The sequence below is a fragment of the Pipra filicauda genome, unplaced genomic scaffold, assembly GCF_003945595.2.
Source record: "Pipra filicauda isolate LSUMZ 115617 unplaced genomic scaffold, ASM394559v2 scaffold412_size1447426_pilon, whole genome shotgun sequence".
NCBI lineage: Eukaryota > Metazoa > Chordata > Aves > Passeriformes > Pipridae > Pipra > Pipra filicauda.
Genome location: NW_024104546.1, coordinates 704,481 through 776,569, shown reverse-complemented (window position 1 = coordinate 776,569; position 72,089 = coordinate 704,481). Strand labels below are relative to the sequence as shown.

At 40.8% G+C, this 72,089-nt stretch overlaps 2 protein-coding genes across 3 annotated transcripts in view; one reads left to right on the top strand and one right to left on the bottom strand.

Moving 5' to 3' along the window:
• Positions 1-15,999: 15,999 nt before the first annotated feature.
• KCNS3 (potassium voltage-gated channel modifier subfamily S member 3) lies at positions 16,000-36,530 on the bottom strand. 2 transcript variants are annotated; one of them, XM_039385482.1, is made up of 3 exons: positions 36,368-36,530; positions 18,804-18,988; positions 16,000-18,170 (listed from the first exon to the last, which is right to left on the bottom strand). In XM_039385482.1, exon 3 carries the CDS (start codon positions 18,119-18,121, stop codon positions 16,640-16,642), a length of 1,482 nt encoding a protein of 493 aa, XP_039241416.1. In that variant the 5' UTR covers positions 18,122-18,170; positions 18,804-18,988; positions 36,368-36,530; the 3' UTR covers positions 16,000-16,639. The 2 variants fall into 2 exon arrangements, with proteins under 2 accessions (XP_039241416.1, XP_027606569.1); XM_027750768.2 differs by lacking the exon at positions 36,368-36,530 and adding an exon at positions 35,955-36,032.
• Positions 36,531-52,735: 16,205 nt separating this feature from the next.
• The window catches only part of LOC114003604, a 20,538-nt gene continuing 1,184 nt past the window's right edge, over positions 52,736-72,089 (top strand). The window contains exons 1-19 of the mRNA XM_039385475.1: positions 52,736-52,966; positions 55,319-55,433; positions 56,755-56,882; positions 57,594-57,737; positions 58,326-58,409; positions 58,921-59,088; positions 59,157-59,253; positions 59,350-59,573; positions 60,346-60,499; positions 60,572-60,780; positions 60,868-60,985; positions 61,131-61,336; positions 61,795-61,912; positions 62,431-62,600; positions 63,374-63,447; positions 63,525-63,652; positions 64,450-64,639; positions 65,055-65,196; positions 65,778-65,874. Of these exons, the coding sequence (XP_039241409.1) occupies positions 52,736-52,966; positions 55,319-55,433; positions 56,755-56,882; positions 57,594-57,737; positions 58,326-58,409; positions 58,921-59,088; positions 59,157-59,253; positions 59,350-59,573; positions 60,346-60,499; positions 60,572-60,780; positions 60,868-60,985; positions 61,131-61,336; positions 61,795-61,912; positions 62,431-62,600; positions 63,374-63,447; positions 63,525-63,652; positions 64,450-64,639; positions 65,055-65,196; positions 65,778-65,874 (2,797 nt within the window). The remainder of the gene's footprint in view (positions 52,967-55,318; positions 55,434-56,754; positions 56,883-57,593; positions 57,738-58,325; positions 58,410-58,920; positions 59,089-59,156; positions 59,254-59,349; positions 59,574-60,345; positions 60,500-60,571; positions 60,781-60,867; positions 60,986-61,130; positions 61,337-61,794; positions 61,913-62,430; positions 62,601-63,373; positions 63,448-63,524; positions 63,653-64,449; positions 64,640-65,054; positions 65,197-65,777; positions 65,875-72,089) is intronic.

Here is a 72,089-nt window from a genome sequence, read left to right as displayed (position 1 = left end):
ACCAGACGCATTTCCAAGATCCAAGCAGGTTTCCGGGGCTACAGATGAATGGAAATAATTTGCTGACAAGATAAAATCAATCCACCATCTTTGTCAAAGCCAGCTGTCACAAAGTAACAAAGTAAACAAAAATTTTATTTTTCTAATGTTGATAGAGTGCTGCTATCCCACACTGTCTAAGGAAAGAAAAAAAAAGAATAAAAAGGATTTAGAGAGAAATTTCATTAAAAGAGGGATATAAAAATATAGCAGATCTGTTTTTGTACTCCAGTAAGCCATAATGCCCTTCCCCTGGAAAGGCCAATATGCCCTGTGGGACAGCTTTAATGCTCTCCTCTGTGTTGAGAGAACATGATGGCCTAGAACACAGGACCTTTCCAAACCCAAATTTACAAACACTTCCCATGGATGGAGATCAGAAACAGAAGGACTGGAGAGGTCTGTGGTACAGGGATTATTAAAACCCACTGAGCATAGCTGTGACTGCCTAGACTCCTTGGTTTCATCTGTAAATCTGTGATGGTCTTTGCACCAACAGTGAAATTCGAGCCGTTTTTCTGAAGTAGATGGCAGTTAACAAGACAAGGTCTAGAAGACTGTAGCTTGTACAATAATTGCAAATTAATTTTCTTGTCCATGGAGGCAATTAATTTCTGATATCGCTCCTTGGCTCCAGACTACACCTGCCAGTCCAAAGAGTTTACAAAGGAAGAAGTGCCTAAACTGCTCTCTCCATCACCTCACTCTGGCCAGGAACCACAAAGATGCCTCTGTTTGCCAGTGACCTCCAAAGAACAAAGACACAGCTCTTCACCAGGCAGGGAGAAGAGTCCTTCACCTCTCTCCTACATGTGTGCCCTGTCAGAAGCTCAGACTGGGCTGTAGATTCAGTCTTTCTCCTCGCACAAGTCCATTTGAGGTCCACAGATTCGTATGGCTGAGAGCAGCACATCTCTCTGTCCTTTGCAGCAACCAGAGCTTCAGCTTCTAGTCTGCTCCTAAGAGTATTTTTATGGAAGGGTCGAGAAGAAATAAAGATGTTTTGATACAAAGTATTCTGAATTATTCCAAAGCCTACAGTATTTAATAAGGATTCATATTCATTTTGGACACAATGAAAATTCTGGAGTTTAAGAATTATTTGAGAACCTCCTACACGAATATATCAAGAGATGAAAATGAAGCATCAAGAATCATTAGATACTTGAGCAATAGATTTTTTTCCTGACATTTGATTTTATACTGTAACTGGTTTTCCTATATTTATTACAGGATGTTATTTTGACTGAGTAGGGATAGATGCTGGAAAAAATAGCTGTTTCTTTACACTCACGGAAATTCAAAATGTTATTTCAAACATTTACAAATGCATGGACTGGAATACAGTTTCACAGTTTCTAGTGAACTAATCTAGAACAAAAATGATTGCTCACTTTCCCACAGGAAGAAATCCTTGTGTTTCACCCATGTTCCCTTTCCTGCATGATTAACTGATACTTCTGAATCAACAACCGATGACTTCCAGTAACAATTCACAAGAGGCTAAAGTCATAAATAGATACAGTCTCAAAAATATTTATCTAAAAGCAAAACAACTCTCAAATCAGCTGAGCAACGATAGGTTTGCTTGGTACATATTAAGATATAAGGATTGACTCTTACCACAGTTTAGAGTCTATGCACTTTTCACAGATAATCCATGCAAGAAAAGATGTAACAACTAAGAAAATAAAAATCAGATGTAGTTATAAATATCTATGCTGGTAATGAATACAAGCTGGCTGTATTTCACTGACAGCAAAAATTAAAAATGCAGACCAGTTTTATCATGACTTTCAAACAAGAGTGTAGAGTGCATAATTAAGCTCAGATCTCAACATTAATGGAAAACTCGATTGTATCAGTATCAACAAAGTGTGTATAATATAAATATCTATTAATAATGAGAAGCAACTATACCAAAGGCATGAATAAATATAGCAAAAGCCTGTAAATAAACTGCATATAACTGCCCAAATAGACTATGCTAGAAGTTAAATCTTATTAATGCTTTAATGAAATGAAAGTTACCTTCTATGAGCACAATATTCTCTAAAGAGTTATGAAGCAGCTGGAAGTGCCTACTGAGGGTGCCAACTGTCCTCCAAAAATGCTCTCTATCCCCAGAAGCTGTGATACAAGATCAGTTTTTTCAATTCTTTTTCTAAAGTCCTTCAACTGTTATGGTGGCAAAGCAGAGTTCAAAGGTTTGCACTGCCCCATTAATTCCTGCTGACAGTAACTCACAGATCAGGGTTGTTGCCTCTTTTCTCCTTTAATCAAATAGAGGAAGGATGTAGATCTGCATAGCCAGGTTCTATGAGTGTTGCCTTAGTTTCATTTTATGGAGAAAGGACAAAGGGCAGGGGGAGGTTTTGGGACTTATTAGAAATACTTTCCCCTCCAGTTAAGGAGCCATGGATGTATTCTAGCTCAGCTGGAGAGGAACTAAGGCAAGAAAACTGTCCAGGCTTGGAGTGGCACAACAGCATTTCCAGCAGATTCACAGATTAAACACTTTCTGCTGGGATACAGAGATTAATCCCACAAATACCTGTGGAGGGAGCTAACAGGTAGGCAAAGCCCAGAAGATTAAGACTGTCATGGCTCTTTCTTCCATTCTTCTTTCACACTCCAACTTAAGAGGCTGCTTGTATTTAAACCATATATCTTGAAGCTTTCTACCACTTATGATAATTTGGTGGCATAGGTGATGTCAGTGTTAAATACAATGAGATTTCATAATTCACACAGTGAATGATGAAGCTTCGCAAACCACAGAAGCCTGGCATCTCTTCAGGAATTAATTAATATATTATGTTTGAAATTGCAGGAGACAGTACCAAATTTAATGATCATGTAGCTGGCACTCTTCAAGAACACTCATGGACTGGCTGATCAGCATGTCAAACAGTGTAAGATGTATGAATGTAAGCAAAACATAACAGACAAGTAAGCTCCTGACTTTAAAATGATAGAGGTTATATTCCACAACCTCGAAGCCAGATTTGAAATAAGTTTAGCGCTTAGAAGCAATTTAAAAAGTAATAATGCTCCTCTAAGGAAAGAACTGAACTTTTAGTCTAAGCATAAAATGTGGCTATATTTCTGATACTGGCATACTGAATCAAATTATATCTGAAGAATTAAGAAAGTATGGAGAAAAACCTGTCGGTGCTGACTACGGAGAAACAGACTGGTTTTCACAGAGCTAAATGGAGTCAAGAGGTTAAGGAGGGGGATTCAAAATACTTGAAGGGATAAAAATGCAAACTGATGTATTCAAAACAGCACAGGGAAGTTAGAGTTTTGTGTTCAGAGACTGTCAGAAAACAATTTTTCCTGTTGCCATGGAAATTGAAACAAAACCAAAATGCATTCCCAATCACAATGGAAGGGTCAAATTTTGAAATTTCCTCTGGAAAGAAGCTTCTAGGGAAAAAAAAAAAAAAAGATTAATTCAGAGTCATAAAAATATGTTGCTTCTGGCACATGAAATGCTTTGTGTAGGTAAAGATCCAGATTTAATTTCGGTAGTCCAGCTCACCTCTATTTATACAATTAAAATATTAAAAGCTATATGATAACAAAGATACTCAACAAACCAGAAAAACCTTTTCAGTAATATATGCAAATATGTGCATGATAAATAGAACAGATCACAAAGAAGGAAATTGCACTTTGACTTTTAAAATCAGAGATAAAATAGAATTATTAGTGTTACCTTACAACTGTGCTGGTGGGAAGACAAATCACATATATATATAGTGCTCGCATACCAAAAATGATCTTTACCAAGAAAAATTAGGCAAATACATCAAAGACTGGGAGTTGCCATGGAATTCACTCATGGTAGACTATCACTATATCTCCATCATGCTCCCAAGGACCCTTTTACTGAGTAAGACTTTATTTTACTTTTTACTGACATGTATTCCCAGTTTTCTCCTGGAAAGTCCTTCCTCATTTTCCATGGGAAAATACTGATCAATACCACTAAGTATATGAACTCCTCCCCTTGAGTCTGAGACAGAGTCACAACAGAAATTCAAATGTACAAGGCTTGGTCCAATTATCCAGCTGTTTTATCCTCAGCACAACCTAAGTTCTGAGGGCAGGGACACCTCTGGACACAGGGAGGTTGCCCAGTGAAGTCCTTACTGAAGTCACTGAGTTAGAACCTCAGTGGAGCATATTTTCCCATTCTCAACAAACTGACAAATTATGCAAGTCATAGGTTGGACTCAACGATCTCAGAGGTCTTTTCTAACCTAATTGATTCTGTGATTCTGTAATTTGGACTGTTGCCACACGTATGGAGTCAGGAAAAAAAAAGGGTTGGGTTTCTATCAAGAAGACAAGGATCCAGAGCCTCTTCAATTTTTTCAGGCTCATAGCTCCCTTCCATCCACTCAGCAGAGAATTTATTATTATTATTATTCTAAACCTGGGTCATTGGAGCAATCTGCTCTGTCTTTACACAGATTCATATCAGCATGATTGAGATAGTGAGCAGCTGGAGCTGGGGCTGAGCAAGGGGCAGCCAGTGAACAGGAGGAATTCTTGAGCTACTTCTACCATCAGCCCTTCATCTTCACTCTCCTTGGCTTGAGCTTTGTGCCCTAAACAGTACCAGGAAAAAAAAACCCTATGCTCTTCTTGCAAAAGCCTTTCATATACATTCATTTCTCTAACTGTCCAAGACTTCTCTAGACTAAACAGCATAAATATTAAATAATAATATTATAACAATCTCTCTCTTGAACTGACCTATCCAATTAAGTGCAATACTTCTGCTTACCAGCCACTAAGCTGGTTGATGCTAATTTATTTACTGGAAAGAACTCTACTCAAAACATATTCGCCAATTATTGCAGAAGAACATAAATATCCATTTGTAACTACTACTTAAAAGAAACAATGATCTGCTCTCTGATCAGCCTTCCGAGTTAGATTCCCATCAAAGGAATCTCATGAACAGATGGGGTCCAACAGGCTTTTCATGTTTTCTTTTTTTGTGCTTCTCTTTACCAATCACCTAAATAGTCACACACATCAAGGCAAGGCAGTGGATCTGTGATAGCAAACATGGAGGTGACACAGATTTTATTTTTTTCCTCCATCTGAATTCTCCAAGGAAAATAAGCATTTTGCAAAGAACACAGCTAAAACCGGATGAAAACAATTTTTTTGTCAATAGAAAATTCATTGAAAAAGGCTGTGACAGAGAGACAAACTTTATATTTGAATCCAGCCCACAGTTGGTGGGAATCTTCCTCAAAACAAACAAACTGAAGAAAAACAAAACAAAAAAGGCAGGAGGGATCTTGGAACAGCGCATATTTCATTGTGAAATTTTCTGAGAGCTTCTTGTTTCCAAAGATGCTGAAATGTTGCATTTCAACATATTCTAAAAAAATACTTTTTCATTGTGAAACTTTGTTTTTAATGTCAAACCAGCCTAAATTTAATTAGATGCAAACGAATTAACCCCTCCAAATCAAATGAAAGATTCAGTCAAAGAAAAAAAGCTCAAGGGGTCTTAAATTACAGATTTTTTTAAAAACAATTTCGTTCAGCAACCAAGTAGAAAAATCTATTGTTTGCTGTAATAAACTATACTATTTTTATATAACTATGACAGGAGAGCAGATGGGACAATTATTTTTCTTCCTTCTCATACTAATATGTCTTCCTTTTTTTCTTAGACATTTCATTAAAGACAGCTCATTTTAAACAACTTGGCCAGAACTAAAATCAGTTCTTCCAACAAGACCTCAACTTTTTCCACTTCTCCACAGTTAAATTATCATTTTCCCAGTAACATAAGGACTTCTTCAAGATCACCATCCCACTTTTCACCACCCCACCCCTGCTAGGGAAGGAGTGTATGGATTGAGAGACAACTGCAATTCTACACAGCTCAAATGTCAGAAAGAGAGGCAAATGATGTGATGGAGACCAGAAGTGCTGGGTGACAGAATGGCTGGCACAGGATCACATGAAACATCAGCCACAGTCACCAGGGAAGATCCCAATGTTTTCTAGTCCTGAGCTGTTGCACTCCACCATGGAAGCGATCCGCCTGAGCCAGCCCAAATCTGTCCTGGTGCTCCATGCCCATTGCACCACAATGCCTACAGTTGTCTCTTCCTGGTGGAAACCAGGGCTGGCTGCTGATCCCTTTCGTACCCTTGTTCCCAAATGACCATAACAAAGTGCTTAGCTGTCCACTTTTCCCCACACTTGAGCTGCCTTCACACTGCCAAGGATAACTTTAATTAAGGTGTCAAAAACTGACAGAATTGATCACAGAGATGGTTTCCTCCCTGCCGAGCTGTCTCAAATTCTGAACTCCTTTTTCAATTACATTTTTCAACCACTTAATTAACAAGTGGTTCATCACCTGACTTGGCAAGAGAAAGGTATCTCAATCTCCATGAAAGGAGTCAGAGAGAGAAAAGAGTCGGCAATTTTTCTTACTTGTCTCTATTTTTTTATGCTCAACTGTCTGTATACCTTCTTTTTTGATTATTTCACCCAACAATAATCACTTTGATAACTGTGGAATTATTTGGCCACGAGAATTACTATTCAAATATTTTTGCCTGCCTTTTCTCACCACACAAAAAGCAAGGCATTTTTCCTCTCTTTTTCATCTTCATCAAAAAATAAATCATCAATCAGCCTATGTAAGGTCTATTCCAAGTGGGGTTTTTTTGTATGAACTAGATTTGTGATGTGGAAGTCATCTGAATTTTAAAGAAACTGAATACTGAAATTATATGCAGAAGAACAGGATTTCATCAATACAAAGCATTTCTTACTGACCTCATTCCCACCACCCGTTCTTTTAGTTTGCTGAATAGCTGGGAATATTGGATGGATTATATAGCCTGATACATGCTGTATGCCTTGAAGGGGAATTTGTGTTGCCAAGGCCCTCTTGGATGCAATGAAGTAGAGAACCAAAAGGAAAAGAAAGACCACAAAGTGAGCCACTGTCCCCTTCCCATTCCACAGTGGTTTATCCATTCTGAAATGACAGCAAGAAGGGAGACTGCATTTTGCTAATGCTGTGTTAGGACAGTCGTTTTACTTCCAAACACAAGTACAGGCTGGGCAGAGACTGGATTGACAGCAGCCCCAAGGACAAGGACTTGGATATGCTGGTGGATGAGAAGTTAAACATGACTCAGCAAGGTGCACTTGAAGGCCAAAAAGCCAATTGCATCCTGGGCTGCATCAAAAGCATTGGGGCCAGCAGGCCGAGGGAGGTGGTTTTCCCCCTCTATTCCATGCTCATGAGACCCTCAGCTGGAGTACTGCATCAAGGTCTGGGATCCCTAGCACAGGAAAGATGTGGACCTCTTGGAGTAAATCCAGAGGAGGTCCACAAGGATGATCCAAGGGCCGGAGCACCTATTCCATGAAGACAGGCTGAGAGAGATGGGGTTGTTCAGCCTGGAGAAGAGAAGACTGCAGGGTGACCTTACTGTGGCTTCTCAGTACCCAACGAGGAAGTACAAGAGAGCCAGACAGGGACTTTTTACCAGGGCATGTAGTGATAAAACAATGGGGAATGGCTTTAAACTGACTGAGGGCACATTTATATAGGATATAAGGAAGAAATTCTTTACTGTGAGAGTGGTGAGGCACTGGAACAGGTTGCCCAGCAAAGCTGTGGATGCCTCACTTCTGGAAGTGTTCAAGGCCAAGCTAGGGTGAAAGTTGACCCCACTCATGGTAGGGAAGTTACAACTGGATGATCTTTGAAGTCCCTTCCAACCAAAACCATTATATGACTCTCTACCGGAGCTGAAGAGATAAAAAGCTTCAAGAACATTTTCCTAAAGCATCTTTGCAGCATGTCCTCTCTACATGCTCTTGACATCAGCCCCTTTCCTATTCCATTACCTGCTTCCAGCTGCTCTTGTTACATCTCTCCTCTGTTTTTAGGTCTGAAAAAGCATTTTAACACTTGAGGAAATTGGCACTGGATTGAGAGGGCACAGAGTACTGCAGTCAATGCAGTACACCTAAGCAGGAGAAAAACACTGGTGCAGAGATGTCATCTTCCCACCCATCGCCTGGAGCACAGAGTACACAACAGCTGTGTGGCAAATCCAGCACGCACATTCCCCACCCTGATCCCCAGATTCCCCCAGCAGTTATCTTCACATGGACTCTCAGTAGCCCTAAAGACCCTCCAAACACTGCATTTGGTTATTGCTACTCCCATTCTTGCCCTGTCATTACTTCTATGACAAGGCAGAAAAGCAGGGCAAAAAGTCTTTGAGCGACCTTTTCACCCTCATCTCAGCATTTTCTTCCAAGGAACACTTGTGTTTTCTAAACCCCTTCAAGATACCATAAATCTTTTGGGGATTAATGAACACATTAAGTGCAGCACACAGATGTTTTGATCAGGTGACAATACAGGGAAAGCAGGTCAACAAAACCCAAGACTATTGTGGCAAGTGCCCTTGGCAAAGTCCCACAGTCCCACTAGCCTGCTCACCCTGCACTGCCCAGTGGTACCACTTGGCATTCCAGTGCACACCCCTGAAATGCAGTAGCTCTCCCAGCATGGCAGATTAGCAAAGGTTACCTTTGGTGACAGGCAGCTAAAAGCCTGCACAATAACACTTTAACAGCTGTCCAAGCAGTCAGTATATGCCTAGATATATGAAATACCAGAAGCACTAGCCTCCCTTTTAAAGAGGCAGTCTAAAAGCCAAGGGTACATTACTGCATCAGAAGCTGCAAATAGAACAGAACTAGATTAATAGTTGAATTCTTATTAACCTTTCATTCACTGAACACTGCCAGAACTTTAGTTTTGTAGCTTGAAATACATTAGTTGTACTACACTTATGCATGAATTCATATGTTGCTTAGGAATGCTTCTACTGAGTTTTAAGTTCATTCTGAAGCATCACTTCGGGCTGAAGTGCTGAACCCTATCTTTTCCTTTCACATTCAATTGCCTAAAAGAAATTTGCAAATTAATATTGTCTATTATTTATTTTGATTTGTCAATAAAAATAAAAATGCTAACACAAGAGTGTGTGATGTCAAGGGCAAAAGCACAAAATATAAAACTAAATTATGAAAACTTCAAGCACCCCAAAATTCTACCTACTGGTCACTTATTTTTCCACATCTATAGCTGGAGCTAATTTAATCTTGAAAATACTCAGCAAGGAAAAACAGTGCTGTGGTTTTGGTACGTTATGTTTTTGCCTTTTAAAAGAAAGTTGGAACAACATGAAAAATTATTGTCCCGAGGGAAGTGGGATGTTTACAAAAAAAGTCATGTTCATTTTTAACGGCCTTAACTTCAATGTGCCCTTCGTTTCATTCAACACTCTCCATCACCATAGAGCAAGAAGATTGTTACTCCATCTCCTATGAAATACGTGGAGAAATAAGAAAAGAAAAAAGTGTTTTGCTTTCCACTCAGGAGGCTTATAAAGCCATACTGTCAGACACCAGCATCATTCTGGTTCATAAGGAATTCCTGTGCACTCAATGAGCATTCAGCTGGCATTCTGGCACCCAGAGTTATTTATTCACCACTATTTATTTTCCCAAAGATCCACAATCCAAATATGCAAGACTGCAACTGCATTTTCCAAAAACCAAAGAAAGGGATACTTAATTGTGTACTTGGAGTTACACCATCTGCAATAAAATGCCAAACCTGTCTACCTGTCTCATGACCTAAGCTGGTCTTCACGTAATTGATTTTAAAAATCCCAAAAAGTCCTAAAGTTCACAATTCAGGAGCAGGAAAAATCCTCTTCCATGAACTGCATGTCATTTGATGCTGTCAAAAAATAATATTGAACTAGAGAAACTATTTTGAACTCTTTCACAGTTATAGTTTCCAGGTTTCTAGGAAATGAGATAGAAGCTGCAAGGATGATTTATAGTATGTGCAACACTTCAGAAAGATCCAAAGTCCAGTCAGCGTGAGAGGCAGCAACAGCACCACATCTCGAAACTGGCTTAGAGAAAAGCACATATTGGACCTGTAACTCAAAGCCTGTGGGAAGACAACGCATTATTCCACCTAATTGGAATGGGCTCAAGGTTATATACAGATCTTTACCTGTGATTCAGTAAAAGTCCTTGGATAAACACAACACAAAGCAGCCTCCAAATGGTTGCTGCTAAATATCTGAACCTTCCATCTTCTTCCTCATTTCTGCTTTATCTTAGAGGTCTCTTAGAGGTGTAGGAGTGTGGCAACACCAAATTCAGTGATACAATTTTACCTCCCCAAAGACCATTTCATACCGACCTCATTACTTTCCCACACAATGACATCCCTCTTTAGGGACTGCTGGTTGCACACCTAATTGCCCCAGGAAGGGTCTGCTGAGCAGCCCTCAAGGCTGTAGGGGTCCCTCAGCCTGTATGCTCAGTGTTAAATGTGCAAAGGAAGCTCACATATCATCGCCTGTACATAGTCCCTTGCTCCTTCTCACCACTGAGGCAGTTGCAACATTAAAACAGCTATGACAACTAAACAATACTTCTGCAGTTTGTCAAAGCCCAGATTTTTTTTTTTTCCATCTCTGCAGCTGCAATTCCAGGTCTTGGCTCCACTATTCTATTTATATTAATGCACAGGGGCAGATTTTACAACACATGACACAGTAAGAATATTTTACATGGCTTACAAGAAGCCAAGAAATAATGCAAATTTGAGTTATAAAAGTACTGTCAGCATATTGAGCCTCCTTCTTTGCCAATGTCAGTCTGCTCCCTCTCATATTTTATTATGTCTTTTTTATAATTACTATAGGAGATTGAGATTCCACTGGCAAGTCATTATGGATTCTAATAGACAATTAGCAAGGCTTTTTGGGAAAGTCCAAACTTTCTCGTACAGGAATCTGGTTTTAGAAATAGTTAAAAACTAATCCTATAATCTGTATTAGTTTTTAACCAGTGGTTATCCCACACCAGCCTTCAGGCTTCGGAACGAATTCCTGTGTCTGGCTTCATGTCACCCATGTACAGACACCTACCTCAGAAACACAGTCCTCCCTACAGGAACAGTGTTGAGAAGGAAAGGATAGCATCACCTGAGGACAAACACACCCCTAACTTCTTGATGCCTAGCACTCATCGTATCTAACTTCAGCCACCTAAAGGCCAGGCATCTAACCTAGCTAAATCATACAGAACTGTTGTATAGCCATCTTCAGACAGGATCTTTGTATAGCTAGGATGGACATGCTGTCTTCTGAGGAGGTCAGTAGTTTCCCTGTTGACAGAGACCAACCAAATGATCAGTCACGTAATTGCAGAGATTAGGGGAAATTAATTCTGTCAGGGTGTCTTTCTGTCTTTCATGATTCATAAGACATTCTAGGACAATGACACTAAATCAGACTACAGCAATTTCTAACACAGTCAGGCGCTAGTTAGAGTAGGACTGACGGAGGAAATAGCAATAAATGGCATAAAAAAATAGGTCACTTAGACAAAATATATGACATTAAATAGTAGAAAGCAACTAAAGATTAAGCCATTGTAATGCAATGGGTTCTTGGACTCTACCTTGAACCAGTTTTGAAGAAACAGTGACGGCAGATTACCTTCATAAGGCACCACATGAAACCACATGATACTGATTCTCCCACAGTGAAGGCTCTCTCCCACCACCAGCCCTCATCTTGGGAACCCAATTCCTTGGCCTAAAGGCTCATGGGCCTGTTGGAGATGCTGCGAAGTCTCTCCCTCCCGCTGGTAAATGGGATTTGGAGAAAACTGATGTGTGGATAAGAGAACCCTTGAGCCACAGCCCTTGACCTGTGCAAAGGCTGCTCCATCCAATATATTCATTAAAAATATGAGCTGTAGGTGTTTCCTCAGGGGAACTGTCATGTCTTATATTTAATCTGGTTATATACCTAAATGAGCTCTGTCCAGAGGGCATATATACAATTACATATAAATTATATCCACCCTTAAGGAGCTCTGCCTTCACTCCTTTACTACCTGTAACAGCTATCAGCCCATACCACGGTGAATTACCACTCCTTGCATCACCTCAGTTATGCCAGTGAGGTGGAAGGGCAAAGCCCCGAGTGGAAGTCAATAACAGCATCTTGTAACTTGTCTAGAGACGCACAGTGAGTTTTTCTTCTGTGATATTGTGCTTAGACCATAAGTTCATCAAGAAAAACTAACTACAACTATGCAATAAGTTAAGAGGTCTCAGCAAGCTGTGACATTTTGCTATGCTTAGAAGAGACACCACAATTCTTGTGCAGCAAGAAGTGCTGAGATGGTTTTAATGGCATCTGTTGTCTCTTGATTGACAGAGCATAAACATTTCAAAAGTACAAGCAGCATTACTGCAGCCATACAGCACTAGACAGCATTATTTACCAACTGTGACCGAGCTACTGCAATCAGTCACAAATTGCACATCTAGCTGAGGGTTATTCTGATTTTGTTTGAGAAATGTCCTCTTCTGGATGAAGAGGTATTAGCAGCTTCACAAACACTGTCAGCTAATCAAAAAATATTAGAGAAGCTTTCCACAGCTTAGTGGTTTTCTGCCACTTACTCTAGATGTTAGGAATGTGTGGAAATGAATAAATGTATTAATACACAGCAACCTGTCAGGAGCCCTTGGCACGTCGTGAGCCCTTATACTGCATTTGCCAGTCAAATCCGCCTGATACTCCCAGCACTCCCTAAAAGCAACCCATTCACATGGGAATTGACAAGGAGTCTGCTTTTAAATGGTAATATTTCGCATTATGGTGCCTGACACTAATTTCTACCTAAGACAAAAGTAATATTTAATTTACACACCTGACTCGAATGTGCTGTTTATTTACCTCACATTTATGTTCAATAATTTGAGTGACACTGTGACTTTTCTTACAGAAAGCACTGCCTGTGTGCTACTGATTGCTCATATACACAGCAAGAGTGCTCACTAATTTCATCCCCACCAAGTTCTGCTTGCTGCTATCCAGGTGGATGAAACATGCTTCTCTGGACTCAGAAATACCCTTGTTCTGGGACAGAAACAGACTATTGATGGGAAGGGAGGCCAGGGTGGCAGCAACAAGGTATGCAAGGGAGAAGGGAGGAAAGGGGAGAAAAGCACTGGTGGAAAAAAAACAAGAAATAAAGTGAAGACAAGTGAGGTCTCTTTCTGTAAACTTCCTCTTTTCCTTTCTTCTAAGGTCCTCTCAGGCTTTTCCATCATCCCTTTTGATTGACAGCTTCCTGCCTTCTCCCATTCGTCTTTTCTGATTCCTTTACATTTGGCTTTTTCCCTCTACTAACACACACCAAAAAGTGGTCCCAAGTGACAGAGCCTGCTCCCAGCAAGGCAAGAGCTGTGGGCAGTTGGGCGATACCCCCGTCAGCTGGAAGCCTCTCAAACAGAGAACTGCAATGCAGTGCAGTGCTGTCTTGCCATTATACAGCAGGGAAAACCACTGCAAAGATGGATGCTCCTGTGGAAATACTGGATATCAAAAGTTTTCCTTTTGAGTTGGCATCAAGACAAAGAAAGTAATGACATGCCAGTAAATTGTTTTGCATAAGAACAAACAAATCTCTCCCATACAGAATAGGATGCACATCTGAACAGTAACCTTTTCTGTGCTTTGGTGTCAGAAACAGAGCAGCTGAGTGGTGTGAATTTAGGAAGCATTTTTAAAGGGAAAAACGTGGTTCAGCAAAAAAAAAATATACAACGTACCTTCTGTTGACACTGGTATCACAAATTGATAATATGCCACTGTAGATCAAGGAAGAAGACAAATGAAATAAGAAACAATCCCCTCTTACAGTTATTTCTAACTAGGCAATTATTCTACTAAGAACTTTTACAAGCAGCAATAACGTGCAGTATCTCATCTGCTCATGGCTTGTGACACTCTGTAGTATCAGAGCATGTCACAGGGCTGCAGTTCTGCCTTGAGAGGAGTATCCTTTGGCACAAAACACAGATCACATTCTGCTCCCACTTACACTTATGTGAAACCAATGTGCTTGATTTATTCCAGCAAAGGGATCAGAATACATGAAAGCCATTTTTTAAGACATAACTGATTTGAAAAAGGCCAAGATCTCATCAAAGAAATCAAAATAGCATACATTGCATGATACATGGATATGTACTTTACCTTCTGATGTGTTCCAAAAGACACATCTCACTTTGCTGCAAGCTGTATCTATGCATAAAAAAATTCAGATGAACTTACACAGTGTCACAGCCTTAAGACTGATTCATGTGTTTGATCAAGAGCTTATCAGTTTTATGACAAATTACCAGTCAGTAAAATTTAATACACAAAATTGTATACTCTGTGATCCTTGAGTAATGCTTGATACATAAAATGAGATTTTTCAGTAGCATTTTTTCAACTATTTAATACAAATTTCTTGCAGGTTTTTTTGTATTGCAATATTTTTCATTTCTTTTGATCTTCAGTGGCAATGTAATATATCTTTATATGGAGACTACCAGGAGAATTTCTTTGGACAGGGAGTAATTTTTTTTGCTGTTATTCTGCTGGTTCCTGTTAGATTCAGCTGCACATAGATATTTAGTATTTTATATCACTGTATCTTTGTAATCTTAAGTGTTCAGTAAGAACAAAACACATTTAGGCTAACCTTCCCTTTTGGTATTCCTGCACTATGGGAAGAATTACGTTTAATTACCTGTGAAGCATCACATACACTTACTACATTCAGCAAGTAATAAGCCAAATTTTGAGGTTTCTCCAAAGCTTAAAATATTCCCTTTAAGTCCCACATCACTATATTGGTGCACAGAAATCCTGAGGGACACTTCTTTCCAATGTATAGGTTGATCCTGTTCTTTTTTGTTTCTCCATCTCAGAAAGAGGTTAGAGCTCTGGGCCTCAGCAAATATAAGTGCACCTCAGCTACTTACTTAATGTATTTTGCACTAGAAAATCTGGTAGACACATGAAAAATCAACCTTCTGCAGTAGCTAAAACGGATTGTCATCTTTCTGGCATCTTAGTTTTGAAGTCAACTCCTACTGAGTTTGATCTTCCTGACTAGAAACTCAGGACAGGCTTCTGTATTTGGCCCAATAATACTAAAATATAATAAAGTAGTCAAACTTCTCTTTAAGGAAAATATCAACATCACAGTGTCTTCGATTCTCCATTGTCCAGTATTTAATTAAGTCACTAGACAAATGAAAGAAAATGAATGTTCAGAAGGTTCAAGGACTAGCTTTCCTTTTAAATTGCCCTAGAAGATCCTGTTTGAAACAGAGCAGAATTAGCTGGCCGCGTAAGAAATCCTTGGAGATGAGAGGAATGCACAGAGCTGCAGCACTCTGCCAGGCACTGAGCACTGCTCCAGCACATGGCACACACCTGGAAAGCTGCCATCACCAGCAGATGAGCTTTAGAAAAAGGAGCGGAAATAGTTTAAACATGGGTGCCCACATGCAGTGCCCACCCTACATCTCGTCCATCTGATGGGCAATATATTGCAGAGAAGAGCATGTCCTCACATCTCCACTGCTTGGCACTACAGCCCCAGACTCAGACCAACTCAGACCAACTTCAGCACAATCGAAGATGCTGCTCACACTGCTCCTACCTGCAAGGCAGAATCTCCAGCAAGGGGCAGCGCTCACAGTATGGAGCAGTAACTTCTAAAGACCACCACTGGTGTTTGCTCCAGTGCCCACAAAACAAGGTCTCTGGGGAAGCCATAGGGGAGGTCTTAATCACACAGGATCCTCTCCAGGCACCAGAATTGCTCAGGTTCACAATGGCAGAAAAGGCGGCTAAATGGTGCAAGAAGCTTCTGTCCTGCCTACACCAGATACTTCATCATGGGACTTATGATTTACACCCTTTTGGACCTGATAGAGCTTGGCCATGCAGGACCCTGGGAAAATTATACGCACAATGGGAATAATTTATTTTAACAAACTAAAAATGTATTGTGCTTTTGGAAAGAAATTCATAAATATTACGCTTCCATGGAGTAAAAACATTATGTGCCAATATATTTTCTGCCCCGACTTAGGAAACAGGTTCCCAACTCTACGATTACATAAATATGTTAGTGAGCACAGATTTATGTGTACATAATTCCTTCTTTCATCTAATGTATTTGCAGGTAAAAACTTCACTAACTTGTGCAATAGTTCTTACATGTTTGTAATATATTTCTACCTGAAGAGCAGCAAATTACAATAGCCAATTTTGTATATCAGACTGCTGCAGGGGAAAAAAAAAAAAAACAAAAAATCAAACAACAATACTAACGAAACCAAAAAAGCACTGATCTCATATTTAAAACTGTTTTCCCAACTTTTTCTCCCCAAAAATGCATAACATTAGTGTGTAAAAACTAAACCACCACATGAGGCATATTTTAAAGCCTCATATAATCAATGAAGTTTTTATGGCATCCTCAGAGCAAAGAATGTCCAAATATGGCTGAGAGTTAAGTACCCTGAGAATTGACTGCTCTTAATGAATTCACAGAAGTTTTTAAGTCCACATTTACCAAGAATCAGAAGAGAACTAAAGGGAAGAGAACAAGGTTCAACTCATTTTCCTGTACTATTCTCTAAAGATATCGGGTTATAAACATCCTCCATATCTTGGATACTGGAGGCATCTGTTGAATCTTGGTCGCTGACTACAATTCCTACTGAAGAAAGGCTAGAAATGAAAGAGTGCATCTTTTTTGCATAAATATCCCTAATGTTAAAATAGGGTAGGTCGTTACACTTCTCTTTGCGATCATTGTTGCATTGGTCTGTATCAATAGCTTTTTGCTTTTGATAGTACTTAGAAAACTTATTGAAAATGATGGTGATTGGAAGTGCTACCACCAGTATCCCACAGATAATGCATAGGGTGCCGAGCAGCTTTCCAGCAAGTGTGACTGGGTAAGTGTCCCCATAACCAACAGTGGTCATGCTAATGGTTGCCCACCACCAGCAAATAGGGATGCTCTGCAGTTCTGATGAGTCGTCATCTTTCTCCACTGAGTAGACAAGCACTGAAAAAATAGAAATCCCAACAGACAAAAACAAAAGCAGCAGTCCAACTTCTTGATAGCTATGTCTCAGAGTGGCACCTAAAGACCGCAGTCCTACGGAATGCCTGGCCAGCTTCAGGATGCGAAATATCCTCATTAGCCGCAGGATTTGAACCACTTTCCCCATGTTTTCAATATCTTCGCTTTCTTCTTCCTTTGTGTCCACAGCCAGTGTGGCATAAAATGGGATAATAGAGACAAAATCAATAATATTGAGTGGTTTCTTCCAGAACTTCTTTTGACTTGGAGCGGCGATGAGCCTGATCGCTAGTTCACCAGTAAACCAGATGATGCACGTAATCTCCACAGCTTCCAGCACAGGGTCTTCAATCTCCCTGTCATGGGCATCCACCCTGTGAAATTCTGGCATGCTGTGAATGCACATGGCCACAATTGATGCCAGGACAACGCTCAGGGATGACACGGCAATTAACTTGGCAGACAAGCAGTATGCAGGATTTTCCATTCTGACCCAGATCTTCCTTCTTATTTCACCAAAACACAGATTGTCAAACTTTTCTAGCTCTTTATCAAATATGGACGACTCTTCATTAGAGGAGTCTATACTGTCATTGCTCTTCTGATCCCAGTCTTTATCAGGACCTTCTTCTTTCCTTTCTTGGTACCGATTGCTGCAGCAGGAATCAATAAACAGCTCATTTATCCCCCAGTACTCTATTTCCTGGCAGAAGGAAAAGACACAGAGTTCTTCCATAACGTGGAGTTTGCCCGTATAGTAAAAATTCAGAACATATCGGAACAAGGAAGGATTTCTGTCAAAGTAATATTCTTTATCTGCAACACTATAATCATCACACAGTTCTAAAATAGCCTCTTCTGAATGGCATTTGAGAAGTTTTCCGAGTCTAGTATGGGGGAATCGGAGCAAGGTGCTTTGATCCACTGACTGCTTAAAGCCACCCACATTCAAATTGATAAGTTCTGTATCTTTGCCAGGTCTGCGGAAAAATTCACCGTAAACCATTTTGGACAGACAAGTTCCACTTCTGTTGCCCAATGAGATTACACTGAACCTGAAAAGAACACAATATATTGTTAGAGCACTTAATTCAGTTTTGCTCTTGTGACATATTCTTTTTTCCCTCTCCGGTTACTGTGAAATGCTGTAACAAAACAAACAAACAAAAAGAAGAAACTAAATGATGAATACCATTATTCAGCATTTCACAGACATAGTTTTAAATCAGTTTGATAGTTTAACACAGCTTTATCAAATTTGAAAGCAATAGGTTCTGGTTTAGGTCTCCTTTTTCCCAGGGTGAAGGAAGAATGTTACATTCAATAATGCAAAAAATTTTTAATTCAAAGACAGAAGACTTGTCAATCCATCAAAATATTTGGTACAAAGCTTTAGAGCAGGTGTCTCTCAACTACGTTTCAGTAGAACTGTATTGATTTATATGATGTTGCAATTTATAATCCGCTACGTTCCAATGCTGTTTGCTTGAATGTGAACTGCAATTACTCCTGTTGACATATCAATTAATTTACTTTTAGAATAAGCCACAGAAAAGCATCCTGTATTCTTGAAAACATATTAAAAGTTCGTTTAAAGATTTCCAATTCCTGCCTTCAGAATTTTGTCTAGTACATATACAGGTATCTGCAGTCCCATCAGTTACTTTTCTATCTGCCTTCCCACTCACCTGAAGTGTCACAACCCTCTTATGACCTTGGTCAGTTCGAGAAGCAATTCCTGTTCTGCCACAGCATAGCTACTACCACTATGGCAACGCTGAGAAGTTGGTGTTGAAATGTCATTTCTGGAAACAGGAGCTTTCGGAGATGGAACCTCCAGAGTGATTTTGCCTCAATAACTAACTGTGGATACCTGCAGATAGATAGAATGACATTTAAATGTTTCCATATTTTACTGTAATTTAAAACATTCAGCTGAAGTTGGATTCAAAAAGGATGTTATAGTTACTAAGTTAACTCTTACAGTAGAACAGCTTTCTTGCTGTCCTTCTAAAAAGTAGTTGTCTTCGAGCCAAAACTGGCAGTTCTTACACTTATAGTCATCAGACTATATATAAACTTCTGACCACGAGGAAAGCAAATTTTTTTGATCTCTGACACTTAAACATTAATTGATGTGTACTACGCTAATTTATTTCAATTTAATATAGAAGTAAATTAATTTTAAATGTGACAAGATCACATCAAAATTCTCTAGTCCTAAGAGATGACACCATATGGCATCATGCTCAGCATACAGAGCTCGGGAAGAAGAAGGAAAGGGGGTACATTCCGAGTGATGGCGTTTGTCTTTCCAAGTCACTGTTACATGTGATGGAGCCCTGCTTTCCTGGGGATGGCTGAACTCCTGTCTGCCCATGAGAAGAGGTGAATAATTACTTGTTTTGCTTTGCTTGCATGTGTGGCTTTTGCTTTACTATTAAACTTTTTCCATCTCAACCCATGAGTTTTCTCAGTTTTGCCCTTCTGATCCCCTGCTCAATCCCACTGAGGGGGAATGAGAGGCTGTGTGGGGCTGAGTTGACACCTGGGGTTAAACCACGACACAGAAGTCATTTTGCACCTTAAGATGTAGTTTGATGCCAGGTATTTGCTAGCTAACAGAATGGTCATAAGACACAGTTTCTCCAGACACTTCCCAAGGCTTCAGCTTTTAGGAATGATTAAGACGTAACATAAAAACACTGATCTCACAGAATAAAGGCAGCAGGACTCATCCGATAAACATTACCACACTTAACTCATGATCTAGACCCAGGCCCTGTTTTGTAACACTATAAATAAAAAACCCATAAATACCATGGACTGGGGTCAAAGTATATTCAAACCCAAAAAGATTCTACTTATTGATTCATTTCAGTCAATAAAATCTCCACTTTCAGCAATTCATTAAGATGAGAACACTAGCAATGTAAGCCAGCACTATAAAAACCAGGCACCACCTCAGATCATAGGATCACAGAACTATAGAACAATTAGGGTCAGAAGGGACCTTAAAGATCATCTTGTTCCAATCCTTCCTGTCATGACTAGTGACACTTTGACTACACTAGGCTGCTCAGAGCTCCATCCAACCTGGCCTTGAACACCTGCAGGGATGGGACATCCACAGCTTCTCTGTGCAACCTCTGCCAGTGTCTCACCACCCTCACAGTAAAGAATTTCTTCCTAATATCCAATCTAAATCTACACTCCTTCAGTTCAGAGCCATTCCTCTTGTCCTGTCTGGAGGCACCTCTGACCATGACAAGTACAAAGCAAGTTTTACTCAGAAATAACTAAAGTAAGAACTTAGTTGCTCAGTAAATCCTTAGTACAATAGACTGACTTACTGTTGAGACAGCAGTATAAAACCACATTGATTATGCAGATGATATTCATAATGGTGCCTCCATGAAATTGCTCTGTATAATAAATTCAGTGAGCAATAATTTTGAGGGCAATGCTTTATTTTGAGGGCACTGTAGTCACGATTTGTGCAAGATACAGAAAGAAAGCGGATCTTGCTTAGAAAGGCCATGGTCCGGAACCTGCTGTATTACTACTATTATGTGATTTTTTAGGTTATGAAAAGAATGTACTGGAAAGATTCATGATAGCTAGGTCAAGAAGAGCTTCAGAATCTGAAGAATGTCTTGTTTGACTTGCAGGGACCTTGATTCCTGAGCCATGGTTTGTTGTGCTAAGTACCATCAGAACAATTTGAGGCATTTAAACAAGTGAATCCGGCCACAGGGTGCCTCAACACAACATGGTCTGCCTCAGCACAACATGGTCTCTACTCAAGGGAATCCTTTACCCACTCAAACAACGTTTTCTACTCAAGGGTAAAACTACTCAGCTGGAAACAATTTTTTCCTTAAGTGCCTTGAGTGCCAAAGACTCTGTCAGGAACATCCTAAGAACATAGAGCTACCACAAACTTTGCAAGTCTCAACTTGAAGAGCAACATTAACCTCTTTGATCTTCTGTAAACAAGTATTCATATATAACATAATAAACTGCTAACCATTCCAAATCACACACTTCTTACCCTGGAGAGAGTATAAGAGAGCAAGTAAACACATACCAGATGTTAGTTACTTGTTTGCTTTAATTGCTTCAGTTGTTGCAGTGAGCTACTGGATAAGGACTCATATGGAATAGAAAATGAAATGACACAGAAGAAAGATGCTTACTGGAATAATGGACATTATTTTCCAAGATAATGAAAAAAAACCAACAAATAGAAGTTCCAAATGTTAAGCTTGAGGGCTAAATAAAAGTCAATCATAAGGAAAGCTGTGTGAAAAGGATACAAACATTAGAATAAAAAACAAAACAACAGGATCTAACTCTTCCCAGTCCAATTTGAGGATGGGCTCTAGCCAGCACTTCTGCAGTCATACACTGTTGGTGAGGCCACAGGCCCATTGTCTGCTTGGAAGGGGGACTGCAAATTTCTGGGCTTTTAGCACGCTGTTAAATCCCTAAAGCTCACAATAGGAGAGTCACAGAGACAGAGTTTGCATATATGATCCCTCTGAGACGGCTATGCCGCAGATGTATAACATACCCCAAAGTGCTGTGGTTTTCCAACCTCTTCTGGAACAAACCGCTTAAAGATTTTTAGTGGTACTGTGGATCCCAGACTACACATTTATTTGTCAGTAAAATTTCACTTTCTCAGTTATTTCAGTTATCTTCCACATAGTATCTACATGAAGTCCCCATTCTCTGTGAGGTTCTACATCACAAGTTGCAGAACATCTTTTTGGACATGCTGCACATTTTAGCATGGTAGTACCTTGGCTACTGGTAACTCCAAATTAGGGCAGGTTCAGCTTTTCTGTGATTACCCAGGCACAATAGAAAGAAAGTTTAACTGCTTTGCAGTTGAATAGGCTTTGTTGTGTTCTGCCACTTAAAATACTCAAAGACAGCACAAGCCTACAGATTTTCTACCAGTCTGCTCCATGGCTATGCTGTCCATAGCCTCGCCTCCTGCTTCCTGAACAGCTGCACTTCATAAGCCTCTGAAGACTTAATTCACATTTCAGGATGGTTTCCTCTAAGTTGAAGAAACATAAATACAAGGGCCTAGTCCTGCTCAGATTGAAGTCACAAGGGATACAACACTGACATCGCATACAAATCTCGGTAACTCTACAAAGTACTTCCAGAACTCAAGGAAATTTTTTCCCAAGGAATATGATGATCTTGGTAGATTTCCATTTTAGGGTTCCCATTCAGAAAACTGAGTTCTGAGCAAATTCACTCTCAAGGGTCTTATTATTTGCCATGCCCAGACACCAGATGATACAAATACCTCGGCTCTAACTTCTGCTAATTTCCTGACAGTTAACAGCTTCTCCAAATTTCCCTAGCTACACATATGCAGCTTTAGACACCTACTTCTAAAAAAGTTGTGGGTATGACCCTAACAAACTTCAGCTCAGGATCAACATTTCACTGATTTTTTAAGTGTTTGAATTTCTCCACTCATCACAGGACAAATACTTGTGTAAAGCACTGCCTAGGAGTACTGTCTATGCTTTCTGACTCACTGAGCAGAGAAAAACATCTAAATGCATATATAATTTACTTGATCAATCACAATTAGGGATTTGGACTGAAATCCAGTTAGTATGACTTAAGCTGTTCTCTGTCAGCAGGGCAGTAATAACTGCTTTAGCACACATAATTAAACCTGAAAAAATGTAAGATAATATTACTTGGCACAGCCTCTTTCATTGTGATATAAGATGTAACATTCAATTCTCCTTTGTAATATTTGAGACAGTCAACTATAAAGTCATTCACAGCCTGTGGAGGCAGAGGTTAACTTTAAAAAGTCATCTAGCACAAACAGCAAGCCCATCTGAGAAACTGCTATGTAGTTATGGACGTTCTCTGAGGCAAAGAGGATAAATTCATCAGCTAAATTATTCGATCAGTTGTAATTTATTTTTTATATTCCATTGGCAGTAACATCCTTTATCCAGAATACTGCATTAAAACGTCATGAAAATAATAGAATTATGCAATTACATTTCTTTTAAAATGGATTTAGTAGAACCTCCCAGAAGACCTTAGGTAGATAAAGTTTGAATTGAAATACCCAGGGCCAAATTTTGTTCTGATGTTAATTCCAAGGAAGCCTACTGGGCTATGTTCACCCTTGTAAAATTCAGTTTTAGAAACTGAACTTATGCCAAATGTTTGTGCATCTTTGCAATAAAATGAAACCAGAAAGAAATTATAATAATTTGGAAACAACAGTAGCTGCTGACAATAAAATGTAAAATTATTTAAATATCCATACCTGTGGAAAAATATTCTTCAAATATAGTTTTGGGTTTGGGTTGGTTTTTTTTTCTTTAAATCACCTCCTCCAAAAGACTAACAAGGAAAAAATGAAGCTATTCTAACTCAAAGAACACAAGCAAGAAGAGCAATAAGCATCTCTAGCCCATGGTTCATACCACCTAGCTTAGGCACAGGTTTTCAGGGGGGGTGAATCACCAGAGGTGGGGTCCACCTCTGTACTGACTAGATAAGCAGCCTATATGACTAGTGCTGTAAGGTGTATAACTTCCATGTGACTAACAGGAGGTAAAATGGATCCTGCCAAAGTGAAATTCTGCTGATTTCCACTATGAGGATGCTGGTGAGGACAGAGTATATGCAAAGGGTTGGGTATGAAAAAGGGGCACGGGAAAAACACACCGGCTGTAGCATCAACATGAGAGAAGCTTCTTTGGGAATGCAGTCTGCGATCTGAATTGCTTTCTCATATACATAAAGAACAAGGAGCAAGATCTAATATCATCAGAATGTCATCTTGTAAAATTATTAAAATGAAAAAAAAAAAAAAAGAAAAAGGTATTTTCTACCTGACTTGAAAAGCCCCTGGAGATAACACACATTATGAGAGTTAACAAGGCTTGCACCATTCAATGTTCCCAAAAGCTCTGCAATTTATATTCTGTTCCTATAAATCAAAATATCATTATCCACAACTAAGTGGAAATGATAGATTAAAATGTGTTTGCTTGAAAATCTACCCGTAAATGCCCACCAATTAAGTGCAGTTATAGTACTGCAGTTACGATACCTGTTCCACAAATGCCTTCCACAGACAGCTGACTACATTAAGCATTTCCTTGAGCTCTACTGTCTCAACGGCTGAAGTTCATAGACATATTTGAGAAGAGGAGAAGATACCAAAGACACTATTACAGCCAGATCAACATTGCTGTGGTTTGATGGTAAAAGAAATTGTTTCTCTCCAGGTCAATTATTTTGGCAATAATCTTGTTTGACAGGTCATCTTAATGGCACCCATCAAGAGCACAGTTTCAAAACATGAAGTACTGTTCGAAGTGGACACTGCAACTTGTATGTCAAGGGACTTCTGCAATAACGGCAATTTCTACAGATCCCTTCCTCAATTAATATTCTGTACTCCGTTTTCCACTGAGTTCTCAATTGTTGCTATCCAAGGACTTATCCAATGATCACAATGAACAAAAAATCCTACACCTATTGCAGTAATTCGTAGTACCACTAGTGGTCAAAAACATCTGATACATGACTCCAGGATCAGATACTTTTCCACGTAGGAAAAAAAATGTGTAGAATGAAAATATATCAACATACTTCTTGAAAATAAATTCTGCAGTCTCATTTATCATTGGTGAAATTGTATTCCGCTTATAGAGGCAGTTTGGTTTTGAAAATAAACTGATGCAGACATCCAGACACAGAAAGTAGTGTGCCTGAACTCACACAGCAGACCAGCTGTCCACAAACAAGCTCAGCCCACACCCTTGCACACCATTACCCTCCTCCCAGTCTCCTCCATAGCTATCACACATCAGGTACTGGTATGCTGAGACACTTGGGCCCAGAGCCAGCAGTCACATGCATTCTGATGGACCAGTCCGATAGCAGGTAATGAAAAAAAAGTACATTTAGCTAGAATAGAAAATCTAAATATCATTCCTGCATTTATAGTGCAGTTTGAAGAGGCAGTGTTTCTACCAAGAGGGTATGACGGCAGAGGGGAGAAACTGCCCCAACTATCCCATCACTACGATCCCTCCAGGCCTAACATAAAGAGATAAACAATTAGACATGATATATTTTCTCTAATACACAGATTCCTGAACCATTTAAGACTCTCCTGAGTTTTCAAAAGTGTTAATGGTTCACAAGCCTCTACACAGAGGCAAATTATTCCCACAGTGAGCCACAACTCTTCCACATTAAGGAAAGGAACATGGAGTTCAGTGCAATTCAGAATATTCTTATCTCTGGAAGAGGTACAGAGTATTAAAATTAAGGTTTAACTCACTGCCAAGATCGACCTGATACTCAAAATTTTCCATTCATTAGTCCATCCTACATTTCCTGGTTGCAAAGTAGTTAATTCTTATTTCTCACTTTGTAGTCTGAGGAACTGTCCTCTAATTCCTAGTACAGATGGCAGAAGTGTCGATCATTTCTGCTCCCAGATTATCTCTTCCCCCTCCTAGTCTCTCTCTTTTTTTTTTTTTTTCTTAATTTTTCATTTTTGGAAGCAAGGCAATATTTCTAAAGGACACAAAGTCCAATTGCAACAGTCAGTGTCACTGGTTGAAAAAGTTGTTCTGAAAAATCTAAACTCTATGCATCCCATAAAGCAGGATTTTTCCACCTTAAACTGGGAAGACACATCTAGGAACATAAACACCAGGGTTACGTTGTAACACATCACACCAGAAAAAACTGTTAGGAGACATGAAATCAGTTCTGTCTGTGCTTCCAGCCACACCATTAGCAACAGGACCAGAGGAGCTAAAAGGGCAATTCAAGGGAAGAGCACAGTGCTAAACCATTTACTTGGTTACCTATAACCTCTGAATCCATTACAGTTTTATTCTGTAAAGTCCTGGCTTTGGGATAAGCAGCTTGAAAAAAATTCTCTCCCCACAATATTTTTATGGGTATATCTCAGTCACTTTGTTGTTTTTCTTTCTTTATATCTTTATAAATAAAATACATCAGTAATACACTATTGAATACAGAAAACAGGTTTAGAAAGGACCTTGAAGAGTAATATAATTCAATTCTTCCCCTACCTCAAGGCAGTTACTTCTAGACAATTTTTGACAGATTTTTAATTAATCTCCCATGATAAAGCCTGCCCAGAGAAGTTGTGGAATCTGACCCAGTGCTTGAATGCCCTTGTTCTCTCAAAAGTATTTTCCTAACATTTACTTAAGCTTCTGTGCTGCAGTTCACGCCTGTGGCTGTATATACTTAAGAACAGATTTGGAATAGGATGGAGTTACTGAGGATGGACAGCAGAAACAGGCTATCTACAAATTCTCCATAACAGTTCAGTTTCTTCTTTTACTTGCCAGTCTGAGTAAATAAAGTTAAATGGTATTTATTTTTTTATGTTTTTTCCAAAAGTCTGTTAATTTCACAGATAAAAAAAGGTTTTCTTTACCACGGTGAAATTCTCCAAGATAATCAGTCTCTTAGGCAACAAGAACACAAGCAATTGTTATTGTGGATATTCTGAGTGAAACATTCAACAGATAATCTGTACAAACATTTGTGTTTGAAGCACGGTAATCTCACTGAAGGAGTCTGTGCTGTTCAAAATAAATTCTCCTGACCCAAGACAACCCTGAAACAGAGCCCCAAATTTCACTTAGATACAACTCCTGCAGTCTGCTTCGATCCAACATTCACTTTCAAAGCACCCAAGTAACTTTTACAACATGTTAGCATGCGTGACATGAGGCCACAGGCTAAGGAGGGTTACGTGGAGGCAGCTGGAGAGAATATCTGCAAGAGACTTTGCTGAGCATGGAAACCTCTGGATGCAGAAAATGAGTTGGACGTAGCCTTCCAGCCAACACTGGGAGTAGCTGGCCAAGCCAGGTTGAGCCAGCTGTGTGCAGTTAAAGGAGGCTGTTCAAGGCTAACTGATTTTTTATTATCTCCAGAATTTCCCAAATTCTCTAGACAACCTGGTCCAGTCGGACCCCCCTTATTTTTCCTGAAGTCACTCTTCTTCCAGTTTGGGTTTACTGGCTTGCATCCCACTGTTGAGCATTTCTGAGAAAAGTTACCCATCAGGTAACTTCAGAGCACAGTAAGGTTTCCCCTGCACCTTCTCTCTTCCTAAACTTAACAAACCCATCTTTGTCAGCCTCTTGTATGCTGTATGCTCCAACCCCCAATCATACTGATGACCTTCTGTGAGACTCACTCCAGAATGTGAATGTCGGTAGTGGAGAGCCCAAATCTGGACACAGTCCTTCAGTCAGTCTCACAGTGCCAGGCAGGAAGGAACAACTGCTGGTTACAGCCTTGCTAATAAAGCCCAGGATGCAGCTGGCCTTCATTGTGAGGGCACACTGCTCATTCCTGCCTACTCCTGCTCACCATGTTGCCTACCAGGATGCCCACACTCTTCTCTACAGACCTGCTTTCCATTCTGTCAGCCCCCCAAACTGTTGCATGGGGCTACTTCCTCCCAGATGGAGTTTCTCCAGGATGATGACATCCCTTTTAATAGCATCCCATCAGCATACCAGTGTAGTGTTAGCCATCTCAGTCCTCAAAAAGTAAAGGTATTTTCCCTGTTTATTTCAACTTGACTGTCCCCACAAAGCATTCAGCAAGAAAGGACATTTGCCAGAAAATGAAGGAATTGAGTACATGACAGGTTAAGATATAAAATTGCATCACTGTACCACTGTTCAATTGAATATTCATAGCAGAAGCTGAGGCATTGTCATTGCACACAAAAAGGAACAGCCAGCAAATAAGGTTTTCACAAAATAAGCATCATTCCTAACCAGTTCAATTCATTTCAGTATTATTACTATCCATCTTTTTTTCAGGAGTGATGAGTAGCTACTAATACCTGGACTTCCATATGCAAAGTAATATCACACATTAGCACAACTTGTAAGGTACTATAAGTGTTATGTGTGTGTGCTGGATTCTGGCCAATACATAAATTTGCACAGTCCATAACAACAGAACCATTTAATCAACCCAGTGTCAGACCTTATAAAGTTACTTGGATGTAATTTTCACCACTGTCTTTCAATGAAAGAAAGTGTTGGGCAAATATAAAGCCCAAACAAACTAGAAGGAATTTCATAAGCCAGAATCCAGCCCTCCCTCTCCTTCTTTCTCCCACCTTCAAACATATTTTTCTAATGTCTAAGATGACCCATACTAATGTCCAGAGTAGAAAAATGAAGGCAGGTGGTTGGATAAATCCTAATCTCACAAAATTAGCAGAGGTTTTGTGGAAGACTTTAACAGGACAAGGGATTTTTCAAGTTTTTGCCTGGGCTAAACTTCAGCTAGACAGATTCATAAACTCCCACAAGGATCCCCACAGATTTCAAAGGCACCACAATATGGAGGCAGTACATACCAAAAGGTCTAGAGGAAAATCTGAGATCCTGATTACATGTCTTTAGAGAAAGAATTAGAGTTAATTAAGCATATGCAGTGCATTGGAAGAAACCAAGAGCAATACATATTAGGTTTTAGTTGGTAGTTTCCAACTAAAGCTTGAAGCTACTGCTTGAAGCAAGTAGCTTTGCTACTGCTTGAAGCAAAACACTGAACACCACTGCAAGCAAAAACCTATTTGACCTCAAGGGCAGTGCTAATCCACAATTCTCTAGGAGGAAAAAGAAGATACCTGAAATTATATTTCTTTCTTTCTGGTTACTTTTGAATGAAGTACTTCAATATGCCCTCAGTAAATCTTTGGAGAGAAAAATGACAACTTCTTGCCTCTCTCTTCATTTGTGTGGCAGTTTTCCACAGGCCTCAGACTTAATCTGAATACATAAACCCTTCATATCAGCTGAAATAAGTAAGATATATCACTAAGAGAAACATGTCTCATTGCCTAAGATCCAAGTCTCAGGACCAGGAGCTTTTAGAGGTGCCAGCTAAGATTAAGTCCAAAGTTTTCTGAGACTCGGTCCAAGGTTTTCAGATAAAGTTTCACAAGTAAAAAGAGTCTCAAGTCACACTGGACTTCTTAAAAGCTGTTGAATAAACTTGCGCTTAAGTATTACCTTGAACTGGAGCTTTTGCCCAGCTCTGAGGATAAGTGACAGCTTACAAAGGCTCAAACACATCCCCTGCCTCCAGCAGTTAACAGAACACCTCAGAAAAGGTTGGCTTCATGACCAGGTCACGGATGGAGCATCCCAGAGACCCAGAAACAAGCACCTTTTCTTGCAGCAAGTGCTTTTCTCATTTTCAAGATTCTCGGGTTTCAATGTGTCCCACAACATTTGGTGTTCTTATTTGAGCACCAAACATATTATGAGCTAATATGTCCTTTGTTTTTTTCTCTTCTGTCACCCCAACAAATTAATCGAAATAAGGGAAAAAAGCTGCTCTCTCCCTGGCCTAACACACAACAAACTGTAAAACAAAATCACAGCTCCCTGAAAAGAGTAGCTTACAATGAGACCATAAACATCATTACTGTTTTCAGACTAATGGAAGGACTCATGCTATCCCCCTTGCCCAATTCAAGCTTTTACCAATTTTACCAAGGTGAATTAAAAGAGTAGAATTGATCCATGCTGGCTGTCTTTTCCAGAGCAAACATCACACTGGACAGGGAGACACACAGATCTTCTTAGCTTAAGAAGAACATCCAAGGCAGAGTCCTTTTCAGCAGCTTATTCAGGGGAAAAGGCATCTGCCCCTAAAATGTCATGCTGAAACCATCATTCAGTGCTTGTCACTAACTAGGGCTAAAACATGGAGGTCTGATTTACATTTGTGCTGCAGTAATGACTTAGTCGTTTTCAAAATGAAAACCTAACTTATGGCTCTATTTGCTCTTCTCTGAACTGGCAATAAATAGAGTTCATAAAATTACAAAGCAGCTTTGGAATCATAATCCAGTGAAATCAGCAGTAGCAATGACTAAGGTAAAGGAATAATTTAAAAAAAAATTAAAAGAAAGAGAAAAGATAAAGACTTCAATAAAGAGAAGTCCTCTTTGAGACTCATCCGATCCTTCATCACCCCTGTTTTAAATATACTGACTGACTGTGATTGTACACAAAGTGATATTGTAGATTTATCACTGCATCTCACAAGTTATGAGCTTGATTCTTCTCTCACTGAAGTCAAGTGGGAGAATCCCCTTGCCCTCTGCAACACACTCCCCTTTAGTATCAAGGACGTTTCAGAGCTGAAGCCTTCACAGCAGTTAATACTGCTGGAAGCAGCAACAGCTCGTCTGCTAAAGGAGAGAAGGTAGAAGAGAAGTGAAGAGCATAGTAGAGCTATCAGAAGTGTTTCCAATTTTTATTAAACTACCCAGGCTGTCTATTAACTCCTCCATGCAAATCAAAGCTGTCATAGATTTGTCCTGAGTTGGTTATCTGCCTCCCACAGGTAACCTGCCTGTACTTACACGAACAGCAGCAATCAATTTGTTAGGCTCAGAGAACAAGAAACAGAGAAATATTAAATGCCTCCTATATGGGGCAGCAAATTGCCAATATTAAGCTTTACAAGATCATTACATCCAAGATAGTTCTTTGTCCATAAATCTCATAGCATTTTATTACCTTATAAGTGCTGTGAGGCAGATACTGTGAGCTCCATGCTTTGGAAACCAAACCTGAGACTTCAGATGTGACCTGCTCAATGTTACATAGCAGGTCAACATGTTCTGCTTCAACATCCACAAGTTCATAAAGCCTCTGTCTTTGCTTTGCTTTTAGTGAGAACCAAAAGAAAAGACAAGCAATGCTCTGCACAGGTTGAGCTCTGAGCCTGTCATTAGAGTAGCACTGGGCTAGAATGATTAAACACATGGAAGAATTAACCAGTTTTTAAGGTATCAGTTGGCATCCAAATTGCTTGTCCAAGTTGATGGACAAAGGACAAAAACATACAGAAGAGGAAGAAAAAATGAGAAGTAAAATTCTGTCTCAGATCATAAATAAACTATCTTCCTTAAACCAGCCACACTGGTTGGTTTAAGTCCATGTGGCCTTTGGTGGTTGTTACTGTCAGGCTGGTAAGACCAAAACATTTCCAAAAAAGGGAAAAAAAAAAAAAGTTAATTTATTAGCCCTTACCCTTAGACAATCCTGTTCAGAGCACATGCAGTTCCAGCAGTATGTGGCACTCACACCTTGCCAGCACAACCCTTTGCAGGGTGAGAGGGGACAACTGCACCTCTTGCTGCTGCTGGCAGAGGTAAGGATGGTGCCACACTGCCTGTCTGCCACCACATGTGATTGATTCTGCTGGATCACAGTCCTGCAGCTCCCCCTGCCCAAGATCAACTTTTAAGACATAAACCTACCTGGAGGAGATGGCAGTAGACACTGAGCAAGCTGAAGTCAGGCAGATGTCTGCAGCCAGGGCACATGGCTGCTCTGAACAGAAGGGAGTCCAAAGGGCTAAGCTGTAATGGCCTCCCCTTGCATCCCCTCCCAGAAATTCCTCGGCAGCCATAAGAGACAGTAAACCGAGACCTCTCACCTCAGTCCCCACTCACCTGTCAGGGATGGGAAGGCAAAATGGATACGACATTTTAGTGTGAAGGACAAGATGAGCTGGAGAGTTTGTGGATAAAAGGATGGAGAACAGAAAATCATGCTAAGACCAAGGACATCGGGAGTACCCAGCAGACTGACAGCAGTGAGAGAAACAATTTAGAGAGGCAAAAACAAGTGAAGCCTTCCAAGAACCTTCATATCAACATTATCAACCACAGAGACCATGTTTACCCCAGACTTACTCTAGCTCCTTGCAGAACACAGCATGAAAATCAAGGTCTCGGGCTTTACCTGTAATGCAGCAAAATGGCCCAAAATCCAGAGCAAACTAAGCTCCAGAACAAAAACAGTGACCACAATGGGACCTTCTAACATAAGTGATAAAGCTCATCTTTCCAGAAGACACATTTCTCTAGAAAATGACTGTGGAATGAGCTCCCTCAGAAACACCATCTTCCTTTGCAAGCAAGATAAATATTCCAAAAGTCACCTCTTCTAGAACAGAAAGAAAAACAAAACAAAAGAAAACTATTACAAGCAACTGCCACATAGAGAACTCCCCCCTAAGAAAAATGAGTAAGTTATCCACAAATGGTAGATGACAGCAGTTTAACACAATGCTGTTAGGACTTCAGATACATTATGAATGAGACAAGATAGAGCAGAACATATTCAAATAAAGTGTAAAATACAGTATAAAGGAAAGAAGCATCAGTAAAATATAGGAAAATGAAAAGGGCCAGAAGGAAATGGGGAATAAAAAAGAATAAATGGTAAAGAATGGAGCAGCATACCAAGGTAACACTTCGAAGCAGATGATTCCCTGGCATTAACTGGTGTAGAATCATTGACTGGAACAGGTCAAGGCCAGTTTCTGTCAGCTGAGGATTTGATCCTCCACACAGAATCAGAAAATGGCAATGACAGCATCCTGCTTGGTTTTCTCAGGGTGTTTTCCCCCTTAGAAAGTAAAGTAGTAACACAGGAAGAAACTAAGATGACCCCATAAATTAAAAGGAGAAGGAGACTAAACAGAAAAAAAAATAGATGAGGAGCAAGAAATAAAAACAAAGAGATGGGGCAAAGGGAAGATAAAAAGAAAATATCCACATATTAGTGGAATACATTTTATTTATTCATGAGTTCTGTTTTATTATGCGTCCTTGGCAGCTATCCCACAACAGAAAATTTGCAAGGCATAGAATGATGCGAGTTTAGATACTTGAGCCTTGTTTCTAGTCATTAGCCTTGGGCAGATCTTTTTTATATATGTGCTCCAGTAGCAAGTAAACAAGTTCTCTAAATCAAGAGCCTTTGGACAGGAGACATGCTGCAAACAAATGGGCCGAGATGGAGAAGGATTCCATGAGAAAAGACAGAAAGCATGGCCATAAGCTGTTTTCAAGTAACCAAGCTGAAGCTTAGCCTGCTGGTAAGGGTCTTGCCAAACAGGATACTATCTGCTTCTCCCTCTGACCCCAACTCACATCAGACTCTGCAGAGCATCTGCCCTTCACATGCCCTCCTTGTTAACCAGCACTTATTTCACCTGAGAGTATGTGGGTTCAGCTTGCCCAGCTGGCAGGGAAAAGGATGCAAACAGCAGGCAGCCACAGGAGCCGTGGCAGTGGCCCCTGGCAGTGATCCCAGCACAGAGGCAGGCACTGTGTCCAGCACCAGCTTCATCAGGGGCTCGGCCAGAACAAAGAGCTCACCACTGGCAGATGCACCAATGCCGAGCGGGGAAAGCCCGGCTGTCTCCACTCTCCAAACAGGTTTAAGATGCCTCTGCAGCTCAAGTCAGTCACTGTTGAACCCTGTTTTGCATTGAGGCTGAATGGTCTTGGCACTGAGTATTAATAGTTGACTGCACCCTGCCTGCAGCTGTAATTGCACAATGAAGGCGATGCTGGTGGCTTAATACCGAGTTATCATCTTTTCAGGTTTAAGGTAATTTTATGCTTCTTGCTCCTTGAAATTTGCTAAGTCCTAGAGAGGGTGAGCAAAGAATTACCTCTCCTAAGGGACATCTCTGTTTCTACAAAGGAAATTGTAGTAAAAAATTCAACCCCACCTGTCCCAGGAATAATGCTTTGGGATCACACTGGAGTTTGCATCAGCTCAGCAGACAGCCACTGTTCATTGATTTTCTTTTGCCCACACTCACAAATAGGAAGTTGAAGGGCTGCTATACTTTCTGTGGGTTGCCTTAGTGCTGAGGCTGAAAACAAGACATAGACATTTATAGATAAGAAAGAAGGAAAGAGAAGAAAAAAGAAAGAAAAAGACCTTTAGTGTCCTTTGCTATATATACCTATAGATTTTTTTTTTAATTTAAGATCCACTTAAACAAATCTGTCCGGACTGTATAAAGAGATTTAATAGACAAATTCAGAACTGTGACTTAATAAATCTGGTCTTATTTCTGGACCTTTCCCACTCTTCAATTGCTGAAATTGAAAAAAAAAAAAAAAGATATAATGATACTGCACCTCTTTTTAAAAAGAACTGTTTTGAAATCGATACCTAAGAAGCACCCATATAAAAGCTATGTATGATTACTGTCAGTTAAAGCTCTTTTATCATCATTTAGCTACCTACCTATACTCAAATAATTTACAAAATTTCAGAACATAAAATCATTTTTGTCTACCCACAGTGCTATCTCAGCAGAAATTTTGATACAGAAACTAAGAAGGTTTTTCCTTATTAGCCAATTGCCTTTTATTCTCCCTCATGATTACCGGTTTCAATACTGTTACAATGGGCAGCTTCTCCCCAGTAGCGGATATTAAATACACCTTGCAAAGTTGAAAAGCCACCTCTGATTCCTGGCTTAGGATATCAACAGTGAACAAGTCCTACAAAAACTGCGTGACATAACCCTAACTGATTAGAGCAGAGAAGGATTTTGGAAAATGCTGCAACTGTGACCAAAGAAAATGAGTGGTCCAGGACATATATCTGAAAATGAGATCTCACCTAGGTATCCCAAGTCAGACACGCAGAATCTAACTCACACATCCCCTCTGAAAACCCTGGCTTCCGTACAAAGTGTATTCTTGCTCCCCCTGTCCCCTTAGGACGTTAGCCTGAGTGCCTTATGCCATCTATTGGCCTAGACCAGCGACAGATGCTTTGAGGAGAACTTTAATTCTGGGAAAGAGACTATGTTAAAAGGAATCTGTAAATTCTGTTAATGGAATCAATACACTGCTGCTGCTCAGATCTTGAGGTCTACCTTCCCCAGCAAACATTGAGTTCAGCTCCCAGAATAATCAGCAGTTGTGCTTTGCATCAGGCAAATGAAAAATTATTGACATAGGACTACCTCGCAGGCAAGAAAATCCAGAAAATGAGCAGTGAGGAAATTCACTGTCCTACAGATGCACATAAGAAAAGTCTTTTTATAAAAAGAGAAAGCTCCTTCAAAATCCACCTGGATCTAAACTCAGGTTAACCATCCCCAACTTATTAAGTCTACTTTAGATCGGACACGCAGAGAGAACAAACTTCTCCCACACTTCTTTACCCAGAGAGGCTACTGTAGTCGTTCGCGGCTGCTTAAAACTAGTTTACTTTTTAATCTAAACGAGTTTCTAAAAGACAAGGCAGAGCTCTGCAATGCGAAAGGGCTCAGAGGCATGGCTATCGACCCGCTCCCGCACTGGCCGCCACAAAGCACCCGAGGAGAAGTCGGCAGGACACGGTCCCTCCGAGGGCCGGAGCGGTGCCCCTGCCCCCGCCGCCGCCCTCGGGGAGCCGGAGAGGGGCTGGACGTCCCGAGCCAGAGAGTTCAGGGCAAGACTCCGGCAGAGCAGCGAAGCCCCGCACCAAGGCGACCCCTGCACCAGGCGGCGACCCCTGCACCCCTCCTCCTCCTCTTCCTCCTCCTCCTCCTCCCCCGACTGTTTACCCCGCAAACACACGGAGAACACACCGGGCCGGGCTCGCCAGGCTCTCCCCTCTGAGCCGCGAAGACGCTACCCCGGGGGCCGCCCCAGCGGGCGGGAGGGCGGGCGCTGCCTACCTGGAGCCGCTCCCGGCCGCGCTCCGCCCGGCTCCGCGGGGCCGCCAGAGGTGGGAGGGGAACGCAGGCAGCGGCGGGCGGGCTCAGGCGAGTCCCCACCCCGCCTCCGGGCATCCCCCTGCCCCACGCCGCGGTCCCGTCCCGGCACGGTCGCGGAGGGTTTGCGCTGCCTCCGCCCCCGGGGTCCCGCAGCGCCCTCGGGGAGACCTGCTCCGCACCCAGTGGTTCCGCACCGTCCGTGAGAAGTGTCGCCTTGCCTCCAGCGGGTCCCACAGTGTGCCTGAGAGGTGTCGCCTTTGCCTCCAGGGGCCTTGGCTCCGCTCCCGCGGGTCCCGTACTTCTCATGCCCGGGAGGGTCAGTGCTCCCCAGAAGTCCCGCTCCGCGCCCGAGGGATCCTATTCTATGGCTGCGGGGGATCCTACCCCCAAGATTCCCTTCTGTTCTCCCGAAGAGTCCCTGCACTTTGCCTGTCAGTCCCGCACCTCATCCGCGGCGTCTCGCACGGCACCCGAAGAGTCCCCCTTCCGCGCCCGGGGAGGTTCTGCTCAGTGGGTCCCTGTCTGGGGAGTCCCGCACCCACCCGCATCCCGTTCCCCGAGCACGCGTGGGGACCTGGCCGAGCCGCTCTCTCCCGTAGCCACCTACCAGGCACCCCCGGGCAGTTCTCCGCCTTCCCAGGGCTCGGAGGAAGGCTCGGGAGAGGGGCAGCCCGTCCGGAGGGGCGATGGTGCCGGGGCGGACCGGGCTGGGGGTGGCCTCGCCGCTCCCGGGGCTGCGGCACCGCGAAGCAGCTCCTGCCGCCGCCGCCGGTCCCCACGCTCTGGGATGCGGGGCTCCCACCTTCCCGCTTTTGTGCGGCGGCGGGGCCGGGACTGCGCGGGCAGTGACAAGGGATTGATCTGCCATTGATTCCTACAGCCCGCCTGCTGAAGTGGCACACACGCGGCTTCATTTGGGGGGGTGCAGCCTGAGATGCGGAGTGTCCCCCGCACGCTGCAGAGGGAAGTCATTTGTTTTCAGTATTATGACCGAAAGTAGTTGTCTGTGTCAGGGCTCAGTTCTGCCCAAGTTAAAGGCAGAGAGCAATGGGAAGCCAGGTCAGCTCCAAAGCACAACTGCATCAGCCTTCCAGGATTAAACATTTTGTCTGTTCCACTGGTATCATTTTGAAAATTGCCAAAGATGAACATGGAGGTTTATTCCTTTGTTACAAATTTCGACACAAAGAAAAGTATTTTCTGTACTTTTGCCAAACTTTTCACGAAAAAAAAGTCCTCTAAACCATCAATTTCATCATAACCAACTGCAGGATTTGTTAAAAAAAATCTGCTATGTAACTCTTTCGGCAATTTTTTTTTTCCTAATCAATATTACCTTGAAAAAAATTGTGCACGAATATTGAAGGAAATTCTCCTCTCTTCTTTGGAGGAGCTTTATTTTTGGTGGGGGTTTTTTAGAGTTTATTACATGTTTTAAGGAAAAGAATTTGACAACCTCTTGTTTTGAAGTCAACATAAATACTTACCATACTGTTGTGTTCCTGGTAATTTTTCAGTCTTACAGGAGTCCTCAGTTGTGAAGGCTAAGGAGAGTGGGGATCCTAAGAATACATTTCTCTCTGATTTTGTTTACTGGTATTCCCTTAAGATACTATTGCTGTGCAGAAAGGATTCTTTTTATTACAAGTTATGGTGTATAATTGCATTACTAAATTAAATTTTATCACATTTCTCTCTCATTAATCACAGAAGTTTTACTCACTGCAGATTATGGCTTGTCCAGGTATTACAACAACCCTTCAGTGTTGTGCACAGCAGTCTGCATTTATGCTACACATCCTTTTCAAAAAGATAATTAACCAGCAGTATATTAAGATCAAAAGTAATGACTTGCACGCAACAGCATTTAGTTACAGAAAGTTGTGAAAAAGTCATGCACTGAGTGGAAAGCGAGTTCCTCAGAGTTGTTCAAATAGAAGAATGTGAACAGAATACTTCCTGAAAACAAAAAAGGTCATCTTAGTGGGTCATTTGGAGATTTCAGCATAAAATTTGAAAGATTCTGCAGAAATATTATTACTGACTTCTGGAAATGATACTGCAGCACAGCAGCCAATCAGACGGTTACACAACCTTGTCATCACAGACAAGAATGCAAGATGCTGGAAATTGCCCAGGAAGGTGAGTGGCAGCTCTTTGGGCAGCAAGGACACATACCTTTCTATAACACACTGTGACATCTGGAGTGGCAGAGGGGGGAAATGGTAGCCTCATTGCCTATGTTGAAACATCTGGTGGCACTGGTGACCCTGTTCTCAGTCACTGTTCTGGGGCTGGATATGTCCCATGGTCCTGCTCTGCCTGGTAGGGAGGGCAGGAACGTACTGTCTTGGCTTCTTATCAAGCCTGTCAAGCTGCAACCTGCATTATCATAACTTAGAGCTCCTTACATCAGCATGATCTTGCATTGCTCTTTTCTAAACAACCGACCCACTCCCTTGGGGGCAGCACATTTAGAAATGCCAGTTCTCTCCTCCCAGTGTTCTGCAGACTCAGGCATCTTCTCTATTTTATCCACATCAAGAAATACCACAAGACTTAGGAACTGCATTTATTTTTGTATTTGATGCATCATGGTTTCTTTTCACATAAGCAGTGTCTGAGCACTAAGCTGTCTGAAGGAGCGTCTTCCTTTACAAAGCGATTTTTCACGTGCTTCCTCTAAAACACAGCAACTCCCCTGAGCTGAAATCATTCTTTTACATGGAGGGCTGACTTGGGTTTTTTTGGCAGGTTTTAGCAACTTCATTTTAAAACATACCCTGATTCAATCATCTGGAAAAGGAGAGAGGTCACTTCTATCTTCCTGATGCAGAAAAACTTATTGGCAGCTGTTTATGATGGGCACGAGTTTAGGTCCTGGCAGTGAGGAAAAGAGTTGAAGGGAAATCTAGGCTATAACACCATCGTCTTCATTGCACCACAGTGGTTTATGTTTATAATGGTTTATAATAGTGTTAACTGTTGCTTACCAGCTTAAAAGGATTGTGAGACAAAGACTGTTAGGAAAAGTGGCATATATAAGGCTGGCTCACAGTATCTTGTGCTCTAGCCCAAGGTCAACCAGAAATATTTGTATTTAGGAACAAATCATTACAAAGGGTCCAGACTAGTTTTTACAAATATTAACTCCTTCAAAGCTGCTGGTAGTAAGTTAACTCAGGACAAAACTGTTGTTTTAGATGCCTCTTAAGATAAGAAGATTTTCACCAGTGGAGTGAATGGAGTGAGAAGTTTCAACCAGTGAACATATGGCTACATCAGAAGGGATTGTGACCCCCCATAAAATGGCTTACATCCTTTTTATGGCTCTCTAAAGCATGCAGTGAACCTACCCAAAGTCAAGCTGCCACTGGCTAATCTAAACTGGAAACAACAATGCCCTGTGCACTGTTGTGCATGTGCTCATTGTGTTCGTGTAATGCTGCCGTCCCTAGGGGCTGGCCATTTTCCCCTGATTTGTTTTCTTCCCTGAATTGCCTTCATCCAACCAAATTCTGTCAGCAGTTACACCAGGGGGACCCTATTGAAGACAAATGGACTCAGTGTTCTTCCTCCACAAATGCTCATAATTTAATCTGCACAGCTGTGGGACAAAGTGGGAGTAACTCTGCCTAAGGTACTTTCTTGGAGACAGAGGGAAAAAAAGGCGATTAGATTGGCAATTCTTCTGTCAGCAAGAGCTGAATCTGATCTACTCTGCCTGCTGCAATCCCACCCACTCCAGCCCACAGGAGACACATGGCACAGGGACTGCAATACCACTTCCAGCCCCTGCAGTGTTTGCTGATGACCATCCACGGCCACCACACCAGTGAACACAGGGGTTGCCACTTGCCGCACAACAAGCCATACAAATCACAGCTTTTCATTCTCTCACTGACTTATACATTCCTCAGTGCACAACCCTGGGTTTCATTTGCATCCTGGCTGGATGAAAACTGTCTCATTCAATTGAGTTTTACATGGGGTTTGTGTTATATCCAGAGGCTCAGTCCTGCCTCTCATATAAATCAGAGGAACTACTGTTGCAGTATTATGGTTTTGTATTGTTGAAGATGAGAAGTAGGTTGGGAACTGAGCCCTCTTGTACTTGCTTTTGTACTCCAGACCTGGGAACTGTCTTATGCTCTTTTGATTTAAGAAAATCAGAGGGAATTTACAGGTTCTGTTATTTAGTTCAAGAAAATAAACTTTCTCTGTGAATGGCAGCACCCCTGCTTAATTAGCCTGAGAAAATAATTTCATATAATGCAACATAGTGCCTTCGATTTACTAAACAGCATATTTATAATGAAAAGAAAGTATTACTAATAGAAAGTCAAAGATTTTTAAAGGGTTGCTGAGGTAGCATGATCCAGTCATTTGAGGAAACACTGCATTTCCTGGAGAGCCAGGTACAGAACTTGGAGATCCGCAGGTTTTTCCTCTTTTTTAATGCTGAGTTTGTTAGTAAAGTATGAGTAGTCAGAGGAGAATACTGCATTTGAATTTAAAAGTATCGGGAAATGTTGCTAGGAATATGTGAACCATAACAGATCTTCAATCAAGCAGAAGGTAAGAAATTTGTCTGTGTCAGCTACTCCCTGGTTACCAGGCTATTGACACAGTTCTTAGAGAAGTCAAATGTACATGTGCATTAAGCATATTCCATTTCTGAAAAGTGTGTTTTCCATTAATTCTGAAAACATATTAACACAGAACCTTCTTTAACATAATATGATAGACAGTAAAGTACTGAATTACTACTCAGTGAGGTAGGTAGGAAATTCCTGGTACCTTTCCTAACTCAAACTAATCTGAAATTACAGTGTGATCTGTAGTAGAATGTAAGACCTAATGTAAGGCCTTGGAAGCATAATATATGCTTCAATAAACAACAACTCCTGTGGAAATGCTGAATGCAGCAGGTATCATTACACAGGCTACCAATACAGTAATTACACTTTAGATATATAATCTGGCTTGCCTGTCACAGCTGAGTTCTTGTTTACAACAAATGCACTGGGTTTTACAGAGCTATGCCTCTTTAAAAAATTAATGGGAAAGCATAGTTACTGAGGTAAAAGAAGACAAGGTCTTTCAATGGAAAAAGATGTCTGTAAAGAATAGTGAAAATGGCTTGTATGTAATCTTTTTATTTCTCCTACAAATTTATGGCAGGGGGAGGTGTGTGTGTGCTTAAGGAGCCTAAGTAGAAGGTGGGACCTTCTTTCTTCAACCTTCTTTTAATTTTTTTATTTCTCCTTTTCAGTCTTTCTTCTCAGTTTTCAACTCTATTACTATTCTGTATTACTAAGGTACTCCCGTAGGAATCTCAGTCCAGGCACATAACTTCATTTGGATAGCTGTGATACAATCAAGTACAAAGGAAGAAATTCTGAAGATTGAATAAGACAGACAAGGCTATAGAAGAAACTGAAACTCAGGGTTTGGAAGGTAAGGTAATACTAAAATGAATAAAGCAATATTACAGCTACAGCAGTGTTTCAATTTCCTTAATTTGTAAACCTTCTTTTCTTCTATTTATCTTCAAATCTATAATATTTTTTTCTACTAGTTCTAGTTTCTTTTCTTTCCTTTTGGGGATTTTTCATTATTTTACATTTCTGTTCAGATCTGAAGTCCTTGACATGTTCATTTCTCCAACTTTCCATCACCAACTGTGTGGGTGAAAGATAGAATTGCAAAGATTTCCTTCAATATGTCAGAGAAAAATGGGCCAGGAATCAATATTGCTATACTGGCATAAAGCACTGATTATTGAGATATAAGTGTATTTAAATCTGAAAGCATTCCACCTTACTCTTCTCATGAATAATGAAAGAAGTTATGGCATTTTTGTGGGTCTAGGTTAGCTAAATAATAACTTTGGAGCTTATAAAGGGAATAGTACATTTTCATTTTCATCCTGTGTTTAGTTATTGTGTTATGGAAAAAAAATAGAGCACTAGAAGGTAAGAATTTAGTCCACATTTTGAAAAATTTCTATTCTGAAGAATCCATGGAGGCAGACCATTGACATAACTTCTATACGAGTTCCAAACAGATTCAATACAGAAGTCTTTCAGTTCTAGAGACACTGCAGTTTAGTAAAATGATATGAAGTTCACCTGTTTGCATCCCTTCAAATGCTAGGTCTTCAAAGATAACCAGAACTTTCTTCTATTGGTGACAACTGATTTGATGTATTCTATGTATCTTAGACATGCACCTGATAAGAATAATTGTTTGTTTGAGGGTGCTCATTTTCTTGTGACAAGTGTAAGTGTAATGGCTTGGGCGAGAAACCTAAAATCAGAGGATTAAAAGTAATGTAAAGGAAATCATATTCTATGTAATTAAAGAACAGGGAAATCTCTTTCTAGTTAAGACAAAGGATATTTACATGGCTGTTTTTTTTGTGATTTAACAGTTATGGAAGAAGCAGTCCCCAAAAGAGGCAACATCAACAAAATGACTGCATAGCTCATTGCAGATGAGACTAACACGTTCTCAATGACAAAACCAAGAAGAAACACTGTTGTTTGAGAAGGAATGCTGTTTCTGCCCTCAAAAGAACTGATAACCACCCTCATCACTATGTCTGCAAACTGGCTAAAAATGTAGATGTTGAGTGGGGAAAGTGGATGAAATGGGGTTTCTTACCCTGCTTTCCTATTAGCTGTAAAGCCCGGCCTTGCCAAAGTCTTCTTTGGCTGCTATCCAATTTTCAATCAAACAGCAATATATTCTGTTGCATTATGCTCTACAGTCTCCACCAAAATCTCCCAGAACCCAGAACATTAACATCTTTGAAACCCCAGTTCTAAACTTTCCAGCAAAGAATGATTAAGCAGCACACAACCTGTACTGGTGGTTAATAGTGCATGTAGCCAGCTTACTTTTCACACACCTCTTTTGCGGAGCCTTCCTGTCCTTTTTGGAAGCTTTTTGAATGTAAATAAGCTACATTTCATATAGCTTTATTAGCAGGGCACATAACATGATAGTTTTGTGCTGCTTAAAGGTAGGAGCAATTTCACATCCAGCAGTTCAAGGAAATAGGTCTTTTGGTGAATCCATCTGCTCAGAGTTTAGACTAGAAAGAATAGAGAAAGATGTCATTAAGGTAACTGGCTCAAAGCATGGCTATGAGCCATCAACAGAACGTGATCGTAAAAACTCCAGGATATCTCCCTCAGAAATAGAGAAACTTTTGTATCATTATATGTAGTGCTGGTGAAACCTTATCTGTGTTCTAATCATCTCTATTACAGAAAAATATGCTACTAGGATGTTCAGAGGAATGGAAAGTCAAGTGTAAAATAGGATGAAAAAGACTAGGATGCTTCAGTCCATAAAATGAAGAGTAGCAGTGAGAATGAATTCTCCTTTTGAAAATGAAGCAAAAACCAGGATGTGAATAACAGTAAATTGGGCTCAAGAGCTGTACTAATACAAGAACAAATCAATATAAACTGCTCAAGAACACAGTCTAGATAAAAATTAGAACATTTTGAAACGTCAATGAAATAAAGGTCTGGAACATTCTTTCATTAGAGAGTTTGGGGGAGCAAGAAATTTTAATGGTTTTGGAGTGGGTTTTTTGGAGCTGGTGAAAATGATTGTCTAGAGGATTGCCTACAGTAGTGGGGTACTAAGTACATGGATGACTCATAAGCTTCTGAGATTTTTAAGGATACCATGCAAGTAAGTGTGGAAAACCTCCAAATTAAAGTAGCAGCATTTAACTTTTGCACAAAGCAAGCTGTGAACTGCTACCATGATCAAAAGCCCTTTTAATACTATATTAGTATTCTTACAGTGATTAGGTCAGGTACTTCAGGAACTGCTTCCTTCAGCAACAAACATCTGTTTATATACCCAGTTTGAATGTGGAAGCACTAGATAATGAGACTGGGCTTACTAAAGTAAAAACAGGCTGACCAACAATAAGCCAGCTATGGAGCAACCTTATTCCTTAATGGAAAGATAGATGAATCTTGCAGTGAGCTTAGGTTTAATGGCACTGTAACACCCCCTTGTACAAAAGCAATAAATAGTACAGAACTCAGTAAAATATTTATCTGGAAGAATTTATGAGGGTTCCATCACGGTGTCAAAACATGAGCTTTCATACCCTACAGGTGTATGAAAAATTTTGGGATGATCCCTATAACAATTGCATTTTTCCAGGTATCTGAGTTAAAGTAGTCGCAGCAGAATCTATTATTTTATTAGTACTTTCTTGAACAGCAGCCACTGCTCATTACCTTACATGAGGTAAAAACAACACTCATCACCTTAAGGAGATGAAGACATTCAAAGCCCATTGTTCTTTCTGAAAGAAAATAAACATTGGTATTGCTTCCCAGTGCTGGGCTATAAAGAGAGTGCAAAGGAATTTAAAGCAAACTGTTTTGCAAACATACAGGGTTAGGTTGCTACGCACAGAAGCTCTAAAATCAGTCCTGGGACATCTGCTGGATTAACATACATCATTTTCAGGCTGACAGATAGTTTTAAAAGCTACATCGTTACTCATATACTGATGTCAGAGTGCTGCTCTTTAATTTAATCAATACATTGAAAGGGGGTCCCTTCAGCTTATGTAAAATTAAGTCGTATCACTAAGCATAACATGATTTTACTTTCAAGCTGTAGTAGTCTTGCCTCTAATATTTATAAAATATAGAATAGTATATTTGCATGTTGTTTAGGATATGGCAATGGTACCATAAAAAAATTAAGCCACTCTTCCTAGCTCTTCCCCCTGTTTCTCTGTTAGTTTTGGAGTCAGGAGATTCCTGATAGGCTTGTTCTTGCTGGGCAATATCACAGGCTCATCTTAAAAAAGGACCTGCAAGTTCAGCGCAGGGATGTAGTAGTTTTATAAACAGACAAGGATACAAAACATCTAAACCACAGTTTTCAGGAGGCTTCTCTAGTAGTTACATGCCACACTCAAATCACGTTTTACAGATGCCTCACGTGGGCATTCTGACTACAGTCGTGTCATCTAAGTTTAAGAGAGGAGTTAGTCACACTCCCCACTGTTCAAGGTTTCTGGATTCTGCCTGTCTCTGCTATAACTGGCAGAAGTAGTCAAAAGATCTGCTGTGCTGAAAATAAATAATTTGAAAAACTCTTATCAGGAGCAGTGCACCATCTCTGTACATGGTCCCTTCCCCATGCCTAAACAACCCAGCTCCTCTTCTTGTGTCCAGTTGTGCCAGCACTGATTTAAGAGAACTGGAAAAAATTGTGTTTTCTTCTAACAGTAGTGCAGTTGTTGAATTCAGTCCACACCATAACACTAGAAAGAGTCAAACTGATGCTCCTATGGGGTCAGCACCTTGCAACATAAAGACAGAAACGTTTACCAGATCATGGGAGCCAAGCAGGGAAAATCTTAAGGCAGTTTTTCTACTGTGGGCAATGCACAGTCAAACCACAATCTATTCTAAATATTCCAAATAAGCTAGTAAATAGGCGTTTTCACTGAAGTGCACTAAAAGCACTCCTGAACTCTTAAGAACCTCTAATTTTACATCCTTCCTACAACCTATGATTCTGTAGACCTAAATATTGAAATTACATCCAGAACCTGTTCGGACCTTGATGATGGGTTGCACAAAAAACAGTTTTGTCCTAACTGGTCTTCACTGATTTCAAAAGAACAGTTCCTACTTTCCTATGACAAGAATGAGATCATAATCAAAATTCAACTGTTTGATAAATTGTTGGGGTTTTTTTTCAGAACAAGTTTCTGGTGCTTTTGAAATGGAGACAAAAAGAACTGCTGGCATTTTCAGTAGAAAATACTGAGCTTTCAGGTGAAATAAGTAAGGGTCAACTTACGAATTTTTGTATTAGACTCAAATTCCGAAATCTTAGTGGATAAGTGTTATCTGTCACCAAAGTGAAATTAAGAAACAAAACATCTAAGTCTATGTCAAATCAAAATGGTGTTCAGAGAAGATATGTTGTTATCCCTGAATGACTCAGCTAATCTGATTAGTGTTGAGTAAAGGTGACTTCCACGCTCCTCTCCATCCTGGGATTTCAGCATCACCCTAACTGCTTTAACTGTAATTGTAATTACTATAAAGTAGCTGCTTTCAGCAACATGACATCCCTATATATATTAAAACTTACCATGACTTACAGGCTGTTGTGGTTTAGGAATGACACTCCCCAGTTTAGTGCTCCCACTGAGCAATTTACTGGAAACAGTAATGAGATAAGAAAATGAACAAGTAACAGCAACAATATTAGTAACAAAAGTGTACAAAAGAGGGAGTGATTCACATGCAAGTTGTTCACCCGACCCAACTACAGCCATGCAACCCTGACCAGTCCCTGCTGCTTAGAACTGGCATCACCCCAGTCCCTCAGCCATAAGATAACCTCCGGGTCCTGGCCATGGCTACTGCAAAAAATTAACCCTGTCCTGGCCCAAACCAGGCCACTGCCAAACTATAAAGTGTCCATGCAATTCCAGAATGAGCAGCATTGGTATACTGTCATCAGCTACCATGGTACCTCGTGGAAGCTGTGGTTCAGTTGCTGAATATCTTTGGTTTCGCTCCACAGGGTCTCTTGCCTGGCAAAATCTTCCAGGATGCTTGAAGACACCAAAATACATTGCAGATGGGGAAGTCTGGTAGGGGAATTTGGCCTACTGTGGAGAGAGGGGTGATCACAGAATCAGAGAATCATTTAAATTGGAAAAAACCTTTAAGCCCAGCAAGTCCAATCCTAAAGATGTTTAGTCTACGATCTCCAGATGATATCATAGAACCTCAAGAGATTTCAGCCCAACAACAAAGCAAACTGAAGCAAAACCCCCAGATTCTTCTAGATTGAATTTCTTCTAAATTTTTCTTTTCTGCAGATTGAAGTTCAGTTCTTCTGAAATTTCTCTTCTGCTAAGTATTTCATTATTTCTACTCTTTATCTCTATTTTGGAATAAAACAAATGTCAAATTTATTACCAGGAATAGTGCCATTTTTTGACCGGAGTTGATGAATGTTCAATGACATTTATTGTGGAATCAATAGGAGTATATGAAACACAGAACAGATGTGAGCAGTATCTCCTTAGGCCATAAATTTCTCTCTTTCCTGTAAAATACATAATCTAGGGCAAATTTTCCATGTCGTCACCCAAAGGCAGTGTAAATCTAGATTGATTAAATTGAAAATAATATAAGCCACAAATGATCTTCCATACTTACCTGGCTTTTTTGGTACACATATTCTGTAGTGTATGAGCAGTTCACAAACTTTTTTTGTATCTTGCTTAACAGTACTTTGAAACATTATGAACCCTGTTAGTAATCTACATCCCGGGAGATGTAGATACTGATGTCTAATGAGACTTCCAAGATCACTTAGAAAATTTGAAACAGAATGCTCCAATCTCAGTATAATGTTCTGATTCAGTGCAATGATTCCTGGTTTGTCTCATTGCTCAAGATGAAGAGGGGAGAAAAAATAGAAGAAGGGTTTGAAACATCCAACATGGCTTTTCATTAGCACAGCCTTGCACACAGACTTCTGTGGAGTTCAGTTGAAGATTAAGACCATTTTGTCACTGTGGCCTTATTCATAAGGTAGAATATATGAGATTGGTTCCTTACACTATCCATTGGACAAGATGGGGATATTCCCAGACCTTATCCATGTGTTTCATGGTTCTGCATAAAAGTCATTCATTATTAGGTTTTTTATTATTAGAATCTGTTTCCACAGAAAAATGAAATCTGGCGAAAAGCCAGAGTTGTTCCCTAACCATTACAAAAAAATGCTGTGAGACCTTTGACTTAATCCTGAATGGCTGCCAGGGACAGGAGATGCATCATCTGAATTTAGACTTATCTTCTTCCCCACAAGCAATATGGAGCTCTATCAGCACAGCTATACAGATAAACACTGTTGTAATTGAATATAGATCCAAATTTCAAAATAAATCAATCATTAAAAAAAGTTTTTCACCTATTACAGTGGGTTGGGAACACATTCACCAAGCTTTGAGAGCCTAATCAGAAGCTCACCAAAATCAAAGAGGATCAAATTGTTGTTCATTCAAGACAGCAATGTTAAAAATTAGACTTAATAAATAAGCATAAAAGCGTATTTAAATAAATTACAATTAGACTTACAAGTTAAATTTTATAAAGATACTGTGGGAAAATTCTCTTGATTCTGTACTGCTTCATTTTGACTGCTCAGAAGACATGGATTTACTTGAACAAATGGAATAAATCTGTTTATCTGTTGGAGATTACAGACTATTTTCACTTGCTATCTTTGTTGCTACAAAGTCTAATTAGTACTGGTGTATGTTTGTGCATCAAAGAAAATTTCCTACCTTCTTACAACACCATATTGCAAGATCTCTAAGACTCTGCATAAATAAAGAGGGGATTCCAAATCAGTGAAATAATGAGTATAAATCCAGAGAAGTATTGAAAATGACCAAAGAAAAGAAATCTGTCTGAAGAAAAGGAGGATTGAGACTGACAATTCTCTAAAAATACAAAAAAATTTTGTCTGTATAACCCATCTACATAACAGGAGCTGCTTTATGTGTCCATTACTTTGAGGGATATAGATGTGCAATAGCATCTTCAAATATAGACAAAGACAGAGAATGAGAGGGAAAAGTAAAATGTATTTGTCTATATTTGAAATAGAACTAGATTGCAATTGTATTTTCAATTTCGGAACAAGTAATTCTTTCCTTTTTTATTACAGTCATCAAGTAACCATATATAACTACATATGGACAAAGAGAGGGTTGTATGGGGGCAGCAATTATTAATGGACATCACTGAATGATAAATAAAGAGCTAGCTCAGAACTGGTATTCACTGCACACAGATGTCTGGACCATGGGCAGATGTCTTAAATCGTCTACACAAAGCGCTTTTGTGCTATCACAGTGATCTAAATTGCTTTGCATTTGGTTCCAGACATTTCCACCCACTGCTCTCCACCACACATAAATTCCTATTCTCAAATCCTAACTGGGCTTCAAGGGCCAAATTACTTCCTAGTATAACTCTTTTGAGTAATTTAACTCAGTTTTATTGATGCAGGCAAACTTTGAGTCTGGTTTTCTCGATTACAGGAGATCTCATACACACCTCCGTAGGTTATGATCCTGGTTCTGGGGAGGATATCCACTACTCCTGAAGCTCAGTGTTGAAGGAGACAAAAGGATGAGCAGGAAGAAGGTGAGGTGATGACACGGCTTCTTGCATGCTCTGTGTACAAACCAAGATACGCTTCACAAGACATTATGGTCGTGCTCAACACTCTGGGGGGAGAGACTTGCTTTAACCATCCTGCTGTACCCTGTTCAGAAAAGAAAAGGACTACCAGAGCCTACCTTCCAAAGCTTTAGCTCAGGATCTCTTTCTTTTTAAATGTGCTGGTCCCTGGTTTAATCTGTGAATTGTCAGGTGTCAATCATCATGCCTTCTGCCCTTGACTACAGGGGAGCTCAATGAAAACCACCCATAACTCTGAGACAAGCAGTTTCCTGACTCTCTGGGGATCTTAAGACCTACTGCACTCCCACAGCAGGACTGCGCTTAACTGCAAATCAAGTCAGTGATGATTTAGGAAATCATTCACATCCCCAGAGGAGGCATATCTTGCAGCAGAGACAACCCAGCATAAGTTGCTGAGTTTTAGTTAATGGCCTCATTCTATCTGATGTGTCTGCTCTTGCAGATATCACTTACAGATGAACTGTGTGTTTTCTGTCTCCCCATATTTTTTACATGGAAAATGTTTGAAATAGGCTAGCACATAAACACACTGACTAGGAACAGATTCATGGGAGGAGAAGGAAACAGAGAGACAGATGGACTAGTAGTTTGAGTACCTTATTTTGCACTGCAACCCTGTGAAGAAAATCAGGGATACATTTCCTGGTGGACAGTTTACAAGGGTCACTTTATAAGGGTGAGATTACAAAATTGCTTTCAGTTTTACTATTCCTATTAGCATAGAATTATCTTTTGTGTTAATTTAGCATGCATTTTTGCATGCAGTCAAAATAGCTTTTGAGGTGTACTTAACAGACATATTAGATTGTATGGACCTCCTTTTCTCCTTCTTGCTCTCTGCTTGCTGTGGGAGAGCTATCAGTTACCAGATAAAAGACTGGTATAATTAAGATATTCTGTTACCTTCACATAGTTGTTAGTACTGAAAGTGTGCATAATACTGCGTCCTTTCTTCCTCTTCTTGATAGTGATTGAGAGGCCAGAAGGAATTTCTTTTCTGTTGTATTGGATATTTTGACCATAGAGTTTGAATAAAGCATTTTAGATTTCAGTAATCTTTAGAAAGTAAAACTGCGACAGACGAGACTTCTTCTTGCATTTTAGTTAAGTCAGCTGGTAATTCAGGTTTTATTGAATATGAATCTCACATTTATGTGTTATTGTATTGCCTGAAATCATAATTATGGTCCAAGACATGTGCTGCATACTAACAAAAATTAAAACCCCTCTACAACAACCCAGAAACATAAAAGTGTTTAGGAATTAATCTACATTTGATTGGTAAAAAAAAATGAATAAATAAATAAGGAAATAAAGAGTGTCTATGTGGGTAAACTAGATAGGTAATGCTTTCAGTAACACTGTGATAAGGCTGTGTTGTAGCAGGATAATTCTTCTCCCTTTCCAGTATATGGTTGCTAGTTATCGTGATCCTGTTTAAATTGCACAGAGGGAATAAGACACCTCAGGATTCCACTTTGCTCAGTAACCTCAGCCTGCATGAGGGTATTGGCAGGTCGAAGGATTAGGGGAAACATGGCTGGAATCTGTTTGGGTTGAAAAAACACAGGCAACCTTGGCACTTACCGTGTGTCAAGGTTACCATTATTTGGGATGTATTTGTCAACAATGAAGATCTGCTTCAAGTGTTAAGTGGAGTTGAAGAAAACTGGAGGAAATCTGAGGCACTTTCCTGGTGGTACCTATAATCAAGTTTTGGAAAAGTGGAATAACCTTTCTGTAGTATTGTGAATGCATACTGCACAGTAAGACAAAGCCATAACTCAAATGGTCTCAGCTCCAACAATAACAAACAGGGACATGCTATCCAATATTTAAGCCCTGACTGCCTGATCATGGGTTTATTTAGTATAACCCATTATTTATATAGTATCCTTGTTGGCTAGTGCTTCTCAGGAAAACTCTCTGTAAAGTTAAAAATTTATTGTATAGTGAATTTCAGAAGAAAACAACTGCAACACAAACCAGCTGGGGATAACACTTGTTTCTGGAGTAAAATCCAGCGTTTTGGAGCACAGCAAACTTTGGGTTTCACATTCAGTTAACTTTTTTTATACTTTTGAAGATGTGGGACTGGTGTAATGAGGTTATCCGTGACAGCAGCACAAATACACGTCTATTTTAAAAGACCGTTTGCGATCTGGTTTATGTTTAAGAACGAATCCTGAACAGCAGCCGCTGCCCCGGCTGCGCTCCCGGGAAGGTACCGGAGCGGAGCGAGCATCTGGAAGATCCTCCGGCTCCCTCTCCAGGACATCGAGGTTAATTACAAATAAATCCTCCAGACCTGCGGCTCCTGCAGCCTTCTCATGGGCAACGGAGTGAGGAAACCCCAAATGTCACAGGCATAAGCTTAGGACAGAAGAATCCCCAATATAAGGTTAGTCTCGATAGCAAACATATAGTGAGAGAGGGATGTGGGCAATTCTGAGCACTCCTTAGAAATTGCTGCCAAGCTTCTCTTGGCAAAGGTGTTTCTAACAGAAGAACAACACATGCTGACATAGAATCACAGAATCATGGAATTATTTGAGTTGGAAAAAACCTCTCAGATCATCGAGTCCAACCGTTAACCCTGCACTGACAAGTCCATCACTAAACCATGTCCTTAAGTGCCACATCTACATCCCTTTTAAATACCTCCAGGGATGGTGACTCAACCACTTCTCTGGGCAGCCTGTTCCAATATTTGGCAACCCTTTTGGTAGATAAATTTTTCCTGATATCCAATCTAAACCTCACCTGGGGCAACTTGACATGTGAAAGATAAATATTCCTTAAATCTTGGTAAAGCTTCTACAAAATAGATGCATGCACAAAAAAAAAAAAAAAAAAAAAAAGGAAAATTAAAGGGTTTGAGAAAATGACAGCTGAACTGAATTATGACCAAGAGAAGGAATACTGAATCCTAGCACACTTTATTACATAAACAACATTGCAGCTATGCTGTTGATGTGGCTATAATTACACACCAGTAGTGCTCAACACTTACAGACAATGTGAATGGAGACCACACTAACCCCTGTGCTCACTCTGTGACCTGGCCACCTTCTGACCAGCAGCAGCTCAGCTTAGCAGCTCCAGGAACATTGCACTCCCACACATCATTTATGGTGACCAGAGTGCGCTCATGCTGACGGTGAGAAACCATCACTGATCTGGGCTCAGGGCCAAAGGTATAACTTCTCTACCTTCAGCATGTGGCAAAGGCAGGGTCTTTTTCTCAGATCTGCTTGTGGTCAGATTCACTTCTCTGCAGTTCTTGGGTTAATTTTCTCCAAATTTGAGGATGATTTCTGCTCTAGGTGTCCCACAGATCACCTAATAAGAGAGTTCTTCATTTAGTTTGTGACACCCGTCAGTCTCCAACTGTGTTCCCTTTTACTGTTAGACATCTCACCTTAAAGGTTAACAGTTCCTTCTCTATTTTGTTAATCCAATTGCCTTAAAACTGCATTTTATACATTTACCTCTGGCAGACTTCAGCTGTCCAGGGAAGGCTATGCAAAATCCTCCACAGAGGAGACAGGGTGTATTGGCTTTGAGTGGCAAGATTTTCACAGCAGAGGGGCTACAGTGGTGGCTTCTGTGCAAAGTTGCCAGAAGCTTGGCTTCTCCCATGTCCGGCAGAGCCAATGCCAGCCAGGATGGACCCACTGCTGACCAAGGCCGAGCCTGTAAGTGATGGTGGTAAGTGCCTCTGGGATAACAAAGTTAAGAAGAGGAAAAAGACCCTATGCAAGTGCAGCCACAAGAGAGGAGTGAGAATATGTGAGATCAACAACCCTGCAGACCCCAAGGTCAGTGCAGAAGGAGAGGCAGGAGGTGCCCCAGGCACCAAAGCAGAGATTCCCCTGCAGCCCGTGGTACAGACCTTGGTGAGGCAGCTGTGCCCCTGAAGCTCATGGAGGTCAAGGGGGTCACAGAGATCCACCTGCAGCCTGGGGTAGGTTCATGCCCAAAGGAGGCAGTGACCTGATAGGAAGCCCACACTGGAGTAGGCTCCTGGCAGGAACTGTGGACCATGGAGAGAGGAGCCCTTGCTGGAGAAGGGTTGCTGGTGGAACTTGTGACCCTGCAGGCATCCCATGCTGGAGCAGTCTGTGCCTGAAGGACTGCATCCCATGGAAAGAGATCCACGTTGGAGCAGTTTGTGAAGAATTGCAGCCCATGGGAAGGACTCATGTTGGAGAAGTTCATGGAGGACTGTCTCCTATGGAAGGGACCCCACACTGGAGCAGGGGAAGAGTGTGAGGAGTCCTCCTCTGAGGAAGAAGGAGCAGAGAGACATGTGATGAATCAACCACAGCCCTCATTCCCTGTACCCCTGTGCTGCTGATGGGGAGGAGAGAGAGAAACTGGGAGTGAAGTTGAGTCTAGGAAGAAGGGAGGGGTGAGGGGAAGATGATTTTAAGATCTAGTTTTTGTGTTTTATTATCCCAGGTTGATTTGATTGGCAATAAATTAAGCTAATTTCCCCAAGTCAAGTCTGTTCTGCCCACAGCAGTCGTTGGCGAGTGATCTCTCCCTGTCTTTATCTCAACCCATGAGCCTTTCCTTATATTTTTCCTCCACTGTCCAGCTGAGAAGGGCAGTGACAGAGAGGTTTTAGTGAACACCTGCAACTCAGCCAGGGTCAGCCCACCACACAGGATGTAGCACAGTAACTCCAAAACAGGGATTACCTCATGATTTACCACAACAGCACCAATTATCCTATCCCCTGAAAACCTCATAGTTAGGAACTGGCAACCATATAAAAATAGGGAGACCTAGGGACCAAAACAGGAGCAGATTTAATCAGTAAAGCCAATAATCAGGTGATGTGAATTAGAGGTTCATAATTAGGAGGGTAAACAGCTGAGGAGCTTCGTCGGTATAAAGGTGGTAGCCTTTTTATTTAAACCAAGACTGAGAAGTGTTTTGATTTCTATGTAAAGCTTCAGATCACAAAGGTGATTTTTGTTTGTGTGGGACTATAAAGGAAAAAAAACCACAAGTAGATGCTGAGCAAATGCGCAATGAAGCTGAGGCTGGTGCAGAGGTGAGAATTCTATGGCTGCTAAACATAAATTGTCTTACCTTTTCTAGATGCGACTATGAAAATCCCTTTTTCTGATTTCTGAGTCTAAAGCTGTTGCTCTAAACGTCATACTAATATAAGATTCAGACTAGATCTTTCTAAGCAAGAAACATGTTAGCAAGCTGTTATCGTAGCTGAAGCTGCTGCTAATCCCTGTCTTCTTTTACAGAGTGCTACTAATAGGTATATTCATCTCTGAAGTATGGACCCAGGACAGACCAGGTAATGCTGCTATAAACTGATTTCACATCAGTTTCCAGGCCTTTGCATAGGTGATATATGTGTTTATGTGTGTGTTTCTGAAGAGTCTGAAGCTCTTGTGGCAGCTTTACTTGCACGTTTCCCTGAGAAGTTCCAAACATGCAGGGTTCTACTTGTGGACACTCTTTAGGTTTATATATTGCCATATTAAGCAAATGCTTCTACTTCCTGACTCCAGTAACAAGTACTGAATACTTGCTTCCTGCCTCTAAGAGGTTTGAGAGCTGTAGCCTGGGTTGTGCTGTGGTCATGGCTTGGGACTGGAGCTTCTTAAGCCATCTTCTTTGCTCCTGTGTGGTCTTTTCCCAGTATGAGGAGCTGGCTTCTGGTACTGGTACTTGGGCAAGTGTCCAGAGTAGGCTAATGGACAGCTGATGTGGCTGCTTCCTACGCAGACTGACTTGTGGCTCCTCTTGTGAATAGATGTGTAGAGGTGGAGGGGGTTTTGTTGGGTTTTTTTGTTGTTTTGTGATTTGTTTGTGGTTTTGTGTTTTGTTTTTTTTTTTTTTAATTGGGATTTTTTGGTTTAGGGGTTGGTTTTTTTTCCTTTCAGGAGTGTGTGGGACTTTCATATTCTGTTTTATTTAATTTAAGGTGTTCAGATTGGGGCAGCCAATCTAGTACCTTTTTGACCCTGTTCCAAAATCCTGTTTCCATGACTGACTGACTGTTGCAGGTAGCATTGGCAGATGATCAGGCACAGTTACTACTAGGATACTAATTTCGGAGCTAGCTTTTCTCCTGGAATTATTGCCAGTATAAACACAATCTCTATCACTTCCTGACCAGAGATGCTAGTGTATGACTGTCACAACACTGACTTTATAGAGCAATCTGGGAAGCAGCAGATTTGTTTGTATCGTATTTTCAATCCCCTACATACCAGCCTTTCTATGCATTGAATGCAGGACCCATGAGATTGGAGTGCTTGGGGAACCTTCTGCGGATAACACTGAGTGCAGAATACTTTGAGGACAAATACTTATCTTTTTCTGTTGTTGGTAAGTTGATATAGAAAAACTTGGAGAGGGAATTACACATGGTGAAATGTTTAAAGTTCTCTGAGGTCCTGGATTATTTTAATGTCATAGGACTTAGTAGGTTGGACCTTGTTTTAAGTAAAGCCAAATGATACCTTGATTTCTGTATAATCTATCCTGTAGACTTGTTCTGTGATAATTTAGCCATGAGTAGACTTGGTATTGCTACCTTTGAACTCAAATTAAAATGCTCACAGTAGTTTCTAGGCATATCAATGCCAATGTATTTCCTTCCTGAAGTTCTCCAATAACAGCACATACTATTCTGAAAATTCACTACTTGCAGCTGGCACTACATTACTGACTTTTGCATTAGTGGCTTTTCACCTTCTTGGCTTACAGCTTGGTGGAGCCAAATAAATACTTAATGAAATTTAAGAAAAATTAGCTAGGCCCTCTAGCTATGGGCTTAGTAGTCAGCAAGTGATGCATTTGAGTGAAAAGTGCCACAGAATGCCCTGAAAGGGCACAGTGAGATAGCTTTTAGGCTATAAACACCTGCTCTAAGATATTACATGTATAAAATGTAAATGTGGCCTTGAACTAGTTCTCCATACTAATTATCTGCCTAACTATGTATAATCCATAACATCCAGTTTTCTAGAATGTTAACTTTTGTCAAAAAACGTTTGAAATATTTTCTTTGTTCAGGCACCTTCATTCATATACAAAGACACTGCAGCTGCAATTATATACATCTTAAAAGCATAAAGCAATTATTTTTGGAAGAAAAAAATCCCAAAACAACTAAAATAGAAAATGATAAAAAGCTCAAAATCACAAACACAATTTGGTAGACTAAAAAAAAATCCAAGCTGTTCATCATCCTGGTAGATTGTCTCCTGAAAACTCTGCTGGCCAGGCAGGCAGAAAAACATGGGCCTGTGCCAGCCACAGGTCACCTCCTGGTGTTGCTAGGTTGTTGTCTGTCAATCCTGACAGCTTTGACCCTGATGACCTAACTGACTGTTCTGAGATTACTGTGGGGTTTGCCCCTTTAGGATTTAATCTTTCCATGTTGGTGATTTTGGTTTGTTTGGTTTTTTCCATCTTCAGTTCTTGAGCTTCAAGTGTTCCCCGTCCTAGCATGTCTATAATTTTACCTTTCTTTCTTTCCATAGACTTTGTCTCAGCTCTCTTTGCAGTTCTCTGAGCCCAGGATATGCAGCTGGGCTGTATGAGAGCAGGTTCAGCTGAACTCTGGGGCAAGGGCAGGTTGCTCAAGGAGTTTGCAGAGCAGAAGTTATACATGTTAATACAGCTCTTCACTAATTGCCCGTAGATCAGTCTGGCATAGCCTGGGAGCTGGATGAGGCCATGGCAGCACAGTGTGGCTATACAGTAACTTACAGCAATTGGAGTAGCATTGAGTTTCGTGCTTCTGCAGCAAGCTGCCATTCTCACTTAGAGGTAAGTCTGTTGTAAACACTTGGACCATAGTGCTGTTGTATATGACCTTTATGTGAAAGATGACAAAATTATTGATAGGCATTAATTGAAGTGTCATAATGTCTTGAACATCTATTAGCAGAAAATTATTGAGTTCTTTTCAAATTTATCCAGAGATCTGAGTATATTTCATGGTACTGACTTTTGGATGGCCTACAGATGAACACATGGAGTATATCATGTGCCCTTGAAGGGCAACTGCTTTCTTTTGGAATAAGGAGTTCTGTCTGGCAGCTGTGTTGCACTCTGCCCTAATATTGTTTAGTGTCTGAGACAGCTCAGGGTAAAAACTCAAGCTTAGGCTGTTTTGTTTTGCTGGCTCATTGCTACTATGTCATAAAACCAGCTATAGTCTAGGTTTGGTTGATTTGTTGTTGTTTGGGGTTTGGTTTGATTTTTAGTTTGTTTGTTTGGGTTTTTTTTGTCCAATTCTGAGCCTTGCAAAAGGACAAAGGTGCTGCCCAAAGTATTTTTGTTGTTGTGTAGCTATACAGCTATATACATATATCTTATGGAGTTCAGTTAAAGTGATAATGCTTCGCTATGGAGTCGTGCTTTTCTTCTGAGGCTGGTGGGTGAGTTTTGTAATTTACTTTTAGGTCATGAGAGTAGGCGGTGCCTAACTAGGAAAAAAATCAGAGTAACGAGCAAATCTTCCCCTTGTCCATGCAGAAAGATGTATTCACAGTAACTATACAAATCAAAGCATCTCGCACTCCTGATATGAAAAATGCTACATCTCATCTGAAAAGTGCAAGTTGCCATTATGGTCCATGGAGTTTGAGAGAGTTAGTATGTGAACGTAACTACATGGAGGTAAGTACTTATGAGAAAGTACTAAAAGTAAAGAGGTAAGTACTGTAAGATTTTCTCATGGATTTTCTTTCCAATACATATTCCTAGCATCTAATCAGCTTCAGACTGCTCCACCATGAAGAGATCACTAGTGAATGCACAGCATGCTGCTTGAGTTTAGTGATGCATTTATATTATGTTTGTATAGCCTACTTGTGAGCCCTAATAGCTAATAAAGTTGTGAAATGGTATGCAAACGGTTAAGCTAATGGATTGAACTCACTAAATATTGCCTCAACAAATCCATGTATACTTTCTGAAGGAAATTTACCCGCTGAATTTGCTGAAGAGGAATGCAGAGGTGGAAATAGACTCCTCTTGGAAGAGGACATGGGAGTCAAGAACAAACTCCTGGTCTTAACTAATAGAAATTAGAATACAGGCAGAAAATAAAAAGAAACTGAAATCAAGCAGACTGTAGATAACACATAACATGATGGCATCTCCATCTAGGAAGTGGTGGTTTCTATTGAAAACAACTTGTAGGGTGTTGAAGACAAGGAAACAAGTGCTATCAGCAAACCCCTTACAGATGCTTTTTTCCTTCAGGTTTCTGTCAGGAAGGAGGTTCCACAACCTATAAAAGACTTCATTCGAGATGCACCTGAGGACTGGAGTCTTGTCTTTCCAGAAGTAAAACTACAGGTTTTCTTCCTAGTGAAAGCTAGTGCTACCTCTGGCACAACCATTCCTCTATTCTGTAACCACACAATACAAAATGTCCTTTCAAAAAGTACTTAAATAGGAAGAGGAAAACTTCTGTACCAGGTGGTTTTAGTATATTTGTATAGGTTAGAAATATAGGCAGCTGTAGACTATGTCTCCAAGGACGAAATCAAGTCTTCCCTAGGTAAGAGACTGTGCAACAAAAACTGTCTTTAAGACCCCATGGCCCAGAAGAGAACTGTGGAGAGTTTTTTTTGTTCTTGGACCCTGTATTTGCAATGCTGCAGTGCAATTAATCTGTTGCTCTTCACATGGAAAGTCTTTGGGAGGTGTGTGGGGGTAAAGCTGGAGGGGTATCCCACCAGAAGTATTTAAAGGCAACAAAACTGCTGGGCAATTCAATATAATAAGTCATTCGATATAGTAAATCTGTTGCTTTGAACATCATGTTTAAACTATTGATGAATTTCTCTGGTAGGCAAAAGCAGAAGAAGCCTCGATATGGCAAATAACATTTCATCAGCCAGAAGAAAAAAAGGCTCTGCTTGTGAGCGATGCTTGGAGTGCAGGTTATGGACTCAACACCACAGACACCAGGGTTGTGCTGCGAATACCACACACTGCTGCACAAGTTCAGCTGGTTGAGGTTGGTATGCTCCTTCTGGCCCAGCAAGCTACCAGGCTGTGCAGGTCCAACCAGATCTCTTCCTACAGGATCAGGGAATTAACTTTTCTGTGGTGAGATCCAGTACATTTTATAAACATCGATGGATGATCCTGATGGTGGACACTACTGTGGCATGTCCTGTAGGTAAGAAACGTGGTACCCTTCTCCAGTGCTGAAATGTGCAGGGAAAGGCTTAAAACTAGAGTAATAAGGTGACAGCTTTCATATCTTGTCCCTAAGGTGGTGGGGATTACACTAACAAAACAATCACCTGGACTGTTCCAAAGTATTTTCCACCACTCTCTGCTGGAGCAACTAGCTTTAAGGATGTGTTTGTGGAAGCTGGTGTGGATCTACACAAACTCTCTGCTAAAGAAATGGCTTCCAGGAAATATGTGTTATCGAATGACTTAAATGCAATTATGATGAAGATTCCAATAGGTGCAGAAGGAGGCTATTATAAGGTTAGTGACTTACATCAGGTACTGGGCAAGCAATATTCTGGCTTTTGGGGTTTTTTTTGTTGTTTCTGGGTTTGTTTGTTTTTTGAGGAGGAATAATTCTTCATCTCGTTCCTTTCAAATGAAGGATGGGCATGAGGGAGAACAAAGGGTTTATTAAAAACTCCAGAAGCCCTGACCAAAGATAGCTTTTGTAAGCACCACTTTATGAAGAATTTCTTTTCTTGCAAACACAGATGGACACAATCCTACACAGAACTATTGATTTGTCTCTTTCCTCGGGCTAACACAGAGCTTTCACCTATTAGTCCTGATGTCATACTCCTTGGAGACAGTCCTAACAGGACTGTAAAGCATGCAATGGGTTCCGCTGTATTTTACACAGACCACTTAAGAGAATGGGAACAACCCATTTGTCCAGCAGACCGTGTGATATTAGGATGGGCTGAGACTATACATCTAAGTCTAGTTGTTTGGAGTGAACTGAGTTCTGGGCAAATATAACAACTGAAGTTCCAAGGAAGTTGCAGGAGAAGCCCTTTCACTGTGAAATAGTCCCCTGCTGCTTTGAAACTTGGGAGTGGGAGGCAATTTTCCAATGGAAACCTTCTGAGTATTCTGAGATAATCTAAATTCACAGGGATACAAAAGTTCATGATTCCTGAGCAGAGAAGAGTAATTGCTTGGAGCTATGCCTTTAGCTGACCTTGAGACGCTTCAATATAACTTCCTGTAAAATCATGCTATACTAAAGGGTGCTGGTTTGAAATTCTAGACTTCTGTGAGCAGTGGACAGCTTGGGGCAAAATACACCATCAACCTGTTCCTGGAACACCAGTGGGAAGACAACAAATGGGGACTAACTAGACATACTATCATCAAGGAAATAGAAACACCATTTGAAAAAGTAGAACTTGCTATAACCAACAGTAAGTAGCTGAACATTGAATTTATTCAAGGTTTTGGTACTCTTAAGAGCTTAATGTTATTTTCCTTTTCAGATTCAAATCTGAGTACAAGGTTAATGAATGTGACAGTGGGAACATTCCTCCCAGATGTGGAGCTTATGAACTTAACCATTGAGGGAGTAACTCTTACTGTACCTCAAGCTGTTCAGTATGGATATATAATATACAGGACCAGATATTCTAATGGAAGCAAAGCGTACATAATACAAGTCCCACTTGATGCACCAAGCATTAAGAAAGAGGTGTGTACTAAGACACTGTGCCATATCATGGTATAGAGATGATGATATCACTTGGTGATTTTTCATGTCTAAATATGGTTTTCCTAGTATGTGAGAGACAACATGAGAGCATACACCCTGAATGTCACACTTGCATTCATTACCCGTCCATCAAGGGAGACCTTCACTGTCCCAGTCATAACAGTGTCAACTGTGAGAGATGCAGGTAAACTTAGTGGAACTTGGGCAAAACTGTACCAGCCTGGCTATGAACTCTGCTGTTAACTGGGCTACTTTCAACTGTCAGTCCCAAATAGCTGTGATAAAGTGATCACAGCTAGCATGTTGGCTGACTCTTGGCCCTCTTACAGTACTGCCCAGTGTGAGAGGATTTTGTGATGGGAGGAACCTTCATCTCATTATCACTCGTGGGAATGTGGACCAAAACTGGCTACCCTTCATCGCAGACTGGCACCTGACCCCAGAGGCAGCACAGAAGTACAACTACAGTCTGAGGGACAACGGCACTCACTTGGCAATCTCTGTCCCTTTCCTTTCTCCCCATGTGAACTATGAGGTAAGGGTTCCAGCATGTGGCAATTAAAAGGCATGCTCTAGCTGTGTAATATCAACATGATACAGTATGTCCTTGAAGGTGAAATAAAACTTCCCTTTGAGACAAACTTCAAAGGAATAATGGAGGATTATTTTCTGCCCTTGGAAGAACACTTTAGTTTCCCTTGGTTAACGCTGGCAGAAATAGGCAAGAAAAAAAAACATGTTCTGCTTGTACTCTAAGGCTGAGCACTTTTAAAGACAACTGTACATGCAGTGGAGTTTGTATTGCATTCTATTGCAAAACAACTGAAAAAGCTCACTGTGTGAGCTTCTGGATTAAAAAGATATAGCCTGAGAATTTGTCTTTGCTCAAGCACCATTACCTTTGCCTTGTCATAACCTGCCCTCTCAGTTTTTGAATGCTTTAGTTGAACAGTGTCTTTATTCTCTTGTTTAACCCATGATTGTCATCTCTAGGGCTTTCATACTTCTGGAATAAAAGCTTCACTCTACTTAACCTTGAAGGATGGCATCACCTTGGCTAATAGGAGGGACTTCTCAGTTTCCTGCAGATTTTCACCTTCAGAGCTAATACGTAATAGCATTTTGGGAATTAGCTATTAATGTTATTTGAGTTCCAAAACTAAGTCAAGTAGTCTGAAATGTTTCTAGGGCTTATGCTTGTATGGCACTCTATTTGGCTGTCAGATTTCCTACCAATTAATATGCAACGAGGCAAGTCAAATTACATATTGTAGTGACTATCCTGCCTAGTATGGGAGCAGGGGAAGGAGGTGGGAAACTTTACTTCCCCTCACCTCCAACATCATGAAGCTTTTTTTATAGGGTTTTTGTGGCTCTTTTGAAAGTTGAATGAAATGGGGTTTTTGGTGGGGCATGGGGAGAATCAGCATATAAATTAGTCATTCTAAAGTTACTCATCAGTATTAAATGTCCTGAGTATTGGCTAGAAAAACCCTTTTGAAAGAGGGTAAGAGTTCCTTGTGAGCTGCCAAAGAACTTGCTAGAAAATCTGTGAAGAATCTCTTTATTGTTAGACTACAAAATGAGTTTGGGTCCTGATTTGTGTGAACATGTAGATTTCTCTTTCAGAATGCCTGCCCAATGGCACTGTGATTATTACTGCAATAAAAATGGTAGGTATTGCAGACTTGGACATTAGTCTGCTTGTCTTGAGGGACAGACAGTGCAAACCCAGTCTAGTGACAGAGAAGACTGCAACCTTCAAGTTCAGTGTGAACACTTGTGGAACAATTAGAAAGGTAAGGATTTAGTCACATGAAGTTTACTCTACACTGGAATGGGGTTATTGCTAGAATGGACAGAGGTTCAGAGTTGAGCAGAAGCTGTGAGAAAGTCATAGCTGACTTTTTGTTAAGTAGTACATCTACGCTCTCTCTCCAAGGGTACTAAATTCAGTTGGGCAGAAGTTCTTATTGGGAAAAAAGAAAAAGTTTTTCAAGGTGATAGGTGCTTTCTGAAACTAGCCTTCAGTTTGACGCCTCTGAGTTGTTTAGTAGGGGACTTGAATGCAAGTTTATGCTGTTGATACATTCATATGCCTTGTAGAAACTGTTTAGGTGTTACTAATGACTGTGTGGACAAAGACTAGTGTGGGCACTGTTGCTACACCTATGTACTGTATACATAGAAAACAGACAAAATAACATAAGATCGGAACACACTCAAATTCAGGTCATCATAAAAGCAGCTTGTTTCTGCAGTGTTGAATCTCATTCTATACACTGATTCAGTGAACAGCAACAGCTGATCCTTTTCTCAGGCCTTATGTACTCCCCTTCTGGGGTGTTATGTCATATTCAAGCTAATAATCTTTCTTCTTGGCTATGGCATATCTGCCTGCTACGGTCAACTTTAGTTCAGTAAACATAAGGCTGTTGGCTAGTCTGGCCATTTCTAAGTGTTCTCTGCTCAGTGCAATCTGCCAGTTAAGTGAAGGGATGTAGATTTTGTGTCAAACACAAAGTAAACTCTAATGGGATTGTCCTGTTTGTAATGATGTGTATCTTTTCAGTTCAACAGCACGACTATGACATATGAGAATGAGGTACTCTATTTCAGACCTGGCAATGATACACCAGTATACCGGTAAGTGTCATTCCCTAAAAGAAGGTTGTATGTGTTATTTTGCTTGTAAAAATCTAATGTTAAACCTCTTCTCTCAGGCTGGCATTTGTCTGCTCATATGCAGTCAGGCAGGCTGTTGATGTCCGATACGAATCTAAGAAGAACCCACTGCCTCATGTTAAGCCAGGGTTTGGCTCTCTCGCTCTTTCGCTGAAGCTCTTCAAAGGTAACATTTACAATTAGACTATACAGAATCACTGAATGGCTGAAATTGGAAGGGACCTGAAGGTGATCTTATCTATCCACTCTGCTCAAGCAGGGCCACCTAGAACAGGTTGCCAGGGACTATTTTGAATATCTTAAAGGATCAGGTGAAAACCTTTTTAAGGCCTCTAACAGGGGGTTTCCATTCCAGAATGCAGATAAATGGCCAAATAACTGTAGTGGAACTGTAGTGGAACAGACCTAGCATCACTGATGCATGTATGGTTTTTCCTGCTTGGTCTGGGCATGATATGAGTTTTGTGTAGTGGCTGTGATGTCAGCTTCTCTCCCCTGTCATTTCCTAAGTGTTGCTAAGGTGGCTTAGCACTGACCAAAGTAGTTGTAACCTGTGCCAGCGAAAGAAGCTACATGCAATACTGCTGTAAAATGATACCTATAATAGCAGAAAGGGCTGACTGAAGCCTTAACCAAATGTTTGCCCTGACTGGAGTGGCCTTGATGAATTTTTCTACTGTTTTTTCCTTCTCAGTACCTTTACTAAGGTAGTTTTGAATTAGCATCTTAATCTAATGGATTTTTGCAGCAGGAGTGTCTCAATTATGGATCCTCAACGCCAAGGAAAACAGTTGATTTTCACTTTCATTGCTGGATTTTACTTTTCTGTCATTCTGTTTTGATTTGTTGTCCCAAATTTTGCATTACTGTGCCAGAGTAAATGGTGATGAAAAGAAGAGTGAAGCAAAAAGTTTCTGAATATTTCCTCTGCAAAACCAAAACTCTATCAATGCTCTCTTTTAGAGAAATCCTATTCAGAACCCTACCAGGAATCAGAATATCCTGTGGTAAAATACCTGAGAGAGGCACTGTATTTTGAAGTTGAACTGCTCCAGCCTAAAGATGCAAGACTGGACCTCAACCTGGATGACTGTTGGGCTACAAAATCCCAAAGCCAAAACAGCCTTCCACAGTGGCCCATCCTTATAAATGGGTAAGGAGGGCTTCCCTCCTCTGTTTGGTAACTGTTCAGTACAAAGTCCTGTACTTTAGGTGGGAGGAAAGGGGAAGAGGATAGAAGTCAGCTTGGATGCATTGTTCTGCCCTGATGGGCAGTGGCTGCTAGGCCATGGGGCCCGTGTTGGTGTCAGCACAGCGGCTGTGCCTTCTGGTGGCAGCAGGTCATGGAGGTGGCCAGAAGTGCTTCTAGCTAACAGCTGGAAAGAAAGAACAAGAAATACCCCTGACTTTGGCCAAAAACAGGAATCATGAGCTGGGGAGGCTCTATCCATTCCCCTGTGGGTCAAGGCAAACAGAAGGAAGGTCCCCTGTATCTCACCTCCTTGCTGTGTTTAAAGATCTAGTTGAAGGTTTAGATTAAGAACATTTTCTTTCACTTTCCCAAAAAGGTGTGAAAACAACAAAGACTCCTACAGAACTGTCTTCCATGAAGTTAATTACAGTCTCAGAGTAGAATTTCCTCAACACCTAAAGAGATTTGAAGTGAGGATGTTCACCTTTGTACAGAACTCAACTCTGTTACAAGAGCAGGTGAGATGTCTCTGTGTTCTGTTATGAACTGTTGGCAGTCCCAACAGGTGAGTCTGGAGTGGTGCCTGCAGCCAATGCTGTGTAAGCCCTTAGGTGGCCAGGTGTGCCTGGGGCTATTGGCCATCTCCTTGAAGGTATAACGTTCTAAGAGGAGTGAATAAAGGCCAGCCACTTAAGTGTTCAGTTCATAGAACAGAATTATAGAATCATTAGGTTGGAAAAGACCTCTAAGCTCCTCAAGTCCAACCTCTGACTGAATACCATCATGCTCACTAAACCATATTGCAGAGTGCCACATCTACTCATTTTTTGAACCCTCCCAGGTATAGCGACTCCACCACTTCCCTGGGGAGCCTGTTCTGATGCTTAACCACTCTTTCAGTGAAAAAAATTTTCCTAATATCTGACCTGAACCACTCCTGGCACAACTTGAGGCCATTTTCCCCTTGTCTTTTTGTTAGTTGCCTGGGAGAACAGGCAAACCCTCACCTTCCCACAACCTTCATATCCTTTGGGGTCAGTACACATGGAATGCCAAATAAGACTTCCCTAAACATGATGTGAATATTCTTGTCTTGTAGCTGTATTTCCACTGCAGTGTGGTGGTCTGCAACACCAAGCAACAGCCTTTAGACTTTCTTTGTCCACGGAGATGCAATCCTGGGAAACACAGACTTGGTAAGAAAGCAGGCACTTCTCAAGTCACTTTGCTCAGCACTATGGCATGTGCTCTCACGAGCTGTGTCAGATGATAGTCTCTGCTGTACAGAGAATTAAAAGCTGAAATATCTCATCAGCCCGCAGTGCAGAACCACATCTGCATGGACAAGTGTCATCTGGAGCAGTGCTTTTTAGAAAGGAAAACAACTAGCGTAGGTAGGCATCAATCTTAAATTACACTACTGAAACACCAGGCGTACTGCTGTTGTAGTGTAAGAGTTCTGTGTACTTCTCCCTTCAGGTGGCTGCACTGACTTCTGACAGAGACTAAAGAAGAACTTATTTTTGTGAAGTTGCAATTAGGTGACCTAAGTGAGCACAGCCTGCTGCCCAGATTCACAAATCAAATAATTTCAACAGCATCTGATGGGAAAATACACTGGCAGTGTCTACTGAGAAAGGGGTCTGCTAACCAGTATTGGATGTAACTTTGTGTTTAAGTTGTGTGCTGCTCTCCTCTGTTCCTCTACAGCATTAAACTCTTAGTCTTTTGTGTGACTTGCATCTGACCTAGTCTGCTCAGCTAACATGTCCAAAACTTGTGTCACTTTGCAGTTGGAATCATCTGTTTTGGGGTAGGGTAGAAAGGTTGGCAGCAAGTGTGAAGTCAATTGTAAATCACTTTGAGGTTGTTTTGTTTTTTTAAGCTTCAGTATGAACAAAGAATTGCAGAGAGCTTAATGTCAGTAAGTGAAAGTGGGTTTTTTGGAGCAAGACGGGGATGAACACGCTTGATTCTGTAGTGTTGACAGAAAAGCCATAAACCGAATCTTGCAGGAGTGTTGTGACTCTGCAATGTCAAGTTGCCTTCCCTAGGTGGAGTAAAATTGCTCACAGGTAGCATCAGTGACTGCTTAGCTGAGTATGCTGTCAACCAACCTACACGAAAATGAGCTTTTAGTAAAGACTTGTAATAGAATCTGTGTACTATCATTACTACTATCTGCAAAGTGTTAAGGATTCTTCCTTACCTTGAGAACATGATGCTTATGAGCTCCTGTCAGATTTTCCTGTCTCTTTTTTAATGGGAGAAAAATTTCTTCATTTCTTCTTTGCGTCTGAACAGTGGTATGAAAACAGTTCAGATACAATATTTTATTTCCCTGTTCTAAGAAAAAATATTGCTTAGTATGAATCATTATCCCTTAGGCTAAATAGACAATAATGGGTGTCTGCTTTTTAACTTTATATTAAAGAGAATTCTACTACGGGGAATTTCTGTAAAGGCTAACTTGAGCAAGAAACTATTTTGTGAATCTATTTGCACTTTGTGAGAAAGCACGGCGTTGAAAAGATTGTATCTCTGTTGTTACAATACCTGTATGGAGATCTCACTAAACAGTTTGTGCTATAATTACAGCTCATATTTGTAAGTGTTGTTTGTCTTCTAGTTGCCTGCTAAGCACATCTGTAGTAGATATGTTACTGTCATTTCTGGAAAAATGTGTGTGGGCTTCATGATGAGGATGTATCAAGGCCATAGCTCTGCATCAAGACTGGTTTTCCATAGAGCAGGCTACACACAGTGTAGGCTGCCCCAGGCAGCCTGAGCCACCTTCTCCTCTCTTACAGCTCTGTGTGGGGCAAAATATATCAACTAGAGACTGCTGTGAGAACCAAGTATGCAGTTGGGCAGCCTGTTTCAGTACTGTTAACTCTGTCTCAGTTGTGGCTTCCTGAGTTTGCAATCCCTTTCTTCAAACCATGAATAAAGGACAACATCACTCAGTAATAGAAATCTGGTATTTACAATGTCGTCTAAGGCACTTTCATTTATTTTCATCCAAGGTGATACACAGGCACACTGTGGCCCTACTGTTCAGCTCTTCTAAAACCTTTGTTTAGTGCCATTTTAAAGATGAGATGTGTAAAGGATCATCTTATCTATTAAACTTTTTGATATGTGGGAAAATTCAAGGACATTTCCCTCCATTGTTGGACTAGGATTTTTTTAAAACTTCTTGTCAGATTTTCCAATAACGTGTGAGAGACACAGAATCCATTTGACTATCAGTAAAATCTTTTAAAGACATGATGGTAATACTCTTTCTACCTCAGAGGTGTCTGTTTATACTAAAATTCAGGAACTACCTTCCTGGTTATATATATATATATATATATAAAAAATCTTCAAGTGTTTTGTCAACACCTCTTTGCCTTTTAAGTGGATATTTTATGACCACATGCTTTTCCCCTGGTATTTGGGATGTTATTTTTATATCCCTGTTAACACGAGTTGAAAGCAGATCAATCTTCTTTGTTTATGCTTAATGTCTTCTTCAATTTCAACAGGTGAATGATAAAAGTATAAGGGAAAAGAGAAGTATGGTGTGATTTGTTTTTACAGTTAAATTGGAACAATAACAGAAATGTACTGCAGATAGTTATTTCCATTTCAAATAAATGTTGATAAGTCACTGCTACAAGTAACCTTATATCTCGTCAGTGACAGAAAAGTAGAGATCTCATATTTACTATAGTCTACATTCAATGACACGGCTACTATTTTAAAACTCTACTCCTTTGGTGATTTAAAGCAGCAACAACTTACTATCAATACTGAAAAACTAGGAAAACTGGCATTTATTTTTTCTGGCCCAATTAATTTTCTTATTTTTTGCATATTCCTTTGCTTTTTCTTTGAAATCACCATGTCTTCAGTAAATGCAATGCACCTCTTTCCAGAGGAAAATATGTTCTGACAATGATCGAGTGATTTGGGAAGCTTATGTTCAAGTTTTGGCTTCTGCCACAAGTTTGAGTCTTCAACTAGTTTCCCCCATATAATTTCTACTTTTATTTGTGCATGTGAGTCCAGAAACACCTAAATAGTGTTAGTTAGGATGCCAGAAGGGCATGTGCTTTGAAAGAAATGCTCTAAAGCATAAGTAAGCTGAATTTTTCTCTTTATCATGACACCAAGTACTGTAATAGAGCAAAGCTGGGCTCATGTTGGCATGTAAAGAAGCAAAAAGTCAGGGGCTTGATCAGGGAGGAGATTCAGATGGACTTGATTCTATAGCATGTCATAAACAGGCTGCTCTACTGGGATCTGTGACTTCTTGTCACAATTGGGTTTCCTGTCTGTTAAATGCAATAATATCGTTTGTGGTTGCATGGCAGATAAGTTGGGGAGCAACAGTCAGATACTGGCTCCTTAGAAGCTGATGTATGTGTGTAATCCTGTGGGGTATTTTTTAGCTACTGCCAGGCAGAGCTGGAGGGGATGGCTCCTGGCATCCCTAGTCAGAGGGGATGTGGAGCTGTGGCAGCTACCAGATAAGCAGCTCTCCCAAGGCATTGGATGAAACACATTTGCAGGAGGTTTTCTTTGCCCCAAGCACACCTATATGCAGCCCAAATGTGTCACCATAAAACCTCTTGGCACCTACATGGTGCTCCTCAGCATAGAATTTCAAAGAACTCTGTGTTCAGGCAGCCCCAGGCTCCCCTCTGCTTTGGGGGCTGGGGGGGGGGGGTGAGTTCTGTGGCTTACAGAGCCAGGGCTTGCCCACGGAGTTTCTTCCATGTGTGATCCTTTAACTGGGGAGAATATTCTCTCCAAGGTACTTATTCTTCCCCCTCAGAGGGAATTTGGCCTGCTTGCCAGCTTTAGGGTCTGTGTCTAGGTATTAGTGCTGCTGGCAGGCAACACACTGTTGCATCATTTATATAGGGTCGGCAGAGAAGTTGTCATGCTCCTGGATTCAGGTGGAAAGCGTGCCCTGCAGTGTGAAGCTGTACTAGTCTCCTGAATTTTGGGCTAATACCCTACCTGCTAGACCTCCTCCTATCCATTGCTGTGCCTCCTGCTAAAGAAAGCAGCATCATGTATTTTCACCTACACCAGAACAGCTTCTGGTCCTTGAGGTAGAAGAAGAAATCCAGAGCCTTTTCTCACATCACTGAGAGCAGCAACTGCTCCCTTCAGCACCACCCACTGCCTGACTCTTGGCACCAAAGGAGTTAACTGATATAAAATCCATTATATGTAACTGCCTGCTCTGCCATGTCTTTTTCTTCCCTAATAAAAGGGTAAGGGTGGGTGTGAGACTGAAATCCCTCTTTTTCCCTGGCTGCTGAAACTTTTAGCACTCTGTCTCTGCAGTTACACCTGGAGCCCCTCAGTAATTCACCCAGAAAGGAGGCAAGGGCATAGCTCTGAACATGAGGAACTGCTCAGGAAACAGCTGGTGGGATCTAGTCATCTCACCTAAGATTTGGTGCCTCTTGCTCATTTCTCTTGCCCTCAACTTGCTTCTGGGCTGTTTCTCTCTGGATCAGTGCAAAATGTATGTTTTAAGGCCTGAAAATATCTGTTTAAAGGGCAAAATATATCTACTTGTGTGCAGCAACTAGCTCTGGAAGCAACAGGATGGTAATAATCTCATCAGTAAACTGAGTGAAGCCTAATAGTTCAAATTGCCAGTTTTCTGTATCTTGAGACTTTTCATGAGATTCTAAAATCCATTTCAATTAATTAGTTTTTGTACAAGATCTTATAATGTACTCTACCCCTTTTCTCTTTTGCATTTCAAGACTGTCCTGCTGCCCTCTCATCTTCATGGCTATTCATGGGGTATGATTTCATGTACCAATTTCTTGTAAGAAAAGACTGAATGCAATAGAAAACTATGTTTCAGTGGTGATGATTTCTTTTTTAATATTCATATTTTGCTCTCCAAGTGAGTAAGGAATTTCAGTGACATGTTAACCTGCAAAAGGGGAGAGCTCTTTGGGACAGAAGGGTTACTTTAATTGTGTAGGACTGACTCCAGTTGAGTCTCCTATATCTTTTTAGCATGGGAAACAACTCTATCCATTAGGCAGAGTGTAATTTAATTTCTCAGTCATGATCCTTCAGCTACTCTAGCTTTATTTCCATGCATATTTTTAAAATACCATGTTGAAAGAAAATGCTTGTATGTGAGAGATATCCTCTACTTCTGTGACTTGTGAAACTTTTTCAGCCTGGATTTCCACTTTTTTTGCCTCACTTCTATGGATTATTGTGGTATCACTGTTATAATTCAATGGAGCTTTAAGAACCTTACAGTTCTGAAAATTAGAAATAACTTGATCTCTTACATATCCATTAGATATCCTAAACTCCTGGGCCTAAAGGAAAAAGAAGATGAACCTTAACCTGTATTAAATTTTGTTGAAAAACAATAAAATAGAACATTTAATAGCAGCAGGATTTGTACCTTCTTATACCATGAATACAATAATTCACATTATTTTCTCTGGACCGGTGAAATGTCCATGCCAAGGGGAAGAAATACAAAGGTGGAGCTTATAGAGATACACTATGTCAGGCAGAGCAAAAATTTCTTTTGGGGAGGGAAGGAACAAATGTGGCAGATCCTGGGAGATCTTGGTCACAGGCAGGTACTAAACTTCCCTCTGCCTCCTACTCCCACACTTAAGTCACTCCCACTCTCCCACACAGGTGGAAGGAGAGATTCCCTGAAAGGGGATCAAACAAACTAAATGGTGCATAAGTACAACACAGTCTAGTAAACTAACCCTATCTAGGATATGGGCTTTGGTCCTGTTACCACACAGGGAGTGACTTAGTGCAGCTCATTCCCTGTAGTCAGTTTAGATGCAGCCCTGTAATGCTGGAGCCTGGGACAGCAGCCCCTAGAATGCTTGGGCCAGGGAACAGACACAGACAAGGTCTAGGTCACTGGCACAGAGGCAGTACAATGTTCTTCTAAGACTCACAGCCTTGCCTTTGGGGTTACCTAGAGCTGTTGCTCCACCTTAGTTTTGCAAGGAGGCAAAGGAACTCCCCAGGCACCCAACAGGTTACAGCCCACTGGGGCCTTCATTTGCCACTTTCTGTGGGGTGGTGGGAAGTGCTGACTGAGCCACCTCAAATCCGCAGGGTACCTCCTCCTGGGACACTCTTTCTGCATGCAGCATCACTTAGCTTTGTGACCAGTAGCTTTCTGAGGCCATTAGTTATCAGTCTTGGTTTGCAGATGGGTAAACTGAGGCAGCAGTGCTGGATGCCCAGCCAAGGTCATAAATAAAATAGCAAAGAAAGCACATTCTTTTAATTTGTTGTTTCTCTGCTTTAACCATGACCCTATAGGCTTCTATAGCTGAAGAGCTGGAAAGCATAGTTACTGCTAGTAGTTTCAGCTGTGGAATATTTAAGGAAC

Excerpts from the sequence above, each read along its gene's own strand:
- KCNS3 (XM_039385482.1), bottom strand. The coding sequence starts at position 18,121 with ATGGTTTACGGTGAATTTTTCCGCAGACCTGGCAAAGATACAGAACTT.